This window comes from Glycine max, chromosome 16 (genome assembly GCF_000004515.6).
Source record: "Glycine max cultivar Williams 82 chromosome 16, Glycine_max_v4.0, whole genome shotgun sequence".
Lineage (NCBI taxonomy): Eukaryota > Viridiplantae > Streptophyta > Magnoliopsida > Fabales > Fabaceae > Glycine > Glycine max.
Genome location: NC_038252.2, coordinates 12,130,563 through 12,202,651, shown reverse-complemented (window position 1 = coordinate 12,202,651; position 72,089 = coordinate 12,130,563). Strand labels below are relative to the sequence as shown.

The window sequence follows — 72,089 nt, the reverse complement described above, 5'->3', positions numbered from 1 at the left end:
AAAAACAATGATGACAATAATAGTAGACGCATTACCAGTATTCTACTATGAAAAGATGGTGGGCTACACACCTTCAAGCTTTGATGATATGGTTTTCACCGACGAAAGGATCAAAGTGGGTCTAAAAAGAGGCAAATCTGATCATCTTGCTTTGATAAATAAAAAAAAGAGCTGGGGGCAAATGAAGAGGATGAGAATGAGGGAGAAACCCATGTTGTGGTTGCCATTCCTATATGGCCAAGTTTCCCACCAACCCAACAATGTCATTACTCAACCAATAACAACCCATCTCCTTACCCACCACCCAGTTATCCATAAAGGCCATCCCTAAATCAAACCACAAAACCCACCTACCAATGCTAAACACCACCTTTAGCACAATCCAAAAACACCAACCAAGAAATGAATTTTGCAGCGAGAAAGCCTGTAGAATTCACCTCAATTCCAGTGTCCTATGCTGACTTGCTCCCATATCTACTTGATAATTCAATGGTAGCCATAACCCCAACCAAGGTTCATCAACCTCCATTTCTCCGAGAATACGACTCGAACGCAACGTGTGCTTGTCATGGAGAAGCCCCGGGGCATTCCATTGAGCATTGTAGGGGCCTGAAGCGTAAGGTGCAAGGTCTGATTGATGCGGGCTGGCTGAAATTTGAGGAGAATCGCATGTAAATCCTGACATTAATAGGAGATGCCACACATGGGGCAGTTTTGAAATCTGTTGTTAGATGTCTCTAATGACTCATCAGGATTTTCAACTTTCACTGGAAGTGGGTGCAAGCCATTGGTCTGTTTGCTCAAGCGACCTGTGCTCCTGAGTTTGGATTTCCAAGATCGTTCAATCAGAGATTACTCGTCTTGCACGTTGGTGGGGGTGCCGTAAAACAACGAGTAAAGTTCAAAACAAATAAATTTCAAAATAATAAAAAAAAAGTGGTCAAAAAGAAAAAAAGCATTTGATTGACTGTGTTTTCAAGACGTTCATGTGACCTCATTTTATCATTCTGGAAAGTTTGTCTTTTAGAGAGAAGTGAGTTATCAAGAATTGGATGTTGGAAAAATGGCCTCAGTTACCTTAAGAAAAAGGGGGTTAAATTAAGATACAAAGACTATTCCCCAATTAAACTTTCACTCCCTTTTCGGATTAACGATGCACACAGGGACAACCCTTCCCTTGTGTTCAAGAATCCCCTACAACAAGAGACCCACGGTCTCTTAATCCCTTTTCAGAAATAAGAAGAAGAGAAGAAGAAATCTCTCTTAAAAGAGGTAGATTGTAAAATGAATATCAATCAAAATTGCTTATTGAATATGCAAGTGGTTGACCAAGGAATCTTTTTGAGAGGATAAAACATTTCAGTTCAAAAAAAATAAAAACTCTTAATCTTTTGAGAGGATAAAACTTTTTGGCAACTCTCTTTAAATTCGTGTTTCCAAGTCACATATAAGTAGACCTATGATGACCATTCATAAACCATTTGAATAGATGTGACTCTTGGGAATTATATTCTGAAAATCCCATCTGGTAATCAATTACAAGACTGGTGTAATCGATTACAGGTTTTAAAATTTTGAATTAAAACATTTTCAACTGCTGGTAATCGATTACCAGAGAGCAAATCTCAATTTGAAATGATAGAATTCTTTGGTCAAACCTTTTGTTTGTTTTCAATTTGGAAACTTCTTCCTAAAGATTCTAGAGATCAACTTGATCATATATCTTGATTTTCTTGGATTCTTGTCTTGAATAAAACTTAGAAGCACTTGATCCTTTAGCATCATCAAGACATCAAAATATCTTGCTTCTACATAGGAGTCATTTGACTTAATCCATCAACTGAAAAATCCTTCAACTATTTCTCGTCCTTGGAAAATTCTTTTTGCAAGAATCAATTGCTTCTTTAATTCTTCCTCACTACGAGGTTGTGAAGACAAGACAACAATTGGTACCTCAAAGCCTTACCCTGGGGCAATGAAAGGTACCATGCAAAAACCTCAAGCGAGCCTAGGGGCAGATTAGAAGTTCTCACCCAATAGGTTCCCAGCTACAAGGTCATGACAAAAGATAACAATTGGTACCTCAAAGCCTTACACTGGGGCAATGAGGGGCATCGTGCATGAGCCTCAAGTGAATATAGGGGCAGATCCAAAGTCCTCACCCGTCGATGTTTTTAAATAAAAAAAAAAAAAGAAAAGGGGGGGGGGGGGACAAACCCTGGAATTTCAAATAGATTGATTAAACGTCAAACGGCTCCATTGCCGTCACTCCAAAATGGTCAAGTGACTAAATCAAACAGAACATACACTCAGAGGGAGTTCTCAGAGAGATTTGCAAAAGATAGGATAAGGTTACATGAATTATCACCTTTTTCAAAAGGACAGTCAATCTGTGTTTTCCAAAAAGATTAAATCAAAATCAAAATCACAAAATAGGGAAAGAAGATCATCAACATTGTACAACTTTCCATTGCATTGCATTTTTTCATATGAGGTCAGCGTTACCAAGTTTCACAACAAAGGTTGCATGTGTTTGCATCCCTAAAAATCATGTTAACTGCATAGATTTCCTACATCTCGTGTCCAATCTTTTTGGATGACCTGCCCTCTCGATGAGTCGATCTCTTGCTTTCTCATAAAGGTGGACCCTTGGGTACTAGTACCTACCACCTTTAGAGGACTATATGTCCTCGCCTGCAGAGGGTTGCACGCCCTCGCCTTTAGAGGGCTACGCGTCCTCATTTTCAGTGTGCTCCATATCCACACCTTAAGAGAATATAAGGTCCTTTGCCTTTAGATGCTTCACCGAGACTTGTGCTCCCGGTTAAGGGGCCAGTAGTTTCCTTTTATCAGTTCCTGGGCCACCCCCTGATATTGAAGGGCGACCAACTGTGCGAGCACATTCAGAGAGGGAGGATATCACGCATCTACTATGCATACCGGGGCATGATTTCACCCGTGCCGCTGCAAAAAAACGAGGGTGGATCATGCACACCAACATGACCACTTTTACATGGATATGGATAACGTTGCTATTTAGTAACATTCTGCCCGGCGACCACAATGCTAATCTCCCCCTGCAGATGTATCGGTTGGTCTGTGTCGTCATGACATAGGTAAGTATGCACATGGTTCAATTGATTTCTGATGTGATCTATTGTTTGCAGGGATCGCACCCACAAGACGCCCAGTGGGCCCGAAGAAGTCCAACAGGGCCCTGGGGTTTCCAGCTCTGGTTACGGGCCTCTGTCAGTCCTACAGGGTGCCCGTTCCCCCAGCGAGGTCATGCCATCGTGACATAGGTAAGTATACAGATGGTTCAACTGATTTCTGATACCATCTATTGTTTGCAGGAATCGCACCCACAAAGACACCCAGTGGACCCGGAGAAGTCCAACAGGGCCCTGGGGTTTCCAGCTCTGGTTACGGGTCTCTGTAGTCCTACAGGGTGCTCGTTCCCCCCGGCAAGGTCACGTCATCATAGGTAAGTATGCACATCGTTCAACTAATTTCTGATACCATCTATTGTTTGCAGGAATCGCACCCACAAAGACACCCAGTGGACCCGAAGAAGTCCAACAGGGCCCTGGGGTTTCCAGCTCTAGTTACGGGCCTCTGTAGTCCTACAGGGTGCCCGTTCCCCCCGGAAAGGTCACGTCATCATAGGTAAGTATGCACATCGCTCAACTGATTTCTGATTTCATCTATTGTTTGCAGGGATCGCGCCTGCAAGACACCCAGTGGACCCGAAGAAGTCCAACAGGGTCTTGGAGTTGTCAAGCTCTAATTACGGGTCTCTGTTAGTTCTACGGAGTACCTATCACCTTCAGCAAAGGCATCAGGCCCCCTACTAATCGAGCTTTCATCAAGAAGTATTGCGTCTCCAGGCAGGCGCAGGGCGAAACACCACAACAGCCTGGGGATGGCCGGCAGCGGGCAACAGACTCACCGCCATCACCTCTAGAGTTCACCTCAGCTCATCCACAAAAAGGTTAGAGCGTTGCTTACGACCCATGGCCGACCAATAGGCGACCAAGTCCAAAGCCAAAGGTAAGCAAAGTACTAGGTCCATGACCGACAAGCCATCACGCGTCCAACTCAAGACGTTAAAGAAGCGCTACTAGGAGGCAACCTAGTACCTTTTAAATCTCTGCTTGTTATTTGATCACTTTTGTTTCTCAAGTCATAGCAGGACACACCTAGTTGCTCATGATCCTAGGAATTTAAATAAAACAAGCACAAGGTCGGAAGGTAGTCATACCTCACAAAAAGAAATATGTATATATGTATGTTTAGGTAGAAAGATACCTTGAATACTTCACAAAACATATATATGTATGTTTAGGTAGCAAGACACCTTGGATATGCATGTATATAGCAAAAATATCTCACAAAACATATATATGTATGTTTAGGTAGCAAGATACCTGGGACACGCACGTATATAGCAAAATACTTCACAAAAATATATGTATGTTTAGGTAGCAAAATACCTCATGGGAAAAAAGAGAGCAAAAAGAGAGCGAGCAAGAAAAGAATAAGACGGAAGAAAAAAAATAGAAAATAAAAAATAATAAAGGTTGTCTAGCTAAAAAAACAACATGCTTGTGAAAAGAGATAATTTCCAACTTTTCTTTGAAAGATTTTACTGATCTTAACCAGTTTTTGAAAAAAAATGTGTGTACACATTTGAAGGGTAAATGCTGTGAAAAGTTTTTCGAACACCCAAGATAGACTCGAATGAATGCACAAATTGATAGAAGAACATATTTTGGAAATACTGGGTTGACTAAAAATAGGGAAAATGAATCCTGAGCCCTAGTGTCACATGACCATAAAAACTTGATGCTTGAGTGTCCACATGGGTGCATGCATGACCAGTTTTGCATAAAATTTCCTAATCATCATTGTTGCATGTGTATCATGGAAATAATGTAGGACATCCCCTTTATCCCCAAACCGCTGGCCAAACCCTGACATATATCATGACCAGCCGTTCTACAAGCCTTGAGCCAGAATTCCAACTTACCATAAACCTTGACCCAGGGTGAGAATGTCAATCCTTGCCCTCGGAAGAAAACACAAAGAGAAGGAAAATTCTCAATCCAAGAGAGGGAGAAGACACAAAAAGAAAAGAAAATTCCCAAACCAAGAAAGGGAGAAGACACAAAATAGAAAGAAAATTCCCAATGAAAGAGTGGGAGAAAGCAAAAAAAAAAAAAAAAAGGAAAATTCTCGATCAAGGATTGGAATAAAATAGAAGAAACATGCAGAAAGGTCTTTAGACCAGACAATATCTGAACAATACAGAATTATCACCAAATAAACTAAAAAAAAGACAAGAAAAAGGAAAGCACGACCTAAAGTGGTCCTCTCCCTTTGATTGCCAACCAAAATCCTGTGCGCTAGCAACTTTCTCGCCCCGCACTAAACAAAAACAGAAAAGGAGAAGGCAAAAACACTCAAAGCCAAAATTCCCCACCTAAAAACCATTCCCAAAATAAGTCCTATTGATCCATGATCACGCATGTAATCTTTGATTTGATAGGAAATGATTTGCAAAATCAAGTCATGACATATCTATGGTTCGGAATTAGGATAAAACACTTACCTGTGTGAGATTGATACACTTTGAGTGATTTTCTCCTATCTTTGTTAGACCCAGTGTTTCCTCTAAATGGTCATTTAGAAATGAAATGCTAAACATCCAAAATCTCATTTACGGTTATGAGAAAATTTCATCAGCATACTCTCCTTCCCCGATAGACACATTGTTTTTCATCCAAACAACATATGTTGCTCTGATCAGTTGGAAGTTTTGTCTCTTTACTAAAGCATGTTCGCATTTTGGTGAAGAAAACGCCGAGACTATTTTAGTCTCACAGTTGTCAAGAACTACGTAGGTCTGAGTTCCTCATCACAAATTGAGGATACGTAGGAGCAAAAGCCCTACTTTTGTCGACCACCCCACTTTTTGTTACCGTGACCCAAGGGTCTGGTGGCATGCGGAGCCACATGACCGTGGGATCCCTAAATTCGTATGTTCCATCATTTATCATTTGAATGCTATCTTTTGTTTAACTGAGGGACTAACGTTTGTTTCGTTTTGATTGACTTTTGTTTTGTACATACATATCATTTGAGTTGTTACGTCGATACTTGTTTCGTTGTTGTCAATAATGTTTGTTGAAATTCCGGAACCGTGTAGAGTTTTTCATTTAGGAACGTCATCCTAAAAATAAAATGAACCAAAAATCCTAATAAAAAGAAAGAAGCGTTGTGAATAAAAGTCATGTTCATAAAGAAAAGAAAAAGGTTTTTATTTATATATATGTGTAAAAGGAAAGTGCGTATAAAAGGATTTTTTGTGTGTAAATGATGCGTGGAAAGGAATTCTTGTGTGTGTGAGCAACGAGTGTATATGAAGAAACTTTTGTATGAACCATAAGTGTCTGTTGGGAAAAATGAAAAAAATCTTTGAACATAAATAGAGTTTGTATATAGACCGTGTGACGTAAAGAGAAAGAGTTCCAATGCGTGTACAGAAAAAGTTTGTCATGTATAAGAATGTAGATGTACAAAGAAAAGTTTTCCTCATAAAGGACCACAGGTGTATAATTTTGTGAATATATAAAGATGAAACAAAAAGGAAAAAGAAAGAAAAATCGCGAAGGTCGACATGTTATAGTTAAGAAGTATAAATCATTCGTAAAAAGCAAACGTATCTTCTGGAAACAAGGGACTGATGCTAAGAGTTTATTTTCCGGAATGAACCGAGATAAGGATGGATGAATTCATTGAACTGATGAAAGATCATAACTTGGAAACGTTGGGTTTGTCTGTGTAAATTCCCAACCGTAGTATCACAATGCCATAAACAGGATGCTTGAGTGCCCACCTGGCTGTAGCCATGACTAATTTTGCACGTTGTTTTCAAATCATCATTGTCACGCGTGCCTTATGGAACAATATCGAAGCTCGGCCCGAGACCGACACCTTGACACCCAAATTTGTTTCGCCCCAGATATCAAGATTGGGTTCCCACGATAAAAGACCCCATTGAAACACAACCTTAGACCTTTTTGAACCTTGGCCTGTAAAAAAGGAATCCTCATTCTTTCCCCCGAAGCAAAGGACAGCGGAATCTCCTCAAGGGAGAGCAAATAGAATGCTAAACCCGATTTCCCAAAGAAAGGGATGGGGGAAGGAAAAGTGAAAAGAAAGAAAAGGAAGAAATGGAAAGAAAGAAAAAAGAAAAATGAAAATAAAGAAAAGAACAGAAGAAAGGAAGGAAGGATTCCCGATCAAAGATCGAAAGAAAGTGAAAAGGGAAAAGAAGCAATTCTCGATCAATGAAGGAAAGAGGGCAAAAATTCTTCAAGCCAGATTGCCACTCGAAATCATTTTTCGACTGGCAATATCCCACCCCATGTGAACAAAGAGGAAAAGACCGAAACGCCCAGCTTCCTCTCCAAAAACACCACCCTCGAGAAAATCCTATTGGTCCGTGATCGTACGTTTGATCTTTGATTCGATAGGAAATCGTGTGCAAAATAGAGTCATGGTGCAGTTATGGTTTGGGAATAGGATAAAACACTTGCCTTGGGAGTTTTATACACTATGAATGATTTATTTTCAGCTTAGCCCGATGATTCCCGTGCATGTTCATTTAAAAGCTAAAAGTTGACATCCTACCCTTCATTCTCGATTACAAGGAAAATTACCCATGGCAAAAGTATATTGTTTCTCTAAGATATGGTGCTCTCGCGAATGATTTATTTTTCTTTGCAAAAAGCATGTTTGCCTTTCAGGTGGAAAAACCCGGTGGACCGTTCGGTCCCGCCAACACCCTTTTTTCGGAGCCCCATGAATGTTATTGCCTAGCGCTGTTCATGTGTCCTCCACTTTCGAGTTTGGAGCTGTGTTTCATGATTGCCTAAGTGAGGACCCTCAAGGCAATCCTCCATTCTCACCCTTTTTCGGAGCCATATGAATGTTATTGCCTAGGGTTGTTCATGTGTCCTCCACTTTCGAGTTTGGAGCTGTGTTTCATGATTGCCTAAGTGAGGACCCTCAAGGAAATCCTCCATTCTCACCCTTTTTTCGGAGCCCCATGAATGTTATTGCCTAGGGCTGTTCATGTGTCCTCCACTTTCGAGTTTGGAGCTGTGTTTCATGATTGCCTAAGTGAGGACCCTCAAGGCAATCCTCCATTCTCACCCTTTTTTCGGAGCCCCATGAACGTTATTGCCTAGGGCTGTTCATGTGTCCTCCACTTTCAAGTTCGGAGCTGTGTTTCATGATTGCCTAAGTGCGGACCCTCAAGGCAATCCTCCATTCTCACCCTTTTTTCGGAGCCCCATGAACGTTATTGCCTAGGGCTGTTCATGTGTCCTCCACTTTCGAGTTTGGAGCTGTGTTTCATGATTGCCTAAGTAAGGACCCTCAAGGCAATCCTCCATTCTCACCCTTTTTCGGAGCCCCATGAATGTTATTGCCTAGCGCTGCTCATGTGTCCTCCACTTTCGAGTTTGGAGCTGTGTTTCATGATTGCCTAAGTGAGGACCCTCAAGGCAATCCTCCATTCTCACTTTTTTCGGAGCCCCATGAATGTTATTGCCTAGGGCTATTCATGTATCCTCCACTTTCGAGTTTGGAGCTGTGTTTCATGATTGCCTAAGTGACGACCCTCGAGGCAATCCTCCATTCTCACCCTTTTTCAGAGCCCCATGAATGTTATTGCCTAGCGCTGTTCATGTGTCCTCCACTTTCGAGTTTGGAGCTGTGTTTCATGATTGCCTAACTGAGGACCCTCAAGGCAATCCTCCATTCTCACCCTTTTTCGGAGCCCCATGAATGTTATTGCCTAGCACTATTCATGTGTCCTCCACTTTCGAGTTTGGAGCTGTGTTTCATGATTGCCTAAGTAAGGACCCTCAAGGCAATCCTCCATTCTCACCCTTTTTCGGAGCCCCATGAATGTTATTGCCTCGGGCTGTTCATGTGTCCTCCACTTTCGAGTTTGGAGTTGTGTTTCATGATTGCCTAAGTGCGGACCCTCAAGGCAATCCTCCATTCTCCACCTTTTTTCGGAGCCCCATGAATGTCATTGCCTAGCACTGTTCATGTGTCCTCCATTATCAAGCGTGAAGCCGCTGGAGACTGGGAAACATGTTATTCTGTTGTTTTCCGGATTGGTTCCTTCGCCAAATATGTGTATATGTGTATACGTATATTATATTCGTTGTTCTGGTTGTTGCTTGTATTTTGTTTTGTGCAGAAGAAAAAAGAAGGAGTAGAGGCGAGAGTCGTCATCACGGAAAGGGCAGGACGGACGAAATCAGTGTCCTATCTTTGCTTTCCTCTTATCTCCGATGAGAGGTAAGTAAAGAGGGGCAACTGTCATACCCTAATTTCGTCCGGGGATTATTATTTGATGATATACAACCTTTGATTGGCTGCTTCGAGACACTTGGCGTCCTTGATTGCACAATGAATGAAGTCCCGAGACGTGTCAAAAATCAAAAGGAAGCAGGCTTGCGCAATCCGTGAAATTCCGTAATGTGGCGAAAATCGAAAAAAGGTGTTTTTGCGCAATCCGTAAGTTTCCGTAACTTCTTCGAAAGCTAAAAAAGAGTAAATACATAATCCGTAAGGATTCGTAACCTTGCTGAAGAAAACTAAGTATCTTTACGAAATTCGTGAAGTTTCGTAACGTAACGGAAAAAGAATTACCAAAAAAAAAGAAGGGGAGTGCATTTAGTAAAAATGGGGGTACAAATAGCAATCTGGCCCACTTGGGCCTTCCAGATCCTTCCTCCAGAAGGCTGTTGCTTTTGGAGGAAGCAAGCTTGCTCGCCTGGGCGAACTGGGTGGCAAGCTCCTCCCCTATTTTGCTATAAATATGGGGAGGAGTGAAGAAGAAGATGTTCAACTTCTTAGGCACTTCTCTCTCTCTCGAAATTGCTGGGGAAAATTATTTCCGTGAAAAAAATCCAAGCCGAGGCGCTTCCGTAACGTTTCCGTAACATTTACGTGAGTAATTACACGAAGATTCTCGACCGTTCTTCAAGATTCATCGTTCGTTCTTCGTTTTCTTCAGTCTTCAACGGGTAAGTACCTCAAACCAAGCTTTTCAATTCATTCTATGTACCCGTGGTGGTCCACATTTTGTTTCATGTATTTTTATTCTCGTTTTCATTTACTTTTTACACCCCCTTTTGACGTGCTTAAGCCATGTATTTAAGTCATTTCTCGCTTAATCTAAAAATAAAATAAATTTCCAGCGATTGTTTGAATTGTATCATCCGTTAATTTCGGTTAAAACGAATTCCGAACGTTCGGTCATGCCGTATCCACGTTGGAAATCAAAAAAGAGGTAAAATAATAATATAATAATCAAAAAATACCTTTTAGTTAAATAAAAGCGAAAGATCAATCGGACGTTTTCTCTTTGGGATTTCTCATTCTTAATTGAATTGACTAATAACTAAAGCGAAACTAAGGCTAAAATCAACTCGCCTAGTCAAGCTCGTCCACAAAAAATAGGGTTTTGAAAGTTTATCATTTCAGTTTCTTACCAAGTAAAATGGATCATTTTTAAGGTCCAACGCCTTAAAATGATCACCTTTCAAGTAAAAAAAATCACTTAATTCACGCATAAGAAAGAACTACGTAGGTCTGATTTCCTCTCCAAAGGAGGGTACGTAGGAGCAAAAGCCACGCTTTTGTCGACCTCAAAAAATAAAAAGAAATAAAAGTTAAGATAACACAATTCCACAATTCTAAAAAATAGGTTGTTGTCCTTTGAGATAAACGTGAGAGGTGCTAATACCTTCCTCAAACGTAAATACAACTCCCGAACTTAGAATTTTCATTTTGACCGGTTTCCTTCGGTTTTTCCGACGTTTTCCACAAATAAACATTGGTGGCGACTCCGCGCATCTTTCCTCCTTTGGAAAGCGCACCCGTGGGCCTCGCCCTCGCTCGCCCGCGAAGGGCACGTTGCGACAATTACCAATATATTGTAATCGATTACACCACTTAAAAATCATTTGGAATGTTGCAAATTCAGTTAAAAGCTTTCGAAATCAAACTTTATCAATGGTAATCGATTACAGGAAACTTGTAATCGATTACCAGAGAGTAAATAATCTGGTAACTTAGAAAAATTTGAGAAAACTTTTCTTGTAAAACAAAATTGTGCTATGCTTGGTTTTCGAAAAATCTTTTTCAATACTTCCCTTGTGAAGTCTTGACTTGTTGCTTCTTGGTTTCTTCTCTTGAATCTTTAATTCATCTTCTCCTGAATCTTGATTCTTCTTGATGTCTTTTCTTTAATCTTGATCTTGAACTTGTTGAGTCAATCTTGACATCATTCTTTTGGGGATTTTGTCATCATCAAAACTACTTGAATCATATTTGAAATTAAGTTATTTAATTATGTGAGTTCTTGATTTAATCCCTATTTTCTCTCCTCCTTTGGCATCAACAAAAAGCCAAAGTACGTAAGACATACATAATTTAAAAACATACACAAAGCATTCTTTGTAAAACAATCATAAAAAAAATTCTAAACCAATCATGAAACAAAAACATGAATAAACCAAATTAAAATGCAAACCACATAGTCATATATCACAACCCATAAATATCATGTTCAGTCATACTAAGCAAATATTAAAAGAAATACTAAGTGTTCAAATGTCATAATAATATAGCCATATACACGGCTAGAAATCAAAGTACTAATAATATTAAAAATCATAAAATCTAAGATGATGGTGGCGGTGGTGGTGGTAGATCAAAGCATGTGCGGATATAAGTGACATCTCCTTCAACCTTGGTGATCCTTGAGTCCATCTCGTCGAATCGCATGTCCACTTGTAGTTCCAAGGCATCAAACCTTTCACCAACATAGGTTTGAAGACCATCAAACCTGTCCAAAATTCTCTGAAGGAGAGAGGAATCCTCTCCAACTGGTAAGTGTCCTTCATCATCAATGGGTTGAGCACCCTTTTTTACCCAAGAGCCATCACGCTCTTTGCAGTAACCAAAAGATGCAACCACAGCAGCACCGATCAAGAAGGATCTCTTGATTGGAACATAAGGTTCAGAATCAAGAGGAATGTTAAAGTGTTGAAGGAAAAGAGTGACTAGATGTGGATATGGCAAAGAATCATTTAATTGCAATGCCTTATGCATGTGATATCGGACTAAGTGTGCCCAATCAATTTGTCGACCGATATGAAAAGCCCACATGACAATAAGATCTTCTTCAGAAACCTGTGCAAGGTTTAAAGATCTTGGAAGTAAAATACACACAATGAGATACTGAAGGATGCGGCTTTCAAAGGCCAATGAACCGGCAAGCAGCCTTTCGGTCATATCCGCTTGGTTGGTGCAAACCAACCGGCGGGCATCATGCACAGAGAAATCAAATTTCCAATCATCATTCAATGCACCTTCAAATGGTACACCTTCACTAGATAATTGGGTCAAGTCATAGAATAGGGATTGGTCAATGACCATTTTTATCCCAAAAACCTCAGAAATCAAAGTGCTTTCTTGAATTTCAAGGTTAGAATAAAAGGCTTTAACTAATTCAGAGTAAACAGGCAATTTTAAAGACATAAAAGGAATAAGATTTGAATTTTGAAATGCCTGAATGCATTCAAAATTCACATTGGAGAAGAAATCCATGTCTATGAACTTAGGATCGATAATGGAACAAGAGTAGAAAAGATTTGTGTGCCGTATCCATTGTTCTTCTGATGAGAACATCGAGAAAAAGGAAATGGAGGAGGGAATCTGCGTTTCTTGAGCCTCAGAGTGCCATTGGCTTCGACTCGAAGAACCCTTGCGCTTTTTTTATGGTTCCGCCATTTAAGGGAGTTATTTGAAATTTCAATCGGTTGAAGTGAAAGATAATGAAAAAAGAAGAATTTTGGGCTTTGTGGAACTTGATTTGGACAAGAAATGAACAAGATTTGGCAGAAACAAGATTTGGGAACGAGGGTTCGCAAGAGAAAATAAGGAGTTGCAGATTTCTGATTTTGAATTTTGAATATATAGATCCAGGGACGTGTTGTAATCGATTACAACATTTGGTAATTGATTACACCCTTCTTAACTGTCTGTAATCGATTACACTATTGTAGAAATCGATTACCAGAGAGCATTTCAGCCAAACTAAATGTTGAATGACTCTTAAGGGAAAAAAGGATTTGAATGAAAAAACAAAATACTTTTTTAAAAAAATAAATATATATAACATTAAATTTTTTAAAACACTTTATGAAAGAACCTTAAGCAAGTATTTCACATATCACATTCAAAATCTTGCATAATAAAAAATTAGTCATGTATATATTTGATTATATAAAAATAATCAACACAAGTATTGAAGAACAAAGATCATATACATTATCAAAAATTTAAAAAGAAACATCATACTTTGAGAAAGAAAATTAACTCAATTTAAAAAAGCATATAAACACATAATCACAATTTCAATCAATCAAGACAAACAAATAAAATTTTGTTAGTCATCATATAACAAATTATTTGAAATGAAAGTTTCAATCAAATTAACGTAGAAAAAAAATGGTTTTGATGTTGCCATTTTCATGATTTAAGAGCCTAGATCTTCAAAGTTGGTAGTCATACTTTAGCTTTTTGCTTAATCTTCTTGAGAGATGTTCTCATCACTCTTATATTCCTTGGTTAGAAGGTTGATCTCCTTCTCTGAACCATCGGATGAGTCATTGTCATCCCATGCAATGTAGGCCTTCTTGGTTCTTCATTCTTCATACCTTTTCTTATCACTCTTCTCAGGCCATTCCTCATTTGAGGGACAATTTGCTTTGATGTGACCAAGTTGATTGCATTTGTAGCATCTAAGAATTTTGAGAATCTTCTTGAGATCTTTTTCCATTGTTGAAGTTTTGACGCCTCTCAATTCTTCTCTTCTTGACAAATTTTTGAAACTTCTTCACAAAGAGTGAGAAGTCTTCTTCATCTTCTGATTCTTCTTCTTCATTTTCCTCTTGCATTGATGAGGAGGCTTGAAGTGCTATGCTTCTTTTCTTTTTGTCGGTTTCTTCATTTTGATTAAGTCATTGAAGTTCCATTTCATGTTCCTGCAATTTGCCAAACAAAGTGGCAAGAGACATAGAGGAAAGATCTTTACTTTCAGAAATGGAAGTTACCTTGGGCTGCCATTTCCTACTTAAGCATCTCAAAACTTTGTTAATTAAATCTTCATTAGGGAAGATTTTTCCTAAGGAGGCAAGATGGTTGACTATATGTGTGAATCTTTTCTGCATACTTTGGATGTTTTCATTTGGGTTCATCCTAAACAATTCATATTCATGTGTAAGGGTGTTGACTCTAGATCTTTTCACATCAGTAGTGCCTTCATGTGTAAGTTGGAGAGTATCCCACATCTCCTTTGCATTTGTGCAGTTTGACACTCTAAAATACTCATCTATTCCTTGGGCTGAAGTGATAATGTTTTTGGCTATAAGATTATAATGGATTCTTCTTTTATCCTCTTCAGTCCACTTATCTCTAGGTTTTTGTGTTGGGGTGCTAGTGCTTACATATACTACGGTGGGTATGTAAGGTCCTATTTCTATTGCTTCCCAAATGTTTAAATCTATGGCCTCAATGAAAATCTGCATACGGGTTTTCCAATAGTGGTAACCCTCACCATTAAAGATAGGTGGCCTATGGATGGAATTTCCTTCAGGAAACAGAGAATTTGAAGAGGCCATGAATCTTGAAGTGGTTAAACTTTCTACAAGATACCTGCTCTAATACCACTTGTTGAATCAAGTGGCCTCGGAACAATTAAGAAGGGGGGGTTAATTAATTATTAATGTACCTTGACTAATTAAAACTTATCCTTCTTAATGTTACTAGATTTAATTACGCTTTTACTACCAAGTTAAGAGAGTAAAGAACAGTAATTGAAACTTAACCAAAAGTAAAAGAGATAATTAAAAGTGCACAGCGGAAATTAAAGAGTCTAGGGAAGAAGAAGACAAACACAAGAATTTTATACTGGTTCGGCAACAACCTGTGCCTACATCCAGTCCCAAAGCAACCTGCAGTCCTTGAGATTTATTTCAACCTTGTAAAAACCTTTACAAGCAAAGATCCATAAGGGATGTACCCTCCCTTGTTCTCCTTGAACAACCAAGTGGATGTACCCTCCACTTGAACTGATCCACAAGAGATGAACCCTCTCTTTTCTCAGTTAGAACAACCCAAGTAGATGTACCCTCTACTTGTACCACAAAGGATGTACCCTCCAATGTGTTAAGACAAAGGATTCTCAGGCGGTTAGTCCTTTGAATCTTGTTAAGGGAAACAAAAGATATCTCAGGCGGTTAGTCCTTTGAAATCTTTTGTTTTAGGGAAACGGAAGAATCAAAAGAATTCTCAGACTGTGTCCTTTTGAATTCTCTTGAAAAGGGAGAAGGGAGACATAAAAGAATTCAGGCGGTTAGTCCTTTGTTCTTTTGGAAAAGGGAGAAGAGAGACACAAAAAGAATTCAGGCAATTAGTCCTTGTTGAATTCTTTTTGGCAAAGAGAGAAGAGAATGAAAAGATATAGCACACTTTTGTTTTCTGTAGAAGAACAAGGTTTGGAAAACAGAAAACTTAGAAAGCTTTTTTTCAAAGGAAGAAGAAGAAAGATGAGAAGCAAAGGTTTCAAGATTTCTCAAAAGTTGTGCAAGAAGTTCTAAAAGTTCTCAAAAGTTATTGAAATGCATGTCAAGGTCTTGCTTTTATAGACTCTTCATGTCTGGTCAAGAAAACCATTAGAAGAGTTATAACCTTGAGAAAATCTTGAGAAAACCATTGGAAGAGTTACATCTCTTGACTTTTTATTCAAAACTTGTCATTGGTAATCGATTATTACTTGAATTTCAACGTTCAGATACACTGGTGTCATACCCTAATTTCGTTCGGGGATTATTACTTGATGACATGCAACCTTTGGTTAGCCACTTTGAGATACTTGGCGTCCTTTGTTGCACAATAAATGAAGTCCCGAGACGTCTCAGAAATCAAAAGGAAGCAGGCTTGCGCGATCCGTGAAATTCCGTAAGGTGGCGGAAGTCGAAAAGAGGTGTTTTTGAGCAATCCCTGAGTTTCCATAACTTCTTCGAAAGCTAAAAAAGAGTAAATACGTGATCCGTAAGGATTCGTAACCTTGCGGAAGAAAAATAAGTATCGTTACGAAATTCGTGAAGTTTCGTAATGTTACGGAAAAAGAATTACCAAAAAAATAGAAGGGGGTGCATTTAGTAAAAAAGGGGGTGCAAATAGCAACCAGGCCCACTTGGGCCCTCCAGAAGATTCCTCCAGAAGGCTGTTGCTTCTGGAGGAAGCAACCTTGCTCGCCTGGGCGAGCTGGGTGGCAAGCTTCTCCCCCATTTTGCTATAAATAGGGGGAGAAGTGAAGAAGAAAAGGGTTCAGCCCCTTAGGCACTTCTCTCTCTCTCGAAATTGCTGAGGAAAATTAGTTCCGTGAAGAAAATCCAAGCCGAGGCGCTTCCGTAACGTTTCCGTGAGTAATTACGCGAAGATTCTCGACCGTTCTTCAAGATTCATCGTTCGTTCTTCGTTTTCTTCAGTCTTCAACGGGTAAGTACCTCAAACCGAGCTTTTCAATTCATTCTATGTACCCGTGGTGGTCCACATTTTGTTTCATGTATTTTTATTCTCGTTTTCATTTACTTTTTATACCCCCTTTTGATGTGCTTAAGCCATTTATTTAAGTCATTTCTCACTTAATCTAAAAATAAAATAAATTTCCACCGATCGTTTGAATTGTATCGTCCGTTAATTTTGGTTAAAATGAATTCCGACCGTTCGGTCGCGCCGTAACCACGTTGGAAATCAAAAAGAGGTAAAATAATAATATAATAATCAAAAAATACCTTTTAGTAAATAAAAGCGAAAGATCAATCGGACGTTTTCTCTTTGGGATTTCTCATTCTTAATTGAATTGACTAATAACTAAAGTGAAACTAAGGCTGAAATCAACTCGCCTAGTCAAGCTCGTCCACAAAAATAGGATTTTGAAAGTTTATCATTTCTGTTTCTTACCAAGTAAAATGGATCACTTTTAAGGTCCAACGCCTTAAAATGATCACCTTTCAAGTAAAAAAGGTCACTTGATTCACGCGTAAGAAAGAACTACGTAGGTCTGATTTCCTCTCCAAAGGAGGGTACGTAGGAGCAAAAGCCCCGCTTTTGTTGACCTCAAAAAATAAAAAGAAATAAAAGTTAAGATAACACAATTCCACAATTCTAAAAAATAGACTGTTGTCCTTCGAGACAAACGTGAGAGGTGCTAATACCTTCCTCAAGCGTAAATATAACTCCCGAACTTAGAATTTTCATTTTGACCGGTTTCCTTCGGTTTTTCTGACGTTTCCTACAAATAAACGTTGGTGGCGAGTCCACGCATCTTTCCTCCTTTGGAAAGCGCACCCGTGAGCCTCACCCTCGCTCGCCCGCGAAGGGCACGTTGTGACAGTTGGCGACTCCACTGGGGATTGATTTTGTGAGTTAGGCCTATTTTAGGAATTGTGGAATTATGAAACTTTGTGTGTGCTTTTATTGAACTGTGTAAAATGTAAATAACTGTTGTCTATTTCACATTCTTTACACTGCATTCTAAGCACCCACGGGTTTGATTAAAAAAGGGGCCCTACACCCGGGTTCATGGGAATTTAAGGAGTGGAGGTGAATCTATCATCATGCTAGGTCTCCGACTTGCTTGATAATAGTGAAACCTCGTCTAGAGCTTTCTCTCTTTATAATGTGTTGTCGCTAGTATTCCATACCGCCACAATATTATTATCTTGAGTGATGATACCTCTAGAAAACAGCCGTGTGAGTTATGAATTGTTGGGGAGTAGTTATTAGAGACCCCTAGATATTATCCTATAGGTTCCCAAATAGGGGCAAAGAGCAAACACGCTCCGCGCCATTTGTTCTCATGCATCTTTTGATAAATAGCACTAGTTTATAGTTTTTTGCTAGTAGTGTTTGGTTTCTTTAGAGTAATACGTAACCCTTTTAATGCTACATCGAGGCGCCATCATGCCCAAACGTAGCATTAAAATTGGATCTCTGCAGTCTCGTATGTGTGAATTACCCCTTTGTGTTGTTTTCTTTCCGTTTCATGCATACGCATTGCATCATTCATGTCGAAGTCTTGATCCACCCCGTTTTTTAGGTAAATGATGGGGACAAATCAAAATGGCAAAAGGTTTTATCAAGTCAAGGTTAAAGGTCTAGATGTCACTAGCCTCAAGGAATTGGGACGATTGATGGGACCTCTCCAAAGGCAAGCCTTCCGCAAAGTGTACGGGAAGATTCTAGATTTGGCCGCAGCGGAGGTATTTACGGAAGCTGTCGTATCCCTCACCCAATACTATGACCAGCCGTTGAGGTGTTTCACGTTTGGGGACTTCCAAATGGTCCCAACTATTGAAGAGTTTGAGGAAATATTAGGATGCCCTCTTGGAGGGAGGAAACCGTATCTTTTCTCCGGTTTTCTTCCTTCCTTGAGCAAGATTGTGGCTGTGGTTGGTGATTCAGCAAAGGAGTTGGATCGCATGAAGCAAACTCGGAACGGCGTAGTGGGCTTGCCTCGGAAATACTTGGAAGGTAAGGCAAGGGATATGGCGAGCCAAGAGAAGTGGGGTCCGTTTGCAGATATTTTAGCTTTGCTGATTTTTGGGGTTTTCCTCTTCCCGAACGTCGATGGTTTGGTAGACTTAGCCGCCATTGATGCTTTCCTCGTATATCACCATAGCAAGGAAAGTCCAGTGGTGGCTATCTTGGCAGATTTGTTTGACACCTTCGACCGGAGGTGTGAGAAAAACAGTGCACGGATTGTCTGTTGTTTACCCGCTCTGTGTGTGTGGTTGATTTCACACCTATTCCATCAAGACACGAGACACCCGTGTCCGCTTCAAAGCTATCGCTCATGCGCCGAAAAAGGAAGAGTCGATTGGGACCAACATTTGGCTAGGATAGGGGGCAGTGCGATCAATTGGTTTCCTCGTTGGAAGGAAGGCAAGGAAGGAGTTCTTTTCTCGTGTGGGGACTACCCAAATGTTCCACTGATAGGGACTAGGGGTTGTATTAATTATAATCCCGCACTCGCCATAAGACAGCTAGGGTACCCCATGAGGGGAGCGCCAACGGAAGGGAGTCTCTCACCTTTCCTTGTGAAAGATTTAGGCGCGCAAGGTCTCAAGGTTATACAAAGAATCCACAAGACGTGGAGGAGTCCGTTGAGGAAAGACAAGGAGCTTAGGGGCTTCCATAATGGCGTCATCGGAGGTTATCATGGATGGCTAAGAATTCACGCGCGGGGGTTAGATTGGCTCTCCAAATTGAAAGTTGTCGATGAGGAGAACTTCGAAGCTCCGGAGGAAGATGAAGAAGTCCGAGCTCTAAAATTAGAGTTAGGAAAAGCGAGACTCGCCAAGGAGAAGTTCAAGTCAGTTGCTACACACATCCGGAAAGAGTGCACCGAGTTACAAGAGGAAAACGCGGCCACTGCAAAAGCCCTTGAACAAGAAACCAAAAGGGCCCGCAAGGAGGAATATGGCCGAGAGAAATTCCGAGGAGCATTGTGGGGTAGCAACAATGAGCTCAAGCTCCGAAGAGAGGAGAGAGATCAGTCACGGATGCATGGCATGATCTTAAAAGAGGAGTTAGTTGCTTGCGCGAGGTCCAAAAGGAGTTTGGCTCAACGCTTGGAAGCCACGGAGCAAAGCATGCTAGCTATCATAGGGCAATACAAGGAAGAATTGAACCAGTCCATGGCCCATGAACAAAAGCTAGTGGAGGATTTTGCACAAGTGTATGCCGAAAAAGAAGCAAGAGGGAGGGTGATTGATGCGTTGCATCAAGAAGCGACTATGTGGATGGATAGGTTTGCCTTGACCTTGAATGGAAGTCAAGACCTCCCGCGTCCGTTAGCCAAAGCAAAAGCCATGGCCGAAGTGTGTACTGCCCCCGAGGAGATTCATGGGCTAATCAATTACTGTCAGCACATGATAGATTTGATGGCCCATATAATTAGGAATCGTTAGGTTCTTTTGTAACACCTTTGTATAATCTTGGCTAGATGAAAGCTTTGTTCTTTTTATAAAATGAGAAGTTCTGGACTCATTACGTTATCTAAAAACCTTGGGGTGGATCCAAGTGCTCCGATCATCCATTTGCATACTCATGTTTTGGTGGCATACTCACCGTTGTTTATTTCTTTAGGAATTTCATCATAACTAAGAAAACACCAAGGCACCCCTATAACACTCAATCCAGAAAAATGGATAATGAAGAGGGCGTGCAGGAACAGATGAAGGCCGATCTATCGGCCTTAAAAGATCAAATGGCTTCCATCTCGGAGGTCATGTTAAAACTCCAGAAAACCATAGAGGATAAAGCCACCGCAACCGCCTCCAATACAGTTAGGGAAGCGGAGCCGGTGCTGCAGCCCACCTTGAATCCGGGCCTAGACAAAAACACGGCCGTGTTCGGTCGAAGGTATACTCCGCAAGCTTATCCTTATGGCCTGCCTCCGGACTTCACCCCCCGTGCCACCCCGGAAGATTTAAGCCAAGCCCCTACTTTTGAGGGGCAACTCCCACCTTATGAAGACTATCCCGAGCAAGACGATGGGGAAGGAGATACCCATCTTGGCCCCCTGCTCCACCTCAAAGATCCATCCTCGCATGAACTACCCCAGCTGAACATAGTCCGCTATATCTCGGCCTCACCCACACCCGTAAAAGAATCTGTTCCCTTCGCGGAAGATAAGGGAAAGATTAAGGCGCTTGAAGAGAGGTTGAGAGCAGTCGACGGCCTCGGCAATTACCCATTCTCGGATTTAGCGGATTTATGTCTCGTGCCCAACATCGTCATTCCCCCCAAGTTCAAAGTACCGGACTTTGATAAGTACAAAGGGACGATATGTCCGAAGGGGCATCTTCGGATGTATTGCCGAAAGATGGGGGCATATTCTGCGGACGAAAAATTGTTGGTCCATTTCTTTCAAGCCAGCTTGGCCGGGGCAGCTGTAGCATGGTATACCAATCTGGAAGCTTCCCAGATCCGATCAGGGAAGGACTTGGCAACTGCCTTCATTAGGCAGTACCAGTACAATACGGACATGGCTCCCGATCGGAACCAGCTTCAGGGTATGACTAAACGAGAGCATGAGTCCATTAAGGAATATGCCCAGAGATGGAGAGATCTCGCAGCCTAAGTCGTACCACCCATGACGGAGAGGGAGATGATCACAATTATGGTAGATACGTTACCCATGTTCTACTATGAAAAGCTGATAGGCTACATGCCAGCTAACTTTGCGGATCTCGTCTTCGCCGGAGAAAGGATTGAATCAGGACTACGAAAAGGCAAGTTTGAATATGCCGCCAATATGATCCCCAACAACAACAGAAGAGCCCTAGTTGTGGGCGCGAGGAAAAAGGAAGGAGACGCCCACGCGGTCACCACCGCCCCGACATGGATGAAAGCACCCCAAAATATCCAAAGCTCATACCAGCCCAATTCCCCAAATGTTTTAATCCGAGCCGGGAACTCCCTCCCGACTCAAGTAAAAGGACCACCCGCAGCAGAAAGAGCGCCGGCCCAACGCACAGCTCCAGCCGCACCCCGGCCAGTTAATAATACAGCCCCCGGCGCGACCTATAAATATGCACAGCACTCGAAAGACAACTTCCCTCATATTCCCATGGCATACTCCGAGCTATGGCCTTTATTATTGGAGAATCATTTGGTGGTGGCCATACCCGGGAAGGTTCTCCAGCCACCCTACCCCAAGTGGTATGACCCGGGTGCCAAGTGTGTGTACCATAGTGGAGTTCCCGGACACAATATTGACTCCTGCATCCCGTTCAAGTATAAGGTGCAGCACCTGATTAGTGCCGGCTGGCTATCGTTTCAGGAGGAAGTCCCAAATGTTAAAACCAACCCGCTAGCTAGTCATGGAGGGGCTAGTGTGAACGCCGTCGAAGAGGATGGCCCATCGCGGGCAAAGAGATTAGGAGAGGTGGCTACTTCTAGATGCTTCATCTATCAATCACTGCAAGCGGCGTGCATGGTCTCCCGTGGTGGAGACGAAAGGGATGAATGTTTGTTTCACCTCTTGGAGTCGCATGACATAGAAACCTGTCTTGTGGTGGAAGAATTGCTTCAGCGGCTCATGGATTGCGGGCAGCTTGAAGTGTCCATAAGAGGGAGGGAAGAACCACAAATTTGCATGCAGTCAGAAGAGAAGAAGGTTCCTCTAACCCCCAAGGCCCTAGTAATATGTTTTACTAGGAAAGAGACCGGCTCCACACCCATATACCCCCAGGCGGCGCCCAAGCCGACGCCATTTGCATATCAAAGTAATAAGGTCGTTCCGTGGAAGTATACCCCTCCCGCGTCCAGCGAAAGAGTTGCAACTGAAGTTGACTCCCTATCGGCTAAGGTAACCAACATCACCGGCCTCAGTGGCGTAACCCGCAGTGGTCGGGTATTCGCTTCCCCTCACCCGGCGGAATTGCCCTCTAAAGGGAAAGCGCCCATGGTCCAAGAGCCCATAGATATAGCCACCCCCTCGAAAGAAGTAGATCCTCCAGTAGTAAGAGGGGCCGAAAGGAAAGAAGGACTTCAAGGAAAAACAGTGACTTTGGAAGAGGCCCATGAGTTCCTCCGCCTCATCCAACAAAGCGAGTTTAAGGTAGTCGAACAACTGAATAAAACTCCAGCAAGGATCTCTTTGCTTGAACTACTCATAAACTCTGAGACTCATCGTGCGCTGTTGATGAAGGTTCTTAACGATGCCCATGTAGCACATGATATCTCGGTGGAGGGTTTCAAAGGCATCGTTAATCATATAACCACCAACAACTACATCGCGTTTGCGGAAGAAGAGATTCCCGTTGAGGGGAGAGGACACAACGAGGCTCTACATGTGTCGGTGAGATGTATGGACCACGTTGTGGCAAAAGTATTTATCGACAATGGATCGAGTTTAAATGTAATGCCGAAGACCACTTTGGAAAAGCTTCCTTTTAGTGCGTCACGTTTAAAACCGAGCTCGATGGTGGTGCGAGCCTTTGATGGTACTCGGCGGGAAGTAATGGGGGAAATCGACATTCCCATTCAGATAGGCCCCCACACTTGTAATGTGGTGTTTCAAGTAATGCATATAAATCCCGCCTATAGCTGCCTCTTGGGAAGACCATGGATTCATGCCTTGGGAGTGGTCCCTTCAACGCTTCACCAGAAATTGAAGTTCGCGGTGGGTGGACTTTTAGTGATAGTGTCAGGTGAAGAGGACATGTTAGTGAGCTGCCCCTCCTCCGCACCATACGTAGAAGCGGCGGAAGAATCATTGGAAACGGCTTTCCAATCCTTTGAGGTGGTGAGCTGCGCCTCTGTGGAACCAAGTCCGTCGCTACCTTCTCTCTCCAAAGCGGCCATAATGGTGGCGCGTGTTATGCTCAGGAACGGATTTGAGCCCAGAATGGGTCTAGGCAAGGACTGCCTCGGGAATGCTGATGTGGTCGATATCAAGGGAAATCCATACAAGTATGGATTAGGGTATGAACCCGGGATGCCGGAGAGGAGGAACGTGCCGCCAAGATTTCGGGCGGATAGGGTGTGGCCCGGCCGTATTAGCCAGTGTTTCACTAGCTCTGGAATAGTGTTCGAAGAGGAGGTGGCCGCAATAGAAGAGGAGTTCCCTCAAGACCCACTAAGCTTTGTGCAACCATGCCACTCCGATTCCCAAGTGGGGAACTGGCACGTGATAAGCCAGTCAGAAGTCTATACCGCTAATTCAATGTAATTAGAGCCTATAGATTTCCGTTCTCTTTTGTTTTATGAAACCTACCTTATTAAATAAACAAAGTGATCTTGTTTCATCTGTTCTTGCAGTACCACTCTTTCTCATATCATTTTGCATGTTTTTTGTTTCTTATGTCTTGTTTGGTATAGATATGAGGGTCGATTCTTTGAGGATCCTAACAACGAGGGTTTGACAATCGATTTCGATCGAGATATAAGCCAAACGGTAAACGAGGAAGAGGAAGAGGACGTCGTGTCACCAGAGTTGGAGAGGTTGGTCGCTCAGGAAGAACGTGAAATAAAGCCTCACCAAGAAGAAACCGAATTGGTAAACTTGGGGACCCCGGATGAAAAGAAAGAGGTAAAGGTAGGAACCGGTATTACCGCGCCTATCCGCCAAGGCTTGATAACCCTTCTTGAAGAGTATCAAGATGTCTTTGCGTGGTCGTATAAAGACATGCCCGGTCTGGATTCCGACATTGTGCAGCATAAGTTGCCTTTGAATCCTGGGTCTTCTCCGGTTAAGCAAAAGTTACGAAGAATGAAACCCGAGATGTCTTTAAAGATTAAAGAAGAAGTAAGGAAGCAGTTTGATGCAGGATTCTTAGCTGTAGCACGTTACCCGGAGTGGGTGGCTAACATTGTCCCAGTCTCGAAAAAGGACGGCAAGGTTCGAATGTGTGTAGACTACCGGGACTTGAACCGAGCCAGTCCAAAAGACAATTTTCCCCTGCCACACATTAACATATTGGTAGATAATACAGCCAAATTCGCCCTTTTCTCATTTATGGATGGTTTCTCGGGATATAATCAAATAAAGATGGCACCCGAAGATGTAGAGAAGACCACTTTCGTCACCCTATGGGGGACATTCTGCTATAAAGTGATGGCCTTCGGGCTGAAAAATGCTGGGGCAACCTATCAGCATGCCATGGTGGCGTTGTTCCATGACATGATGCATAAGGAAATAGAGGTCTATGTAGATGACATGATTGCCAAGTCTCGAACTGAGGACGAACACCTTGTCAATCTGCGTAAGCTGTTTGGAAGGTTGCGGAAATACCAATTAAAACTGAACACAACTAAGTGCACCTTTGGGGTGAAGTCGGGGAAGCTGCTAAGATTTATTGTAATTCAGAAAGGGATAGAGATAGATCCCGAGAAAGTGAAGGCTATCCTTGAAATGCCGGAACCACGCACGGAGAAGCAGGTTCGGGGATTTTTGGGCAAGTTGAATTATATCGCGAGATTTATCTCGCAACTCACCCCTACCTGTGAGCCCATTTTTAAGCTGTTACGTAAGAACCAGGCGGTCCTGTGGAACAGTGACTGCCAAGAGGCCTTCGAGAAGATCAAACAGAGTCTCGCGAATCCCCCGGTGCTCATGCCACCTGTAATAGGAAGACCTCTTTTCCTGTACATGACCGTGTTGGACGAGTCTATGGGGTACGTGCTGGGTCAGCATGATGATTCTGGGAAAAAGGAGCAAGCCATCTACTATTTGAGCAAGAAGTTTACCGCATGTGAGATGAATTACTCAATGCTGGAAAGGACATGTTGTGCTCTGGTATGGGCATCACATCGGCTTAGGCAGTACATGCTCAGCCATACCACGTGGCTTATTTCCAAAATGGATCCCGTGAAATACATCTTTGAAAAACCAGCCCTCACGGGACGAATCGCTAGGTGGCAGGTACTATTATCGGAATTTGACATCGTTTACGTCACCCAAAAGGCGGTAAATGGAAGTGCCTTAGCGGATTATCTGGCCCAACAACCCCTCCAGGATTATCGGCCGATGCACCCCGAGTTTCCAGATGAAGATATCATGGCCCTGTTTGAAGAGAAGCGGACACACGAGGACATAGACAAATGGATTGTTTGCTTCGATGGGGCATCCAATGCTTTGGGCCACGGAATAGGGGCAGTCCTTGTATCCCCGGATGATCAGGGTGTGGCGTCCCTAAATTAATGACTGATTTGATAGTAATGATTTAAATAACAAAAACCATGGTAAAAAAATTTTTTTTCTTCTTTTTCTTTTTCATTTCTTTCTCTTTTCACCATAACTAGGTTTAGAAAGGGGTAGACTCTTTCACGAGAATCTAACTACGCCGCAACACAATGCATCTCATTACCACAACATGCAAGTAAAAGGGGTATCTTAAGGCTTTTCATCTCTGGTAATCGATTACACAGCCTTGGTAATCGATTACCAGAGGCTAAACTCGAATCACACAGCTTCAGGACATGAAAACCTGAAAAAGGCACTGTGTAATCGATTACACATACCTGGTAATCGATTACCAGTGACCCATTCCTCTGTGTAATCGATTACACAGGCTGGTAATCGATTACCAGAGGCCTCCACAGTCTTCCAGTTCCCTTTTTGAAGTCTGGTAATCGATTACACCCCTTGGTAATCGATTACTAGAGGCTTCCCTAGCTTCCTGACCTCGTTTTCAAGCCTGGTAATCGATTACACCCCTTGGTAATCGATTACTAGAGACTATCTTAGCCTCCTGTCTTCATTTTTAAGCCTTGTAATCAATTACCCACCCTTGGTAATCGATTACCAGAGGCCATATCTCACATATCAATCAAGTTCATAGCTGGCCAGCCACCACACAAGCCTCCTTGCTTTGTGGTCTTGGTTCCTTTTATCTGTTGACTGCCAGGAGCTCGCCTGTTTAGGTACATCACAGGTTCTCACAGACTGACTATGCCCGGGGTGGGTCGGGATTGGTCAAGCTTGGTTTTGGGCAATAGCACCCCACCTGACGTCCCCAAGGTCTCCTGACCCCCGCGACATATCTCCAGGTACCACTCTGTGGTCAACGAATAAAAGCAGGAAGTTTCACCCTTCTACACTTCCTCATCTCAAGCTTGTAGGATTATGGGGTACCCATCACATGTGGTACTAGGTGGCGGTCGAGCGATGGTGCACAACAAGTTTTCCACATTCACAAATCGCGCATAAACCCACCATCCCCTGTTGCCCACCTCCAACTGAGCTCACGTACTCCCACGTAGCCCATATCCTCGTTTCTCTCAACACTGGGTCCCCATCAACCCTCCCAAGCTTCCCCAACATCCAAGTAATTCAACATTCAAACAACACAAACTATCACAGCCAATAAAACAGGGCAAAGGCAGAAAACTCTGCCCAAAACACCAACCAAAATCACAGCTTTTCTCACTTAAAGACCCCAGTAACAATTCCTTCGTTCCAGTTCGTTAACCGTTGGATCGACTCTAAAATTTTAATGGAAGTCTCTAGTACATAAGCCTACATTTTGACCGTTGGGATCTACTAGCAAACATCCAGAACTCATTCTGCACTACTCTTTCCACAACCAGCAAAACATGGCATTTTTCTGCACTTATGCAAAATTCTGATGCACAATTTCACAGCAAAATTCTGCATAAAGTGCAGATTTCGAAAATCACACTTTCCCTCATCCAATCTTGCCCAAATCAAATCCTACAAGTCCCAAATCATGTATCAATCATGTCTAAACCAAAGTCAAGCTTCAAACCACAGCAACACAAAATCTAGGTATCCAAAACCCCTCGATTTAATGGATTTTCTAGGTTTGAGAAGTGAAATTGAGAATGAGGTAAACTTGAAGCAAACTCTCACCTCACACAAGTCCATGACATCAATTTAAACTTGTTCAAACTGGATTTACACCTAAAATTCCACCGAATCAAAATTTGACTTCTCAACACCCAAATTTACCCTAGAAATGGCTCTTTGTTCACTTTGGTCATTTGTTTTTCTCTCTAGCACAGCCTAACCTTTCTCACATGTTCTAAATGGCATTTCAAGCTAGGATTAACTCATTTTAACCTCCATTTACCACAGAATCCAGATTTAACCTTCCCAACTCTCAAAGCCTCACTCTTTTTCCACTCATAACACCACATTCTCACTTTCTAACCCTAGGTTAATTCTACCCTTCATCTCTAATAGTTTTCCATAAGAAATTTCAACACATAAACATCACAAGCATCATCATGAAAACCCTAAAACAGAATGGGTATGTTTAACTCATCCAAACATGGCAAGTTCAACATGCTTTCCACAAATTTCTTCACAAATAATCATCATAAAGCAGAAACCTAGCAAGACTACCCATCATATCTCCCAAAACCCCATACCCACGAAAATAAAAGGAGAAAGAAGTCCATCCAAACCTGAAATTTCGAAGTCCCACACATAGAGACGCGCTTCACGACTCCGAAAATGCCCTCCTTTCGCGATTTGGAGCAGAAATGGGCACCAAAGGTTGAAGCTTTGTTGGGCAACAATGGTGGATGAAGAAGAAGGAGAAAAGCAACGTGAGGGAGAGGGAGAGAGAGCTGTCTGAAATTTGGGCTGAGTGAGGAGAGAGAGAGTTGTTTTTTAGTTTTAAAAGGCTTTTTCCTCTTTTATTATTATTTTATTTAAGCTATGCCACATGTCTCCATTTGAGTGGAGCAAAAGGGCCCACTTTCTCTTTTGATTGTGACCCATACTCAGCCGCAAAAAGTGAGAAAAATCTGACCTTTGAAACACTAAAATCCTACCTCGGTTTGCGTGTCATTTCTCTGGTTCCAGTTCCTTGCGTTTCTCTGCGTCCGTCAGGGCCAGTTTTCGAAAGTAACCAATATATATATCAAAACGCTCAGAATAAAACCCCGAGCATGGTTCAAAGGTTGGTTTTGTTAAATTTTAAGTCGCACGCAAAACGATGATTTTTAAACTAATTAATTAAGAATTAACCCATAACCTCCCAGTTATGGATTTCTCTTCCTTAATTAGCCTAACCCGCATATCTTGCCCCCACTATTCCTACTTCTACCAAGAACATATAGGCATATACACTGAATAATACTTATATATATATATATATATATATAATCATTCAAAATACATCGTTTTCAAAAATTCCGGGTAGAAATTTCCAAGATGTCACACAGTGTATTCCTTTCACAGCTAGGCTAGGTTTTGATTGTACCAACAATATGGCCGAGTATGAAGCATGCGCCCTCGGGGTTCAGGCGGCCATTGATTTTGATGTAAAACTACTCAAGGTGTATGGAGACTCAGCTTTGGTGATACGCCAGTTGAAAGGAGAATGGGAAACTAGGGATTCGAAGTTGATACCCTATCAAACCCACATCTTGAGGTTAGCCAAATACTTTGACGACATTTCCTTCCACCACATACCTCGGGAAGAGAATCAAATGGCTGATGCGTTAGCCACCCTGGCATCCATGTTTCAACTTGCCCCACACGGGGATCTGCCATACATCGAATTCAAATCTCAAGGCAGGCCGGCATATTGTTATGCAATAGAGGAATAGCGGGATGGGAAACCGTGGTATTTCGACATCAAGCAGTATGTCGAGAACAAGGAATACCCACCAGGGATTTCTGACAATGACAAAAGGACGTTGAGGAGATTGGCTACTGGTTTCTTTGTAAGTGGTACCATCTTGTACAAATGAAACCACGACATGACCCTCCTACGATGCGTAGATGCCAAAGAGGCGAACTTCATGATTGAGGAGATCCACGAGGGTTCCTTTGGGACACATGCCAATGGGCATGCTATGGCCAGAAAAATGCTTAGGGCCGGCTATTATTGGCTCACCATGGAAAGCGATTGCTGCGCTCATGTAAGGAAATGCCATAAATGTCAGGCATACGCGAACAATGTCAATGTTCCGCCACAACCTCTGAATGTTATGTCCGCCCCTTGGCCTTTTTCCATGTGGGGAATAGACGTCATTGGGGCCATTGAACCCAAAGCGTCGAATGGTCACCGCTTCATTCTTGTGGCGATAGATTACTTCACCAAATGGGTCGAAGCAGCTTCTTATACTAATGTCACAAGGAATGTGGTAGTCAGATTTATAAAGAAGGAGTTGATTTGTCGATACGGACTCCCCAGGAAGATCATTACTGACAATGGCACCAATCTGAACAATAAGATGATGCAGGAGATGTGTGAAGACTTTAAGATCCATCATCATAACTCTACCCCTTATCGGCCAAAGATGAATGGGGCTGTAGAGGCTGCGAATAAGAATATCAAGAAGATTGTTCAAAAGATGATAGTGTCATACAAAGATTGGCATGAGATGTTGCCTTTCGCCCTACACGGGTACAGAACCTCGGTGCGAACTTCTACTGGGGCAACGCCGTATTCCTTGGTTTATGGGATGGAGGCAGTACTCCCATTTGAGGTAGAGGTTCCTTCTCAGAGGATAATGGAGGAGTCAGGCCTAGAAGAGTCAAATGGGCTCAAGCACGCTACGACCAACTTAACCTTATTGAAGGTAAGCGTTTGGTTGCCATGAGCCATGGGCGTTTGTATCAACGAAGGATAAAGAACGCATTCGACAAGAAGATACGCCCGCGCAAGTTCAACGAGGGGGACCTCGTGCTGAAGAAGATGTCCCACGCTGTTAAAGATAATCGAGGCAAGTGGGCCCCGAATTATGAAGGACCTTTCGTGGTGAAAAGAGCTTTTTCTAGGGGTGCTTTGATACTCACCCACATGGACGGCGAGGAGTTGCCCTCGCCCGTGAACTCCGATGTAGTTAAACGATATTACGCTTGAAATCTGGGGCAATCGAGAGGACCGTTGCATGTTCTTTTAATTCTGGGTTTTTTGTTCTTCCTGGTTTCCTCCAGGGATCCCCTTCCTCTGTATTTGTCTTGTTCTTTTAAAAAGAGGAAAAGATAGGCGAGGTTTTAGTCCTCCCTTTGGTTTCAAACTTTGTGTTTTAGATTTGTTATAAGCATGAGCCCTCTTCGCTCGGTGTATGGGGTGCCCCAAACGCTTATTTAAAATTGAACCTAACCATCATTCACTAAAATAAAATCATTGCATTAGAAACATTCATACATGCACATGCACATGCATATCTTGTGATAGCAAGGAGCAGAATCATCCCAGGTCACAGTTAGAAGTCAAGACAAGTTGACTGCGGAAATCAACCAAGGTAAGATGGTGACCGGACACGATTGGCCGCGGATTTTGTTTCCTACTTGCAGGTACATGGGGACGGATGCAAGTGGGGATAGGGTCATGACCGACCGATCATTGCCCTTTCCCGACGCTAAACAAGCAGAGAACATCACTGCAAGGCAGCCCAGTATCCTTTGCGTTCGCAGTTTCGTTTACTATTGTTTGTTTTAAATAAGTAATCGACACCTAGTTCTAGTTTAAGTAGGTTCAAGTAGGCAAACGCTAGCCCGTAAGGGAGGAGGGGACATGGTTAATGTTCCCCTAAAAAAAAAATGAGGCAGGTTAGCTCGCCTGGGCGAGCAACCCCTGCACCCAAATTATAAAAAACGAGGGAGGGGAACATTTTGGCATCCAAAAACGCCCCCCCCCCCCTCATTCAAAAGATAAAGAACACGAAGGCTTGCGGTTTCTTGCTCCCCTAAGCCACTTTTGATCGCGTTTTGCTTTCACTTTTGGTGTTTCTATTCACTCCAACAAGTAAGTATTCCATCTTTGATGTTTTTGCTTCCCATTGATGTGTTTTCTTCATCTTTTGGTGCCTTAAATTGTGAGAACATGCGTATAGTTGTGAGGCAGTTTTGGTTTGCTTTGGTGCTTGTTTTCTTGAATTGAGGATTTGAATGAAAAGGCCTTAGGCCTAGGTTGTATTCTGAAGCAATGGGGCATGCCACATTGCTCCCATTCTCTTGCAATTTAAGTCTAAACGTGCGCCCACCAAGTGCTCGGTGAAATGCCCCAATAATATATAAATATGATTTTGCATAATTGGGATGGTGGGGCTGTTTTATGTATGTAGAGACAGCATAGGAAAGTCAAAATAGATGCCCAAATGCAATCCCAAGCTTAGGAGCCTAAACTTGTAGCTTCAATGCAAGGAAACATGCTTATGGCTAGGAATCCAAAATTTGGTTTTAGGATTAGAAAAGCATGAAAATAGGGACTTGTTTGTAAGAATTTGGGCTGCCCCATGATTGGTACTTTGCACCTAAGTAACGTGGGAAATGCTTTTCAATGGTGTGTAGATATATGTGTAAATATAAAGGGCATGAAATTCTTTGCAAAGGGTGAAGGAATATTGAGGTCACTTCCTAAATGAATGTATGATAGCACGAGATTCCCATTTGAATGCAAGTATGTGCATAATGTTAAATATCTTGCCAATATGCATAAGTGTGAGTGAAACAATGAAAGTTTGTATGGTATATATATTTTTTGAGTGTGTGTAGGTAGTTTGTGATAGCAAATGTTTAGGACATAGTTAAGTGTAAATTTTGACGTAATGCCTTAAGCGTGAGAATGTGTGTTCTTTTCAAAATGCATATATATGTATGACAATTAGAATGTGTTGGATGGCCTCTATGTTGATATAAATAGTAGGATATTCTACACATACGCATGTGCATAAATGTGTTACTTTAAACGTGCGCATGATTTCGTTCTAAACCGGAGGGGTTAGCATGACATTTTTTGCGTTAAGACAAGCGTTATCTGGTAAAACTAACTTCTAAATGTTTGTTCTTGTAGGAAATGGCCCCGAGGAAACTTGCCTCAAAGAGATCCAGGAAGGATAAAGAGGCCGAAGGAACCAGTTCCGCTCCCGAGTATGACAGTCACTGCTTTAGGAGCGCTGAACACCAGCAGCACTTCGAGGCCATCAAGGGATGGTCATTTCTCCGGGAGCGACGCATCCAGCTCAGGGACGACGAGTATACCGATTTCCAGGAAGAGATAGTTCGCCGGCGATGGGCATCACTAGTCACCCCTATGGCCAAGTTCGATCCAGACATAGTCCTCGAATTTTATGCCAATGCTTGGCCTACAGAGGAGGGCGTGCGTGATATGAGGTCCTGGGTGAGGGGTCAGTGGATCCCATTTGATGCAGATGCTATCGGCCAGCTCCTGGGATATCCTTTAGTGCTGGAAGAGGGCCAGGAGTGCGAGTATGGCCAGAGGAGGAACCGGTCCGATGGGTTCGATGAGGAGGCCATTGCCCAGTTGCTATGTATACCGGGGCAGGATTTTTCCCGGACTGCTGCCGGGAAACGGGTGCGGATCATGCGCACCAACATGACCACCCTGACTCAGATATGGATGACTTTGCTGCTCAACAACATCCTGCCCAGCGATCATAATTTCGACCTCCCCCTGCCGAAGTGTCAGCTGGTGTACGCCATCCTGACACGGATGAGCATTCATGTGGCTCAGTTAATCGCTGATGCCATCTATATATTTGCAGGTATGGCGCCTACCAGGCACCCTCTGGACCCGGATAAGTCCAACAGGGCCCTGGGATTTCCCGCCTTGATCACAGGACTCTGCCAGTCGTTCGGCGTCCCCGTCGCACCTAGCAAGGTGATTCGGCATCCCATCACCCGAGCTTTTATTGAGAAGTACTGCATGCAGAGACAGGTCCAGGGTGATGCACCACAGGCCGCGGACGCGCCGCCACCTCATCAGGCTGGTCCAGCCGGATCGTTTGATACGGAGCAGTATTTGCGGCATTTGGTTCGCCAGCAGGCGGCCAACCACCGGGAACATGTACAGACTCATGATTGTCTTTATCATATGAGTCTCAGCCTGTACAACCAGGGCTTTACTTCTTTTCTGTGCCCTACTCCGGACCAGTTCAGGGCAGAGGTCGCATGGCCTGGAGATTGGCCTGAGGCCCAGGCAGGAGAGGAACCAGCAGAGGCACCAGCAGAGGCTCCCGACGAGGCAGATGAGGCCCGCGAGGACGAGGAGATGACCGATTTACTTGATTTCTTAGGAGGAAGCGGGGCCACATGATTGGGAGATTCCTTGATCCATATTTCTTTTTGTTTCCATTTGTTTTCTCTGTTACATATCATCATATTGTTGTTTGACTAAGGGACTAACGTTTGTTTCATGTTTTGGTTTTGTACATACATATCATTTGAGTTGTTATGTCGGTACTTGTTTCGCTGTTGTCAATAGTGTTTGTTGAAATTCCGGAACCGTGTAGAGTTTTTCATTTAGGAACGTCGTTCTAAAAAATAAAATGAACCAAAATCCTAATAAAAAGAAAGAAGCGTTGTAAATAAAGTCATGATCATAAAGAAAAGGAAAGGTTTTTATCTATACATATATGTGTCAAAGGAAAGTGTGTATAAAAGGATTTTTGTGTGCAAATGATGCGTGGAAAGGAATTCTTGTGTGTGTAAGCAACGAGTGTATATGAAGAAACTTTTGTATGAACCATAAGTGTGTGTGGGGAAAAATGAAAAAATATTTGAACGTAAATAGGGTTTGTATATAGACCGTGTGACGTAAAGAGAAAGAGTTCTAATGCGTGTACAGAAAAAGTTTGTCATGTATAAAAATATAGATGTACAAAGAAAGATTTTCCTCATAAAGGACCACAGGTGTATAGTTGTAGTGAACGTATATAAAAATAAAACAAAAAAGTAAAAAGAAAGAAAGACCGCGAAGGTCGACATGTTATAGTTAAGAAGTATAAATCATTCGTAAAGAGCAAACACATCTTCTGGAAACAAGGGACTGATGCTAAGAGTGTATTTTCCGGAATGAACCGAGATAAAGATGGAAACGTTGGGTCTGTCTGTGTAAATTCCCAACCGTAGTATCACAATGCCATAAACAGGATGCTTGAGTGCCCACCTGACTATAGCCATGACTAATTTTGCACGCTGTTTTCAAAATCATCATTGTCACGCGTGCCTTATGGAATAATATGGAAGTTCGGCCCGAAATTGACAGACACCCAAATTTGTTTCGCCCCAGATATCGAGATTGGGGTTCCCGCGATAAAGGACCCCATTGAAACACAACCTTAGACCTTTTTGAACCTTGGCCTGTAAAAAAGGAATCCTCATTCTTTCCCCCAAAGCAAAGGATAGCGGAATCTCCTCGAGGGAGAGCAAATAGAATGCTAAACCCGATTTCCCAAAGAAAGGGATGGGGAAGGAAAAGTGAAAAGAAAGAAAAGGAAGAAATGGAAAGAAAGAAAAAAAGAAAAATGAAAATAAAGAAAAGAACAGAAGAAAGGAAAGAAGGATTCCCGATCGAAGGTCTAAGGGAAGTGAAAAGGGAAAAGAAGCAATTATCGATCAATGAAAAAAGAGGACAGAAATTCTTCAAGCCAGATTGCCACTCGAAATCATTTTTCGACTGGCAATATCCCACCCTACGTGAACAAAGAGGAAAAGACCGAAAAACCAGCTTCCTCTCCAAAAACACCACCCTCGAGAAAATCCTATTGGTCCGTGATCGTACGTTTGATCTATGATTCGATAGGAAGTCGTTGCAAAATAGAGTCATGGTGCAGTTATGGTTTGGGAATAGGATAAAACACTTGCCTTGTGAGTTTTATACACTATGAGTGATTTATTTTCAGCTTAGCCCGATGTTTCCCCTGCGTGTTCATTTGAAAGCTAGAAGTTTACATCTTACCCTTCATTCTCGATTGCAAGGAAGATTACCCTTGGAACAAGTATATTGTTTCTCTAAGATGTGGTGCTCTCGCGAATAATTTATTTTTCTTTGCAAAAAGCATGTTATCCTTTTAGGTGGAAAAACCCGGTGGACCGTTCGGTCCCGCCAACCCTCTTTTTCGGAGCCACATGAATGTTATTGCTTAGGGCTGTTCATGTGTCCTTCACTTTCGAGTTTGGAGCTGTGTTTCATGATTGCCTAAGTGAGGACCCTCAAGGCAATCCTCTATTCTCACCCTTTTTCGGAGCCACATGAATGTTATTGCTTAGGGCTGTTCATGTGTCCTCCACTTTCGAGTTTGGAGCTGTGTTTCATGATTGCCTAAGTGAGGACCCTCAAGGCAATCCTCCATTCTCACCCTTTTTCGGAGCCACATGAATGTTATTGCTTAGGGCTGTTCATGTGTCCTCCACTTTCGAGTTTGGAGCTGTGTTTCATGATTGCCTAAGTGAGGACCCTCAAGGCAATCCTCCATTCTCAACTTTTTTTGGAGCCACATGAATGTTATTGCTTAGGGCTGTTCATGTGTCCTCCACTTTCGAGTTTGGAGCTGTGTTTCATGATTGCCTAAGTGAGGACCCTTATGGCAATCCTCCATTCTCACCCTTTTTCGGAGCCACATGAATGTTATTGCTTAGGGATGTTCATGTGTCCTCCACTTTCGAGTTTGGAGCTGTGTTTCATGATTGCCTAAGTGAGGACCCTCAAGGCAATCCTCCATTCTCACCCTTTTTCGGAGCCACATGAATGTTATTGCTTAGGGCTGTTCATGTGTCCTCCACTTTCGAGTTTGAGCTGTGTTTCATGATTGCCTAAGTGAGGACCCTCAAGGCAATCCTCCATTCTCATCCCTTTTTCGGAGCCACATGAATGTTATTGCTTAGGGCTTTTCATGTGTCCTCCACTTTCGAGTTTGGAGCTGTGTTTCATGATTGCCTAAGTGAGGACCCTCAAGGCAATCCTCCATTCTCACCCTTTTCCGGAGCCACATGAATGTTATTGCTTAGGGTTGTTCATGTGTCCTCCACTTTCGAGTTTGGAGCTGGTTTCATGATTGCCTAAGTGAGGACCCTCAAGGCAATCCTCCATTCTCACCCTTTTTCGGAGCCACATGAATGTTATTGCTTAGGGCTGTTCATGTGTCCTCCACTTTTGAGTTTGGAGCTGTGTTTCATGATTGCCTAAGTGAGGACCCTTAAGGCAATCCTCCATTCTCTCCTTTTTCGGAGCCCCATGAATGTTATTGCCTAGCGCTGTTCATGTGTCCTCCATTATCAAGCGTGAAGCCTCTGGTGACTGGGAAACACGTTATTCTGTTGTTTTTCCGGATCGGTTCCTTCGTCAAATATGTGTATATGTGTATATGTATATTATATTCGTTGTTTTGGGTGTTGTTTGTATTTTGTTTTGTGCAGAAGAAAAAGAGAAGGAGTAGAGACGAGATTCGTCATCACGGAAAGGGCAGGACGGACGAAATCAGTGTCCTATCTTTGCATTCCTCTTATCTCCGATGAGAGGTAAGTAAAGAGGGGCAACTGTCATACCCTAATTTCGTCCGGGGATTATTACTTGATGACATGCAACCTTTGGTTAGCCACTTTGAGATACTTGGCGTCCTTTGTTGCACAATAAATGAAGTCTCGAGACGTCTTAGAAATCAAAAGGAAGCAGGCTTGCGCGATCCGTGAAATTCCGTAAGGTGGCGAAAGTCGAAAAGAGGTGTTTTTGCGCAATCCGTGAGTTTTCGTAACTTCTTCGAAAGCTAAAAAAGAGTAAATACGTAATCCGTAAGGATTCGTAACCTTGCGGAAGAAAAATAAGTATCATTACGAAATTCATGAAGTTTTGTAACGTTACGGAAAAAGAATTACCAAAAAAATAGAAGGGGGGTGCATTTAGTAAAAAGGGGGGTGCAAATAGAAACCAGGCCCACTTGGGCCCTCCAGAAGATTCCTCCTGAAGGCTGTTGCTTCTGGAGGAAGCAACCTTGCTCGCCTGGGCGAGCTGGGTGGCAAGCTTCTCCCCCATTTTGCTATAAATAGGGGGAGAAGTGAAGAAGAAAAGGGTTCAGCGCACTTCTCTCTCTCTCGAAATTGCTGAGGAAAATTAGTTCCGTGAAGAAAATCCAAGCCGAGGCGCTTCCATAACGTTTCCGTGAGTAATTACGCGAAGATTCTCGACCGTTCTTCAAGATTCACCGTTCGTTCTTCGTTTTCTTCAGTCTTCAACGGGTAAGTACCTCAAACCGAGCTTTTCAATTCATTCTATGTACCCGTGGTGGTCCACATTTTGTTTCATGTATTTTTATTCTCGTTTTCATTTACTTTTTATACCCCCTTTTGACGTGCTTAAGCCATTCATTTAAGTCATTTCTCACTTAATCTAAAAATAAAATAAATTTCCACCGATCGTTTGAATTGTATCATCCGTTAATTTTGGTCAAAATGAATTCCAACCGTTCGGTCGTGCCGTAACCACGTTGGAAATCAAAAAGAGGTAAAATAATAATATAATAATCAAAAAATACCTTTTAGTAAATAAAAGCGAAAGATCAATCGAACGTTTTCTCTTTGGGATTTCTCATTCTTAATTGAATTGACTAATAACTAAAGTGAAACTAAGGCTAAAATCAACTCGCCTAGTCAAGCTCGTCCACAAAAATAGGATTTTGAAAGTTTATCATTTCTGTTTCTTACCAAGTAAAATGGATCACTTTTAAGGTCCAACGCCTTAAAATGATCACCTTTCAAGTAAAAAAGGTCACTTGATTCACACGTAAGAAAGAACTACGTAGGTCTGATTTCCTCTCCAAAGGAGGGTACGTAGGAGCAAAAGCCCCGCTTTTGTCGACCTCAAAAAATAAAAAGAAATAAAAGTTAAGATAACACAATTCCACAATTCTAAAAAATAGACTGTTGTCCTTCGAGACAAACGTGAGAGGTGCTAATACCTTCCTCAAGCGTAAATATAACTCCTGAACTTAGAATTTTCATTTTGATCGGTTTCCTTCGGTTTTTCCGACGTTTCCCACAAATAAACGTTGGTGGCGACTCCACGCATCTTTCCTCCTTTGGAAAGCGCACCCGTGAGCCTCGCCCTTCTCGCCCGCGAAGGGCACGTTGCGACAACTGGTAATTGATTAGCAATATATTGTAATCGATTACACCACTTAAAAATCATTTGGAATGTTGAAAATTCAGTTAAAAGCTTTTGAAATCAAACTTTATCACTGGTAATCAATTACCAGAGAGTAAATAATCTGGTAACTTAGAAAAATTTGAGAAAACTTTTCTTGTAAAACAAAATTGTGCTATGTTTGGTTTTCGAAAAATCTTTTTCAATACTTCCCTTGTGAAGTCTTGACTTTTTGCTTCTTGGTTTCTTCTCTTGAATCTTGAATTCATCTTCTCTTGAATCTTGATTCTTCTTGATGTCTTTTCTTTAATCTTGATCTTGAACTTGTTGACTCAATCTTGACATCATTCTTTTGGGCTTTTTGTCATCATCAAAACTACTTGAATCATACTTGATTCATCATCATGAAGCTTGCTTATACAGAAGAAAAAGACAAAGAGTGAGCTGGCTAGAGAAAAGAGAAAGGAGGCAAGTCCGAGCAAAAGGGAGGAGGTGCCATATCCATTGGTACCAACAAAGAAAGACAAGGAATGACATCTGGCTCGTTTCCTTCATATCTTCAAGAAATTGGAGATTACTATGCCCTTTGGAGAAGCTCTTCAACAAATGTCGTTGTACTCTAAGTTTTTAAAAGATATGCTCACACGGAAGAATAAGTACATTCACAATGAAAACATCATTGTGGAAGGAAACTGCAATGTTGTAATTCAAAGGATTCTTCCACCTATGCACAAAGATCCTGGGAGTGTGACTATTCCATGTTCAATTTGTGAAGTTTCTGTGGGCAAGGCTCTTACTGATTTGAGAGCCAGTATTAATTTGATGCCATTTTCCATGTGCCGGAGCCTTGGAGAGTTGGAGATAATGCTGACTAGGATGACTTTACAGTTAGAAGATCGCTCCATCACTAGACCTTATAGAGTGATAGAAGATGTTTTGGTTCAGGTCAAACACCTTATCTTTCCTGCTGATTTTGTGGTAATGGACATAGAGGAAGATACATATATTCCATTAATTTTGGGACGTCCATTTATGGCTACTGCAAGCTGTGTAGTAGACATGGGAAAAAAGAAGCTAGAAATGGGTATTGAAGGCCAAAAGATTAGCTTTGAGCTATTTGATGAAGAAAGGACATTGATGGACCATAATGTTTGTCTAGAGGTGAAGGAGAGCAAAGAAAAGGTTCTAAAGGAGAGAACCAAGATTGATCCGAGCTGACAAAGACTTTTGCGTCAAGCTAATGACGTTAAAAGAGCGCTTATTGGGAGGCAACCCAACACTTTTTAATTTTGTTTTCCTTGCATTTAGTTAAGTTTGATTGCTTGTGATTGTTTGAATTCAACATGTTTAGTATTGGAAATATGGTTAAAAAGCTTTAGTGAAGTTGTGGACATAAAAATAACTTGAAAAAAAATTTGTTGTCCACTCGCTAAGCATACTCCTCACGCTAAGCGCCATGTTCTTCACGCGCTAAGCAAGTTGTTGTTCGAGCTAAGCGCATTGACCACTGATCATTGGTTGTATGGTCTCACTAAGCGTGTGACCTGTGCACTAAGTCCAATAAACTCTCTATCCTTCTAATTTTTGGAATTGGGCTAAGCGAGTTATCTCACTAAGCGTGCAAGTCTGGTCTCGTTAAGTGTTATTCTTCTCTGTTGATTAATTTTGAGAATTGCGCTAAGTGAGTGCTCTCGCTAAGCCCAATCCCTTCTCTATTTGGAATAGCGCTAAGTGAGACAGGCACACTAAGCGCGGGCCACTATTGCATTCAAGGAGCATTTTATTCGCTAAGCACGACTTTGGCCCACTAAGCGAGAGTTGTAGGACCAATCAGAGCGGCAGAACTCGCCCAGCACGTACCTTCATGCTAAGTCCAAAAACTTCTCTGGAATTTCATAATTTTGTAATGGGATTAGCAAGTAGATCCGCTAAGTGCATGAGCTTTAAAACTCAAACGTCTGGTTGACTTGCTTAGCGAGTCCATGCGCTAAGTGAGTCATTCGAAATTGCCAGCAAATAAGGCAACTGCCTTAGGCAGTTACCATTTTACTTCCTCTAAGCATTTTCTCCCATTCATCCTCTGCACAGTACTTCAACCTCCCTGCATTGCCTGCATTTTTGCTCCCTCTTTGCACTCATATTCAATAGCACAAGTAAGCTTCTTAACTTTGTTCATTTTATTTCCAAATTTCACTCTTTAGGCTAGTTAACTTAGTAGTGTTAGGTTGAATTTTTGTTAATACTTAGTTCTGTTAGGTTAGTTGTTCATTAGACCATAATGAAGGTTTTATTATGGATATAATGTGCTTGTTTTGATTAGGGTTAGATGGCCTAATAGGGGCCTAAGTGGAGGGGTGAGAAGCCACTATTTTTTCTAGAAAATGTGATGAGCGTGCTAAGCGAGTTCATCGTTTCTGTTTAACATCTAGATATCTAGATAAACTCGTTAAGCACGGCCATGTCCCGCTAAGCGCGTTCATCCTCTCTAATTGAAATTTCAATTGCTTATGCACTCGCTAAGCACGTCTATGCGCTAAGTTAGTAATGTGTTCTCAGACACTTAGAAACTTTTGTGTTTTGTTGTGCGCTAAGTGTGCCTTGTCTTGCTAAGCGCAATTATCTCTCTATTTTTCTATTTGTTGGAATTGGGCTTAGTGAGCCTGCCCGCTAAGCCAGTGCTATTCAGTAGAGTAGTCGCGCTAAGCGCCAATCCTTATCTGTTTTGAAAATTTATGGAATTGGGCTTAGCGAGCCTGCTTGCTAAGCCAATTCTGCAGGAAAAAATTGGATTTGTGTTCACTCGCTAAGCGCGTGGCTATCGCACTTAATGCATGAGTAGATTTTCCTAAGGCGTGCTAAGCGCCTAGTCTGATTTTCAGTTTTATTTTCTACTTTTTAATTTGAATAAATTCCTGTCTAATCTTTTGTTTGATTCTTTTATATTGCAGATGACTTCCCATACGAGAAAAGCCACAACTTTAGTGTCTCAGGCCGGTTATGATAGATCAAGATTTGTATCACAGGAGGCCTAGGACCGTTACTCAAATAATGTGCTTGCCAGGAACATTCTGCCAAAAAGAAATGTCAAGTTGTATATCAATGAGTTTGATGATTTCAGAAGAGAATTGATTAGAAGAAAGTGGCATAAACAGGTGACCAACTTGACTGAGGGAAGCATTTATGTGGCAATTATGAAGGAATTCTATGCAAATCTATATGTCCCTGAGGACAAGTATCCCAAGAAAGTTAGGGTTCGAGGGCACCCGATAAAATTTGATGTTGATTCCCTCAACAACTTTTTGGAGACTCCAGTGGTCGTGGAGCAAGGGGAGAGCTTGCCCTCTTACTCCAGGTTTGCTATACTGAGGCCTGATCCTCAGGAGCTTGCAGCCCGGCTATGTATCCCTGGGAGGGGATTTGTACTTATTGCCGAAGGTTTGCCATGGAATCTCTTGAGGAAAGATCTTACCACTCTGGCCCAAACTTGGAGTGTTCTATCTTATTCTAACTTGGCCCCGACATCCCATACTTCTGATCTTAATCTGGATAGGGCCAGGTTAGTCTACGGGCTTGTAATGAAGATGAATATGAACTTAGGTTAACTTATTTCTGGTCAGATTTCACTCATTGCTTAGCCCAACTCCTTGCGGCTTGGATTTCCAGCCCTGATTACTGCCTTGTGCAAGCCCCGAGGAGTCACCTCAGATTCTCTTACCTTCGAGTCACTCAGCCCAGCCATTAATTTGGCTTATATGAAGAAGAATTGCTGGAACCTGGATGAACTTTCAGTCAGTTTTCTAGGGACCCAAAAATCTAGGGCTAGAAGATCTAAGGCCCCATCTTCTTCAGCTACCCCTGCTCCCACTACATCAGCTTCATCTACTTCTATTCTTCCTTTACCACCAGTAGCTCCAGTTCCTCCAGGTCCCTCAGCTCAGATCTCAGAGCCTTTCCTGTCTATGATGTAGAGTCGGCACCAAGGCTAGCTCCTGATCATGCAGAGTTTGCAGGATGTGGTCCAGTAGTGGCCAGTTATGAGCGTGGAGGAGTTTCTGCAGACGGTGACCTGGCCAGGAGTCTAGCCTTCTCCTTTGGGAGGGGATGAGGCCTCTGCAGCCCAGGAGCCTCAGCTGGACCAGGAGGATGGAATTCTTGAGGCCTCAGATGATGCAATCCTACCCCGCAAGGGCATTGGATAGAAAACTCCAAGTAGATTGGGCCAGAGATGCAAGAGAAGGCCCTAGGGTTCTTATGAGCCTTAGGGTAGATTTCGGGCCCATGGGCTAAGTACGAGCCCACTTATCTTTGTAAATATTAGATTAAGGTTTCATTATTTTTGGGCCTTGTATTTAGGGCTCCATAATGTAGGTAGGGTACCCTAGAAATATAGGATTTTTCAGCCCTTGTATTTTAGGGCACCTAGACTAGTTTTTGTATTAGGGGTAGTTTTGTAATTTCACATGCACTAAGTGGATATTTGATGTGTGTGGTTGGAAATAAATTTAATTGAATTGGTAGAAGCCCAATCAAATTAAATTTTAGAGGGGGAGGTGAGAATTTGCTTACTACACCCCATTGCCACATCATATAGTCACACTTTGTGCATGTCCTTCATGCTTTTCATGCCTCATGACACCTAAGCACACTTAGTGGAGAATCTTGAAATTGATCTTGGATTAGTGGGCTGAACCATAACTAAAATTCACTAATCATAATTAGTGAAATTTTGGCTCCAAAGTTTGGCTCCACAAATTCAATTTCAAATTCAAGTGAAATTTGAATTTCCCTCCAATTTTGTGTGACACTTAGGCTATAAATAGAGATCATGTGTGTGCATTTTTTTCAACTTTGATCATTTGAATATTAAACTTCAGATTTCAAAGCTCATTTAGAGCACAAAATTTCGTGCTCTTCTCTCCCTCTCCCTTCATTCATCTCCTTCTTCTTCCAAGCTCTTATCCATGGCCTCCTATGGTGGTGAGCTTCTTCTAGACTCATCTTCTCCTTGAAGTGGCGTCTCCTCTCTCTCTTCCTTTCTCCATTCCGCTGCCATTCATCTTCCAAGAAGCAAAGGAATCCATTGATGAAGAAGATCCTAGGCCTACAAGCTCCAATGAAGCTTGCATCATCAGAGCCCACAACACCTGAGCCTTTCATTTTTTAGACTGATCCAATAGGAGCTACCCCACAGGTGACACCAGTGCCAGACCAGCCTCTTTCTCAGGATTCATCAGCAGGCACTACTGCACTGGACCTGAATGAGCATGCCATGGACTCTGCACAAGATTATTGACAAGATCAAGATTTTTATTTCCCTACTTTTTGAATAGTTTTAATATTATCTCGTCTTTAGTACATTTTATAATTTAGATTTATGTTGATGTTTCAGCTTTTAAATTTCAGTTTATAGTTTTTATTTTGGTTGATAGCTTGATTGAATAGTGCATTTATATTATCCAGTGGTTGATACTTGATTTTGGAATTCAATGTTTGTGATTGGTTTGAATTGATCAATTGTATGATGTGAGTGAATCGAAATGCGTAGATCATATGCCTTGAAGGAGCATGCAATCATTAGAAGAGAAAAAACATGGAATTAGGATCATGACTGGAAATGTTAGTTGGTTTGCCATGTTGATTGTGAAGGAACGCATTAGTCACAACCCGGTGAGAGTGTGATCTTTAATTATGAGAGAACCACTAATGTTAAATAATGGTTTTTGCATGAATCTCTGAGTATGGAATGAATGCGTTGAATTGAAGATAATGAAGGCCATGTTTTGATTGAAGATAGCCACTTAGCTAAAAAGCTTACCTTGAACATGATTGATTTATCCCTTGCACCCATTTTGAGCTGAAAGTATGATTGTTTGATTGAACCTTGAGCCTGTATAGTTTATATCCTTCTACCTTGTCTTAGGTTGTAGGAGAGCATCATTCATAAAAGGAAATTTTGGTTCAAAGCAAATTTTCCCAAATTTGGGGGAATTATGGGGTGAAAGCTTGTAATGGTAAGAAAAGAGCAACACACACAGTCATCTAATAAGCAACAAGCATTTAAAAAAAAAAACTATAAGTATAAAATAAAGTGTGTGTGTTGCTATTTAAGAAAAAGAAAAGCTAAGTGCGGAAAGGCAAGTAATAGAGCTGGAATAAAAAGAAAAAGGTTGATCTATGGATGAATGCTCTCTTAGAACCTAAGCTTTTGCATCCTAGAAAAACCATGAATTGATTGCAGCCCAGCCTCGTTACAATCCTAGAAAAAGTCCTTCAGATTCAGTTTGTGTGTTCTTGATTGTATGATATGAGATGAAGTGCAAAGATTGAGACTTATGTTGGTTGTTGAACAAGCAATTTCTCTTAATTCCTCTTCTTCATGGTAAAAGGATCTTCCTTGCTACGGAAGGCTAAACCCTCAGTTGGGGATTCTTGCTGAGTAATTGATGTAAATTCTTTCCCTATCTAATTAAGGTTGTTTTATTTGTTAGACAAATGGCCTCAGTTATCGTAAGAAGTGGGGTTGAATTAAGATAACTATTCCCCAATTAAAATTTCACTCTCTCTTTTAGATTAACAATGCACCCTTAACATGAATTACTCAAAAGACAATTCAAAATAAACTTCTTTCAAGCCAAAGATAAATAACAATAAATAAAAGAAGTTTAAGGGAAGAGAGAAATGCAAACTTGATTTATACTGGTTCGACCACTTCCCGTGCCTACGTCCAGTCCTCAAGCAACCCACTTGAGATTTTCCACTCTCTTTGTAAAACTCCTTTTACAAAGTCTGAACCACACAGGGACAACCCTTCCCTTGTGTTCAGGAATTCTTTACAACAAGAGACCCTCGGTCTCTTAATCCCTTTTCAGAAGTAAGAAGAAGAGAAGAAAAAATCTCTCTTGAAAGAGATAGATTTGTACAATGAAGATCAATCACAATTCCTTATTGAATATGCAAGTGTTTGACCAATGAATCTTTGAGAGGATAAGACATTTCAATTCAGAAAAACTCTCTTAATCTTTTGAGAGGATAAAACTTTTTGGGCAATGAAAAATCTCTCCCAATTAGTGTTTCCAAGTCACATATAAATAGACCTTTGATGGCCATTCATAAACCATTTGAATAGATGTGACTCTTGGAAGTTATTTTCTGAATATCTCCTCTGGTAATCGATTACAGGTTTTAAAATTTGAATTAAAACGTTTATTAACTGCTGGTAATCGATTACCAATATTGTGTAATCGATTACACAGTCTAAAATTTGAATTCAAATTTTTAATAGTTGTTGTAAACCATTTTTTGCCACTGGTAATCGATTACCAGAGAGTAAATCTCTTGAAAAACACATTTTAACTTAAATTACTTGGCCAAACCTTTTGCTATTTCAATTAGGAATTCCCTTCCTAAAATACTAGTGATCATCTTGATGTTGTGTCTTGTATTCTTGAATCATTGTCTTGAATTAAACTTGAAAAGAGCATTTGCATCAAATCATCATGATCATCATCAAAACATCAAAGTCATTTGCTTCTACATTATTTGTTCATTGTTTCTATCAGTACTTTATTATTGCATGCTTATGGATTGATCACCCATATGTGTGTACTGTTAGGGGCTTTAGCATTGAAAGATGTATTGTCTCCTTAGAACTTGATAGAGCAAGATTAGGTTACCATATGTGTGGACACAAAGTGCGGTAATTTAGTTTTTATTATGTTGTAATCATAAAGCTGTTCAATTAAGCTAAGTTCAAAAAGAGACATCTGTGAACGAAGTTTAATTAGAATTAGGCTAAACTCACGAGGCATTAGTGTTTAGTACTTGAGCCTTCAGCATAGAACACAGAAACATCTTTAATTAGAGAAACATCCTTAATTGCATCAATTTGCTCAATAAGAGGACCCAATGACTTTAGATATTGGTTTTCACACTTACTCACTCACGTTTATTGCTTTGTAATTAGAATAGAAAATACTTTTACTTTCATTCACAATCATGATTTCTGTTTGCAAATGTTTGCTTATTGAACAAACCTTTACCAAATGAACAAGTTCCCTGAGTTCGATACTCGGTTCACACCATTTTAATTATTTACTTGATGACCCGGTGCACTTGCCGGTAGATTTCGCATCCACACAAACAAGTAGTATCCCAGAGAGCAAAACACCCATCACCAAAGCCATGGCTTGGAGATTCCAAGAAGATTGGGCCAGAGATGCAGGAGAAGGCCCTAGGGCTCTCATGAGCCTTAGGGTAAATTTTGGGCCCATGGGTTAAGTGTGAGCCTACTTATCTTTTTACATATTAGATTAGGGCTTAATTATTTTTGGGCCTTGTATTCAGGGCTCCATAGTGTAGGGAGAGTACCCTAGTAAAACAGGATTTTTCATCCATTGTATTTTAAGACAACCAGACTAGTTTTTATATTAGGGGTAGTTTTGTAATTTCACATGCATTAAGTGCACTATTTGATGTGTGTGTGTTGGGAGAGAAATTTAATTGAATATGGAGAAGCCCAATCAAATTAAATTTTGGACCATCCTAAGGGGGAGGTGAGCATTTGCTTGCTTCACCCCATTGTCATATCATATAGTCACACTTTGTGCATGTCCTTCATGCTTTGCATGCCTTATGACACCTAAGCACACTTAGTGGAAAATCTTGGACTTGATCTTGGATTAGTGGGCTGAACCATAGCTAATATTCACTAACCATTATTAGTGAAATTTTGGCTCCAAATTTGTCTCCACAAATTCAAATTCAAATTCAAGTGAAATTTGAATTGAAATTGAAATTTCTCTCAAATTTTGTGTGACACATTGGCTATAAATAGAGGTCTTCTATGTGCATTTTTTCAACTTTGATCATTTGAGAAATTATATTTCAAAGTTCGGACCTTATTTGAGGCATAAAATTCATGGCCCTCTCTCTCCCTCTCCCTCTCCCTCCACTCATCTTCCCCTACCTTCAAGCTCTTATTCAGGACCTCCTATGGTGGTGAGCTTGTTCTTGACTCATCTTCTCCTTGAAGTGGCGTCTCCAATTACCTTTCCTCCTTCTCCATTCCGTTGCCATTGGTCTTCAAGAAGCAAAGGACTCTATTGATGAAGAATATCCAAGGCCTACAAGCTCTACATGGAGCTACATCACTACCCCTAATACAAAAACTAGTCTAGGTGCCCTAAAATACAAGGGCTGAAAAATTCTACATTACTAGGATATCCTAAACTTGTGGGGTACCCTCCCTACACTATAGAGCCCTAAATACAAGGTCCAAAAAATAATGAAATCCTAATCTAATATGTACAAAGATAAGTGGACTCACACTTAGCCCATGGGGCCAAAATCTACCTTAAGGCTCATGAGAACTTTAGGACCTTCTCCTCCATCTCTGGCCCAATCTTCCTGAAGTCTCCTGGTCATGGCTCTGGTGATGGATCTCCTTGGAAGGATTGCATCAAAGTATGTAATCAAATATCCAATAATTCAATATTTTCAAATCCTTTTTTATTAAAGGACATCCTGGTAAGGCTCCTTATATTAAAGAAGTGATTTGGATGTTTCTTGCTAGAGGTTGGTTGCACTTGGAGCTCCAAGCTTGGGGGCTTGTGGAGGTCCTTTCACAGATTGCCTAGGTGACTTTAAGGGTGGTTTTTCTCAGTAGGTAGGGGTCTCGTATGCTTTTCATGCAGAATTAATAGTGTTATGACTTTCCATTTGGCTTGAAACAGATTCGGCCCTTAATGTTTATGCATTTGGGAACTCAAGGTTAGTTCCCTGGACTCTTCAAAATAAATGATTTTTATTCACAAGGATTAAATCTATGTGTTTCTTTGTCTCTCCTATTTTTAGGAATGGAAATGGGTGTGCAGATAGATTGACTAATTAGGGGTCTACCCAAGTTGGCTTCAAATGATGGGATAAATGGCCTAGATTTATTGTTGATGATTTTCATAGTTGCAAGCTAGGCTTACCTTTTACCAGTTCTTCTGATGTTTTCTTGACATGCGGTTGGTTTCCCCTCTATTTGTTATTTGTTGCATACGTTTTTCTTTTTTTCAATAAATTTGTCATTAAATCCCTAGTTTGTAATAATGCAGAGTGACATGCTTAAATAATACTTTCTCGTGTTATCTATCTTAGATACTTAGTTAGCACTTAAAAGTACATATATGGCATAGTGACAATTTTTACTCTATCCTATCATTATGATAATGTATCATTGAGGTATGTATGTATTTAAAAGTAGAAAAAAATAAGATATAAAATAACATTATGCACCATACAAATACATTATCAATTTTTTAATATTCCAATACGTACTACTAATTGTTACAATTGAACTACATAAACGACTGGTAAAATAAGACATCACAACCCAAAGTACAGTCAAATTATTGAGGGATGCAATATATGAGAATAAAAATATTACATTTAACTTTCACAAACTTTATTCAAAGTCGTTCATAAAGCCCCAATGGAAGACGTGGTTGGAGCATAACTTGAAGTCCGTGTTCCTTAGGCAAAGCTACTCCTAACCCTTCAGTCATATCAACCTCAGCTCCATCCTTTGTGCAAATATCAAACCCTTGAAGCAATCGAGCCAGAGTCAAGTGCAAGACTTGCAACCCAAATGTCATTCCAGGACATGACCTTCTTCCAATGCTAAATGGGATCAACTCGAAGTTTTGACTCATAAAGTTAATGTCATGATGAGTGGTGAGGAACCTCTCGGGTTCAAACTTATTAGGGTTGGGCCAAACTTTTGGATCCCTTTGCAAGTTCCATAGGTTAATAAGCAAACGTGTTCCCTTTGGGACATGGTACCCGGCCACACAACAATCCTCCATAACTTCCCTTATCCCAGTTAAAGGTGCTGGAGGGTACAAACGAAGGGTCTCTTTGATAATGGCTTGTAGATAAGTGAGGTTTTCTATGTCAGATTCTTGGACCCATCTTTCTTTTCCTAAATGGGTGTCCAGTTCTTTTTGGGCTGCTTTTAGGACCTTTGGATGGTTTAGGAGCAAGGAGAGTGCCCATGTTAGTGTTATGGCTGTGCTTCCTGAGGCAGTAAGGATAAGAAGCTGCATAAAAAAATGATGAGTTAAAGATCACCTTTTATTGTGCTGAAAACATCATAGAATTTCAGGTTGAGGATGGACCCAAAACATTAGAGTACTTGTTTAATTTAATTAGAAAGAAGTAGATGTTAAATTAGTTGAATCAAAATATGTAAATGAAGGGGTTTAAGATATATGCAACTTATTGAGTTCCTTTTTGTGGGAAATATATGGAATAAGATTAACTATAATTAAAAGATAGAAATTGTACACATTAAAAATATGGATCTTATTAATTAATGTCTTAAGTATATTGGTTAAAAATTAAAAAAAATTATTATAAGAATCATAATAGAATGTAAAAAATCATGAATAATATAATTTTATTTATTTTAATAAAATATATTTTTTGTAATTTTTTAACTTGTGTCATAACATTTGTCTAAAAATATAAAGTAATTTATGTATGGTCCTATTTTTGGCATTGGCCGTGCTATATTAATAGAAAGGATCAAAAGAATATGTTAAAAGTTAAATTTTAGGAAAAATTAAATCTATAGAGCATAATAAATAACCAAAGTTGACGTGTCAGCCTCATGTAAAATTTTTGGAATTTAAACTAACGGAAGCACTTCCAACCCATCCAGCATATATACAAGGAAAGGCGGAACCAACATAATGTAATATGATTATAGATAATATTTTTTTAAGTATGTTTGTATAGATTCAATTCTTATTATATGTATGGAAAAATATTTATTGAAAGAAATTAATTTCTTAAATATATCTTAATACCTCAAAGAATGAGTGATTGAATGTCAAAAAAAAAAAACCTTGATTCACACCAAACATACAAGGGAGGATTTAGGGGACTAATTGCATGTGGGGTTCAATCCCACGTGGGTTAGATCAATCTATGAATCTCATTGAATTAGTAAGTAAGATAAATAAAAATAATCGTGGTCAACGTAAACCTGCACACTTTACATTCAGGGAGGCGTGGGTCCTAGCTCCCCTCCCTCAACTCAAGACTTCAAACACATATTTGGTATGTTCTATAAATGATTCTTTAGAGGATAAAATACATTTTTAGTAATATTTTTACAAACTTTCTAAACATGAGCTAAAATTCAATTAGCATATCTTGATAGAATAAAATAAATTTACACATTTATTCAATTATATATAGATTGTTATATGTAATTAATAATTGACTTTTTTAAAAGACATGTCTTAAATAATTTCTACATATTGTAATATTTTTACACTAAAATCAAAATAAATAAATTTCTTAATGTGTCTTGGCAAATAAAATTTCGAATCTACTTTAATGATTATCATTAGATAATGAGTAGTGATTATGTATGACTTATTTTGTAGTGTATTTTGGTTGACGATCGAGAGAAATATGAAGAAAAAAAGAATGAGAAAGGAATTGATAAATTGGATAAGTAATTAGATAGTAAAACAAGAAAATGAAATAAAATAGAAGGTATGAGAATAATTATTGCTAGATAATTACTACTAATGAGCATGCCAAGAAAACGTACCACTGATGTTGCTTTGATAACCATCTCCCGCTTATAACCACAAATCTCTTCTTCCTCTTGGAAAGCAGATATCATCACATCCATGAAGTCGCTTTCACATTTACCGTCCTTCTCCTCACCTCTCTTTCTTAGATGTTCTTCCAGCCACTTCTCAAGAATAAGGTCTATTTCCTTATTAGTCCTCTTCATGAAACTCACATACCCTTGGAAATCAATCCAACTAAGGGATGGAATAGCATCAGCTGCCACAAAAACACCACATAGATATGTGGCATCTTTGATAGCGTTTCTTAGCCTCCATGCCTCATTGTCTTCTTGATTAACTGTGTCCCCTCCAAATCTCTTCCCAGCTATCATCCTCACAATTATATTGAAGGACATGTGCTCCAATAAATTGCTTATAGGCACGTGAGTTGTTGAGCCATTCACGTTCTTTGGACATGATATTGATGAGTACAGGTCTTTGACAAGAGACAATGTTTCAGTGTCTCTCACATGCTTTAGCTTTTCAAGCTTATAGCTTGAGAGGATCTCAAGGATGGCCATTTTTCTAATTTCGCGCCAATACTTCCCATAAGGGGAAAAACCAAAAACTGCATTGTTGTAACCTAAGATTTTCCCTGCTGATGTGATAGGCCTTGAGGCAAAAACTTTGTCATTAGTTGTGAGGCACTCCTTGGCAATTTCCCTGCTATTCACGACTAAGGTGGGGTGGCAACCCAATTTGAGAATGAAAATTGGACCATATTTCTCAGCAATGGCCGAAAAGGTCCTGAAATACGGTTTTCTAGCATTGAGAAGATGGAGATGACCTATGAAAGGTAAAGCACCACGAGGTTCGGGTACTTGGTTACCCTTTCTTTGTTTAGATCCATTAGGAGATTTAACGGACCTAAACAAAATGTATGCAATTAACAATGCTAAGATTCCTGCAATAGTTTGGACATATGAAGCGGGATCCATGAGGAGGGTTGAGAAGCCACAATATCTGCACATCTATTTCTAGGATCCGAATTCTCTTGCATTTATTGAACAGCATGATCAGAGGGTCCCATGAACGAGACAACAAAATAATTAGTTTGACAAATATCAAACGTGTTGCGTGTGACGTAGGCCCTTCATAGCAGAATATATGTGTCACTTATTGACAAGGTGATCCAATAACAATTGAGGAAAAATGAGTTCAAAAAATTATAAGAGAATTTAATGACGTCATTTTATATCAATTATAAGAGAATCAATATAAAAAATTGTACAGTAACATTTCTGAAAATAATTGAATGAAATTTTGTAATGTTGTGTTTTTTAATTGTTTAACAAGTGATTTAATTATAAGAAGAACTAAATTTAATTCAAGTGTTTATAATTAATTAATTAACTAATTGATTAATTAATTATTATGGGGTGATGGTGAGTGGTGTTGGCATGTATGATTATGTTTACATATATGAAAATTATGACATCATAAAATCTATTATGAATAAATATGAGGTTCGGGTAAAGCACCACGAGGTTCGGGTACTTTGTTACCTTTCTTTGTTTAGATCCATTAGGAGATTTAATGGACCTAAATACAATGTATGCAATTAACAATGCTAAGATTCCTGCAATAGTTTGGACATATGAAGCGTGATCCATGAGGAGGGTTGAGTAGCCACAATATCTGCACATCTATTGTAATGTTTCCGAATTCTCTTGCATTTATTGAACGGCATGATCAGAGGGTCCCATGAACGAGACAACAAAATAATTAGTTTGACAAATATCAAACGTGTTGCGTGTGACGTAGGCCCTTCATAGCAGAATATATGTGTCACTTATTGACAAGGTGATCCAATAACAATTGAGGAAAAGTGAGTTCAAAAAATTATAAGAGAATTTAATGACGTCATTTTATATCAATTATAAGAGAATCAATATAAAAAATTGTACAGTAACATTTCTGAAAATAATTGAATGGAATTTTGTAATGTTGTGTTTTTTAATTGTTTAACAAGTGATTTAATTATAAGAAGAACTAAATTTAATTCAAGTGTTTATAATTAATTAATTAACTAATTGATTAATTAATTATTATGGGGGTGATGGTGAGTGGTGTTGGCATGTATGATTATGTTTACATATATGAAAATTATGACATCATAAAATCTATTATCAATAAATATGTATTTTTTTTCTTTTTTAAAATGATTTTTTATTTTTTAATTTTATAAATGTGCTCATTAATCCAATTGTGAAAACATCTTACTTTAACAAAACGTGAGTAAATTTTTCTTTTCTTTTTATTCCTTTATAGATACAAGTCATTGTTAGACAAGTGGCCTCAGATATCTTAAGAAGGGGGGGGTTGAATTAAGATATTCCAAACTGTTTCCCCTAATTAAAAATCTATTTCACTTTTTACTCAAGTTATGAATTCCCTTAATGACAATCTTCTTAAATATTAATTCAAATGAAACAATTTGAATATGAATATAAAGCAATAATAAATAAAGGAGATTAAGGGAAGAGAAAATGCAAACTCAGTTTTATACTGGTTCGGCCACACCCTTGTGCCTACGTCCAGTCCCCAAGCAACCCGCTTGAGAGTTCCACTATCTTGTAAATTCCTTTTACAAGTTCTAAACACACAAGGACAATCCTTCCTTTGTGTTTAGAGATCCTTTACAACAAGAGACTCACAGTCTCTTAATCCCTTAGAGAATGAGAAGAAGAAGAAGAACAAATCTCTCTAGAAAGAGATGGATTTTACAGATTGAGCACTCAAATAATTCCTTAATGAATTGCAATTGAATTGGCCAAGGAATTCTTAAGAGGATAAAATGAATTTGCTCTTTGAGAGGATAAACACTTTGTTGTTCTGAAAATCTCTCTGAGCAATTTCGTGTTTAAGTCACATATATATAGACCATTGGTGGTCATGAATAAAGCCTTTGAAAAGTTGTGACTCTTGAAATTATTTTTCTGAAAATCTTGTCTGGTAATCGATTACAGTAATTGTGTAATCGATTACAGCTTTAAAATTTGAATTAAAAACGTTTACTAACTGCTGGTAATCGATTACCAAAATTGTGTAATCGATTACACAGTCTAAAATTTCGAATTCAAATTTTTGTAGCTGTTATAAAACGTATTTGGCCACTGGTAATCGATTACATCCTCTGGTAATCGATTACCAGAGAGTAAAACCTTTGAGAAACACTTTTTAATTTAAATCACTTGGCCAAACCTTTGCTAATTCAATTAGGAATTCCCTTCCTAATATTCTAGTGATCATCTTGATGTTGTGACTTGTAATCTTGAAGTATTGTCTTGAATTTTTAATCTTGAAAAGCCCATTTGCATCAATTGCAACACATCATCATGATCATCATCAAAACATCAAAGCCAATTGCATCTACAGTCATGATGAAAATATAAATCACTTTATAAAAACATATGCATTCCAATTATAAACCATATGCTTTTTTTGAATGAAGAGAAAGAGAAATGTTATAAACTTAAACTGTTGTTATGTGTATGTGTGTGTGTGTAAATGATGATTCATTATAATAAATAACGAGTGTGAAACTAAATATATATCAAAGTGTGGATGTGTCCCAAATTACACACTAAGTGCCAACAAAATATCTGAAACCTAGGTCTGACACGAATGATTATCATAAGAGATTCCCAACACATCATAAGATTCCTTTTCTTGAAAATCCACACTTTTCCAAACCCAAAAAATAGAAGGAATTCTGGGATTTTTTCTTGCAACAAATATTTTTATGCAGACCTCTTCAGGTTGATCTATACCATATTCTAATCTTGTAAGGTAATATACACTAGCAAATAGTAGTCCTCCTGGTGCTACATCATAGGCACATTGAGAACCTAGATAATTGTAACCATATACATATAAAATGACAACAATACATATGCAAAAGAAAAGGAAACACTCAGTCCCAAAGCAGTCATCACTAACCCAAACCAAGGGAAAAAATTATATGCAAGAAATGTGAAACAACAAAAGGTCGGTAGTTTAGAAGGTCCCTGATTGAGTATTTGTAGTTTAATATTTTTTTATTCTTCTTAGCTAAATTGACATCTCTTTAACCCTTATTTTCTCATCTTAACTTAGTTTTGGTATTAGGCAAATGATTGAGCTTAATTGAGAATTGTAGCTAATTTTCCAATTTTGTGCTTACTTGATCTACCTACTTTGTGTAGGGCCTATAGGACACTACAGAACTCCAAATGGAGCATGTAAGTATTATTTGGAAACATAAGAAAAAGTTCTTCAATCTTGCCAGAAATAAGCTTTGGCCAATTCTACCATTTCGAGGGTCAAATTGAGTTTGGAAGTTAGAACCTCTTCACTTGAATAATTGGGTTGAGTTTAGGCTTTGTGTTGCGTAATTAGTTTAATTAGATAGATTAGATGAGCCTAATCAAGACCCATCCATTCCTTTTGGGTAGTCACTCTATATATTAGTGTTAGTTGTTTTAGTTAGTTAGTTACTTCATTTTGTAAACAACACAATTAGTTACTTATTGTGCAAGCTTCCTCTTTTCTCTTTTTTCTCTCCTTTTCTCTCAATTGTCCTTCATTCTTCTTCCTTTTTTCACTTTTGTTCTTCCATTTTTTTGCACAAGCACTATTAGAAAATAGGCTTTTAATATTGGTTATTAAGGACTTTCAACATTAGTTATTAACTGATGTTAAAACTACCAATATTAAAAGTATCAACGTTATACACTACTAGAAAATAGGTTTTTAACATCGGTTATTAAGGACTTTCAACAACGATTATTAATCGATGTTGAAACTACCGACGTTAATTTATCAATATTAACATCAGTTGTTTAAAAATTGATGTTATTGTAGCAAAAAACAACATTAGTTTTTGAATACCCAATGTTGTTGTATTCTTACCAACATCGGTTTTTCAAAAAAATAGATGTTGTCAATAAACAACAACATTGGTTTTCCTAAAAATTGATGTTGTTTTATGATTTATTTTTAAATATCGTATTTATTTTTTTAATTAGCAACCTGTAGTAATTAATTAATTCAGATAACAACTTATTGTTTAAAGTTGTATAAAAACACGTAAAATCAGTCATGCACCAAAAGTTATAAACAAAGTATATCAATATATTATGCACCAAGGATAGTTATAAACATTTCTAAACAAAATAACATATTATAAACAAAAATTTACAAATTGATAATATATTAGAGTAGTAATGTACTTTAATTACAAACAAAGCCAGAATAAAACAAAGTTAGAAGTTGCATCTGGAAACTCAAATATAATTTGAGTTCCAAGAAGCAAATTTTGTGTTTGTGCAAAAGTCCTCCATCCATTTCCAATTTTTGCAGTCTTCCTATAATGATTATAAACTATTCTACACTTCGTCCCTTCCAAGTTCAGATGAGTGAATCTTGCAACTTTCATAAATAAGTCCATGGTACTCGGCACATCCTGAAATGCAAAAGAAATTCATATTAGATAACTATATGATATCAAAATTTGACATACAACGAGGAGTGCTTAATTACTCACCGAACAGTGTTGGATCAAGTGGCCTTGGAATAATTAAGAAGGGGGGTTGAATTAATTATTAATGTACCTTGACTAATTAAAATTTATCCTTCTTAATGTTACTAGATTTAATTAGGCTTTTACTACCAAGTTAAGAAAGTAAAGAACAGTAATTGAAACTTAACCAAAAGTAAAAGCGATAATTAAAAGTGCACAGCGGAAATTAAAAAGTGTAGGGAAGAAGAAGACAAACATAAGAATTTTATACTGGTTCGGCAACAACCCGTGCCTACATCCAGTCCCCAAGCAACCTGCGGTCCTTAAGATTTCTTTTCAACCTTGTAAAAACCTTTACAAGCAAAGATCCACAAGGGATGTACCCTCCCTTGTTCTCTTTGAACAACCAAGTGGATGTACCCTTCACTTGAACTGATCCACAAGAGATGTACCCTCTATTGTTCTCATCAAAGAGATGTCATTTTACAATTTCGATCACGCTAATTTTAAAAGGGGCTAAAATGGTATTTTTGGGGTCCACATCAAAGAGATGTCATTTTAAAATTTCGATCACGCTAATGTGATTGGGGTTCAACAAACGTCACAAAAACAAAAAGTTATGATAACTAATTGATTAAAATTAATTTTTAACTATGCATTCAGTCACTAATAACAAAATAAAGAAAAAAAATACCAAATGAAATATTGTTTATCTTGATTTTAAATTTAAAGCAATAAAAAAAATGTATTATCACGAGCAAATTTACATGATATTTTTTGTGCACTACCATGATAACAACTAGTTCCAAAATTAAATCTCACTCAATTTACAATGCTTTGCAAATGTATTGATTCATAATTCGCATAAAGACAAGACAAATTTATATGAGCATCAACAAAAGCTTAAGTTTCCTATCAATTATCATTAAATTAATAATTAGTAACATATATAAGATATTTTAATTAAACTAATATATATAATAGGTGCAGGGCACGATGGGTACTATAGTACTCATACCCATCCCCATTAAATTTTTGCGGATAAATAACTGCCCCAAACCCATCCTCAATAAGTGGGTATTTATCTTACTCATTTACGGATATTTTTGCTAGTACCCATAGGATTCGGGTACACTTTGTCATCCCTAATCACACTCAAGCCTAGGGGGGTGTGTATCCTCCCGTCTCTATTAGGATGAGTCCAATGGGTCAAGTCCATTATCTAAACGGTGTGTCAGGGGTTGACTGACTCAACATAGAGCACACTTAGTTGCCCCATTAGCACCTTATCTTATATCCCAAAACCTTTACTAGAAGAGTAACATTTCTGACCTACTCAACGTAGAGCACCCCTAGTTGCATTGTTAGCACCTTATCTTATATCCCAAAACCTATACTAGAAAAGTAACATTTCTGAATTTTAAAAGGGTCTCTTACCTTGTCTATATAAAGCCTATTTTGCTCCAATGATTCACACCCCTCAAGAAAGGCTAAGGCTAGATTATTTCTATTCTCTTTCTCTATTGTAGGAGTGAGTTGTGAGTTTTAAGTGCTTGTTTCCTTTACTTAGTTGAAAAAAAAAAGAAGATATAAGTGTTTAACTGATCATTTCATCTTACTTATAACATCAATTAATTGATCACAATAAGGATTTTTTTTGGTATAGGAAAACAAAATTAAATTCATACTTGGTTATTTAATAAAATATTTGATAAACTTATTTGTGTCCGCACTTACAATTCCTACTTGATTTTTTTTATTTTTATCCTTTATATTTTAATAAAATTATTCATTCATCTCCTATTTATTAAGAAAAAATTATCACACTTAACCTCTTAATTCTTGACATTAACATAATTGAATATGATTAATAAGATCTCAAATATTTATTTTAATTATTATTGAATTTTTATTAATTTTTCATTATATATTTTTAATTTTGATTATTATACTATTTAGTATTACTTAATAAATACTCAGAGAGAAAATTTTGTCATAAAGATTGATCATATTTGGACCGGATTATCTATGGAAGATATAAGTGGTCTATTCTAAAAAAGTATCATATATTTAAGTATAAATAATAAAATATAAAATCAATTTTTAAGTTTAAAAACTATAATTACCTAAAATTATTTAACTGTAAAATAAAAATAAAGTTATATGAAAATAACAGTATCATCGTGTTTGTCACGCATCTCCAATACAAGTTTAGGTTACTTGCATATCTTTCTTTAATGCTTATTATCTCACCCTTTAATGTCGTTGTCAGAATTTGTTCCAACAACCAAGAATTTGGCTTCACTCAGTTTACGGCCAACGAAATATGTTTTGCAGTGACCCGACCTAGATCGACAATCAATTAATTAGTTTTGAGTCACATCAAAGTCTGTTATTTTAGGTTTTCAAATGGAACACGGTTTTAGATATTCATACATGACTTTTAAACTTGGAATTTTTTGTTAGAAAAACAATTTTATAAACTTCTAGAATAAACCTTTTATTAAAAAATTATTTTTATTTTTTATTTGAATAAACTTTATGCGAATTTATTAAATACTTAACACGTTCTTTCAATAATCATTTACCTGAAACCCACTCAATATTTAACAATTTATATTTAGAATATATACTACTAGTATTAATTTCTCTTTAAATTTTTGTTGCAGAATTCATGGTTTTATGTTCTATTTTGATTGGACGAAAATATATTTGTTTGATACATGAGTTTATTTTCGTATTTCTTAGCTTATTTTTAGACGTTACTTCATGGGGTAATTCTTAGATGGACATACCTAACACATCCACATTTAATTAAAAATTTACAAGTCATTAAAATTAAAAAACAAAAATATCATATAAACAATTTCAATCCGTCGTTGGTGTTGGAATTGGATGTGGGGGTGCAAACTGAACAGGCCGAGAGGAACGGGATAAATTGGAGGGAGAGAGAGATTTTTTTTTATTATTATTGACTGAATTTTATTATTATTTTAAATGATGTGTAAATTTTTAATTGGATGTGCCTAAATGTGACTGTTAGGTATTTCAATAATTACTTTACTTTTTGTTCTTCTATTTCATATCTTGACTAATTTATTTGAAATCTATTTTTATCCCTTTTTACATTAAATATTTCATTTTTATCAGAATATATTTTATGTGAAATTATTAAAATATTTTAAAGTAGTTTTAAAATAATGTATGTTAAACTCACCCAATAATGTTATACTAAAAATTATATATGCAATATATATTATTACTTCTCTTTAAGTTTTTAATAGTATAACCCATGGATTTACATCATAATTATATGCAGTGGTAAATTATTTTATTCTGAAATTTATTTTATTATAAAAAAAATTAATTTCAAGAGAAAAAAGTTAAATTGTATAATCAAACTTATAAATAAAAGTGGACATTCATAATGAGTAAATATATCTAATAACAAAGTTTTATTTTAAAGATTGATAAAGTGAAAATTCAAAGTTTTCAAAGTTAAATCAAATACAATGTAAAAGTTTAATAAAGTTCAAATTCATAACTAACGTGACATAATCAAACTAAAATAAACAATAACCAAGAGTCAATGATCATTTTTCATGTTATGAGGACGATCAACCTGAGTATCATTAACATGACGCTTAGTTCCATCTGCTATGGTAGGCAATAGATTAGGAGCTGGCATGATAGACTCAATATGCAAGTGTTGTAGTATACACTGCATTTGCTCATTGTGTTGGTGAATTTGCTCATTTTGTTCTTGCATTTGTTGTTGCATCTCCTGACTTTGGTGGTCATGATTCTCCATCGGCTGCAACATCTTATCCTCAAGTATCTTCTCCTTATTTGTCTTTGCCAAAAGCTTAGCATTCAATTTATTAATTGTCTCACGCATTTCCTCTATTTGGTCTTCCACAAGAGCAATAGAAGTAGATGGAACTGATTTTGAGCAACTAAACCTTTTGCTCAAAGTACCTAACCCGTACACTTTCCCCTTGTAATTTGGACCTCCAACAACATTCAAATATATTTCATTATCATTAACAGAAGTAGTAGTATTAAGCGAATCCTGTGTAGATATGCCTTCCTCTGTCGAATGTTATAAGATTTCATCTCGACGATGTTGATATTTCTCCTTCAATATAAAGTGAGGTATGAAGATAAATTGTTAATTGTGTAGACATATAAGGATTAATATTCAAGAAAATCACCACTAATATAGGAAAAAATTGACTTTAATCTACTATAGTAGGCTTCAAAGTTTATACTAGCCAATCACAAACATTTAACACTAGCTAAAGAAAAGCAAATCAAGATGTGTAAATAGGTTCAAGAGATATTAACCAAAGGTAAGAGTTCATTTATAATATTAGCCACTAAATATCAAATAAAGTGATAGGATTAGAAAAAACAACTTACAGCAAATTCACGGGACTTGTCATTGACCCATTCTTCGAACTTCAATTTCTTAGTTTTCTCCATCACCTCCCAAGTTGGTGGTCTTTGAAACTCCTTTGACTACATAAATTTAAAAGGTTAAAATTGTAAAACATTTAATTAATTACATTGAATTGAAAATCAATGAGGTATACATATATACATACATACATACATACATACATACATATATATATATATATATATAATGAAATTACCAGCGTTTCAAAGTGAGTTGCAGAACGTGTCTTGACTAATTAAAAATTTATCCTTCTTAATGTTTCTAGATTCAATTAGGCTTTACTACTAAGTTATGAGAAAGTAAAGAACATAAACAATAACTTAGACAAAATTAAAGCGGAAATAAAAAGTACACAACGGAAAAGTAAAGAGTGTAGGGAAGAAGAAAGCAAACACAAAATTTATACTGATTCGGTCACAACTCGTGCCTACGTCCAGTCCCCAAGCAACCACCGGTTCTTGAGATTTCCTTTAACCTTGTAAAATCCTTTACAAGCAAAGATCCACAAGGGATGTACCCTCCCTTGTTCTCTTTGAACAACCAAGTGGATGTACGCTCCACTTGAATTGATCCACAAGAGATGTACCCTCTCTTTTTCTCAATATTACAACCCAAGTAGATGTAAGCTCTACTTGTACAACAAAGGATGTACGCTCCAATGTGTTAAGACAAAGAATTCTTAGGCGGTTAGTCCCTTGAATCTTTGTAAGGGGAAACAAAAGATATCTTTGGTGGTTAGTCCTTTGAAATCTTTTATTCAAAGGGAAGAGGAAGAATCAAAAGAATTCTCAGGCGGTTAGTCCTTTGAATCTTTTGGCAAAAGGGAGAAGGAAGAATCAAAAGAATTCTCAAGTGGTTAGTCCTTTGAAATCTTTTGGCAAGAGGGAGAAGGAAGAAAAGATAGCACACTTTTGTTTTTCTGCAGAATTTCCACTTGCAGAAAAAACAAAGTTTTGAAACCGAAGTTTAGAAAGCTTTTTGGCAAGAGTCTTTGCAGAGAAAAACAATGGGCAATGGTCAGAAAAGATTTGAAAGAGATATGTGTTTTTGGATTCTTCTTTTGGATTGTTGTAAAATGTGTGCCAAGGTCTTGCTTTTATAGACTCTTCATATCTGGTTAAAAAACCATTGGAAGAGTTATAAATTTTGAGAAAATCATGTTAAGAGTTATAACTATTAACTTTTTCTTCAAAACCACTCACTGGTAATCGATTACCACAATGGTGTAATGGATTACACAATGTATTTTATAAAAAGTTGTGACTCTTCACAATTGGATTTTGAATTCCAACGTTTAGATTCACTTGTAATCGATTACTAATATAGTGTAATCGATTACACTATTTGAAAATCATTTTGGAACGTTACAAATAATTTGAAAAACATTTTGAAAATCAATTTGGTCACTGGTAATCGATTACTGCTAACTGGTAATCGATTACTAGAGAGTAATCACTCTGGTAACTTAGAAAATTTGAGAAAATTCTTTTGTAAAACAAAACTGTGCTATTTGGTTTTTGAAAAATTCTTTTAATACTTATCCTATATGAAGTCTTAACTTGTTGCTTCTTGATTTCTTCTCTTGAATCTTGAATCTTGGATTGGATTCTTGATGCTTGATCTTGAAGTCTTGAATCAATCTTGAATCAATCACTTGGGCTTTTGGCATCATCAAAATTGCATGATTCATCATCATGATGCTTGCTTCTACAATATGGAACCTCCACAGTATGCTGAGGCTCCTCTATCAACAGATCGATTCGCCTTGGCAGTGGAGCTCTTGTTTAGGAAATTTGTAGAACCCTAATGTTCGTCCAAGGCTGCTCAAACATTGGTTGTTGTCATACCCTAAATTCGTTCAGGGACCATTGTTTGATGACCTGCAACCTTTGCTTGACCGCTTCGAGGTACTTAACACCCATTGTTAGGTAATCTGTGAAGTTCTGCGGCATGCCAGAAGTCGAAAGGGAGCATTATCGTGCAATCCGTAAAGTTCCGCAACATTCCAGAGGTCAAAAAAGGCATTGTTGCGTAATCCGTAAGGTTTCACGACATTCCGAAAAGAAAATAAATGTCGTTACGTAATCCGTAAAGTTTCGTAACGTTACGGAAAAAGAATCAACAAAAAAGTAAAAGGGGGTGTATTTCATAAAAAAGGGTGTGCAAATAGCAATCAGACCCACTTGGGCCTTCCAGGGTGTTCCAACAGAAGGTGGTGCCTTCTGGTGGAAGCAACCCAGCTCGCCCTCGCCTGGGCGAGCTGGGCGGCAACCACCTCCCTCTTTTCCCCTATAAATAGGGGAAAAAGGGCAGAGTAATTTTGTTCAACCCTTTTGGTATTTAGGATTCTCTTGAAATTAGTGAGAAAAATTGTTTCTGTGAAGAAAATCCACGCCGAGGCGCTTCCGTAACGCTTCCGAGACGTTTCCGTGAGTTTTTTCGTGAAGATTCTTCACCGTTCTTCATCGTTCTTCGTTCCTTCTTCGTCGTTCTTCGGTCTTCAACCGGTAAGTTTCTGAAATCGAACCTTTCAATTCATTCTATGTGCCCCTAGTGGTCCCCACTTGTTTCTCGTGCTTTTATTTTCATTTCGTTTGTTTTCCGTACCCCCTTTTGATGTGCTTTAACCATTTATTTAAGTCGTTTTCTCGCCTAATCAAATAATAAAATGAATTTCCACCGATCATTTGAGTTGTAATATCGTTTAATCTCTGTTAAAATAAAATCCAACCGATCTTTCACACCGTAACCACGTTTAAAACCAAAAGAGGCAAAATAATAATATAATAATCAAATATCTTTGAATAAAATAATAAAAAAAAATCAATCGGATACTTTTCTTTGGGATTTTTCTTAATTGAATTGACTAATAACCAAAGTGAAACTAAGGCTAAAATCAACTCACAAATCAAGCTTTTGTCCATAAAAATAACTTAAAAACCGTTTTAAGGTCCAACGCCTTAAACGGTCCTCTTTGCTTTTTTATTGGTTAACGTGAACTTTCGAAAGCCTAAAGTCAACATGTAACTTTGTCACTACTTTCAAAAACCAAGAGATCATTAATGGCCCAATGCCTTAATGTTTCTCTTCTTTCAAAAGATCGTTTAAATGGTCCAACGCCTTAAACGACTTTTTTGTTTGGTCACAATATATCTTGCAAAAAGAGATAAAAACAACTTAACCAACGTTCAGTTCTCAAAGAACTACGTAGGTCTGATTTTCTTATCACAATTGAGGAATACATAGGAGCAAGGGAAACACCCTTGTCGACCTCAAAAAGATAAAAAATACAAAAGGCATAAAAATACATAAAAATGTAAATGGGAAAATAAAACAAATTGAAGTCACATTTGCACACTTGATTAAAGGCTGCTGTCCCTTGTGACGGACGCGTGGGGTGCTAATACCTTCCCCGTGCGTAAATACAACTCCTGAACCTTTCACACTTAAAGTTTGTAGACCACACCTTTCCGGTTTTTTTGACGTTTTCCTCAAATAAGCGTTGGTGGCGACTCCGCGCATTTTCCTTTATTGGAAGACGCACTGGTGAGCCTCGCGACGCCCTCCTGCCGAAGGGTAGGTTGCGACGGTTGGCGACTCCACTGGGGACTGTTTTTAGAGAGTTAGACCAATCAATCAGTGTGCATTCCTTACCATGACTTCTTCTTTGTTCATTTTTTCTTTATGTTCTTGTATATATAACTCTTTGATGCTTTTAGTGTGTTTTTAAGGTATGCATGAGATAGATATTTATTCATTTGATGCACACAAACACCAACACTATTTGTACACACGTTGAGTTGAAAAGGGGCCCTATACCCGGGTCCATGGGAACATAAGGAGTGGAGGTGAATCTGTGGTCATGCTAGGTCTCCGACTTGCTTGATAACAGTGAACCCTCGTCTAGAGTTTTTCTATTGATAACTGTCGCAATGTACTCTTTTGCGGACGAGTGAAGGCGTGGCTCACGGGTGCGCTTTCCAAAGGAGGAAAGATGCGCGGAGTCGCCACCAACGTTTATTTGTGGGAAACGTCGGAAAAACCGAAGGAAACTGGTCGAAATGAAAATTCTAAGTTCGGGAGTTGTATTTACGTTTGAGGAAGGTATTAGCACCTCTTACGTTTGTCTCAAAGGACAACAGCCTGTTTTTCAGAATTGTGGAAATTGTGTTATCTTAACTTTTAGTTCTTTTTATTTTTTGAGGTCGACAAAAGCGGGGCTCTTGCTCCTACGTACCCTCCATCGAAGAGGAAATCAGACCTACGTAGTTCTTTCTTAAGAGTGAATCACACGATTTCTTTTTACTTGAAAGGTGATCATTTAAAGGTGTTGGACCTTAAAAATGATCCATTAACTTGGTAAGAAAGACTGAGATAATAAACTTTCAAATCCCTTTTTTTTAGTGATTTTTTGTGGACGAGCTTGACTTGGCGAATTGATTTTAGCCTTAGTTTCACTTTAGTTATTAGTCAATTCAATTAAGAATGAGAAATCCCAAAGAGAAAACGTCCGATTGATTTTTTTTGGTTTATTTTACTAAAAGATATTTTTTTATTATTATAATATTATTTTACCTCTTTTTGGTTTAACCGTGGTTACAACGTGAACGATCGGTTAGATTTTGTTTTAACAGTGATTAAACGAGATTACAACACAAATGATCGGTTGAAATTCATTTTATCATTTATTAGGTGAGAAAACGACTTAAATAAACGGTTAAAGCACGTTAAAAACGGAAGAAAAGAAAACTGAAAGTAAACAAAATTAAAGTGAAAGTACACAAAACAAGAAATGAATTGAAAGTCTCGGATTCGAAAACTTACCCGTTGAAGAATGAAGAACGAACGAAAAATGGATGAAGAACGGTGAAGAACGACGAAGAACGATGAAGAATTTCCACAGAATCGCTTACGGAAGCGTTACGGAAGCACTTCGACTCGATTTTTCTTCACGAAAACGTGTTTTTTGCCCACAATAGCCGAAATGCATAGCCAAAGGGGTCTTGAACATTTTGAAACAGCTCCCCCCTCCCCTATTTATAGGAAAAAAGGGACGTGCTTGCCGCCCATAGACTTAATAAGAAGATTTCTAAGCGCACCCAAATTACTAAGTTCACCCCCCTTTTCATATTTTACGGAAAAGTTACGGAAGCCTTATGGAAGTGTTTCGAATTTGATTTTCATCTTTTTTTTTCCTTCCCTTTCACCAATGTTAAGTCGAATATGCTTACCCAAGGTTTTCAGAAATTTTACGGAAGCATTACGGAAGCCACGAAAGCCTCGGAAACCATTTTTCAAAAATGTAGAGGAGCTTGCCGCCCAATTGCTTCCTCCTTAAGCAACCCAACTTCCAAAATGTTCCAGAAGGGCCTAGACTCGAATTGCTATTTACACCCCTATCTTGATAAGTTCACCCCACCTTCTTTCGTAATTTACGAAAAAGTTACGGAAGCCTTAGGGAAGCATATATGACTTAACTTTCATCTTTTTTCTCTTCCCTTTCACCAATGTTAAGTGGAATATGCTTACCCAAGGTTTTCGGAAATTTTACGGAAGTATTACGGAAGCCGTGAAAGCCCCGGAAACCATTTTTCAAAAACGTGGAGGAGCTTGCCGCCCAGTTGCTTCCTCCTTAAGCAACCCAACTTCCAAAATGTTCCGGAAGGGCCTAGATTTGAATTGCTATTTACACCCTATCTTGATAAGTTCACCCCCTTTAACTTTTTTGGTGATTCTTTTTCCGTAACGTTACGAAACTTTACGAATTTCGTAATGATACTTATTTTCTTTCCGTAAGGTTACGGATCTTTACGGATCATGTATTTACTCTTTTTTAGCTTTCGAAGAAGTTACGGAAACTCACGGATTGCGTAACAACACCTCCTTTTGGTTTCCGCCACATTACGGAATTTCACGGATCGCGTAAGCCTGCTTCCTTTTGATTTCCGGCATGTCTCGGGACTTCACATATTGTGAAACAAAGGATGCCAAGTATCTCAAAGCGGCCGATCAAAGGTTGCATATTATCAAGTAATAATCCCAGGACGAAATTAGGGTATGACAGTTGCCCCTCTTTACTTACCTTTTATCGGAGATAAGAGGAAAACAAAGATAAGACACTGATTTCGTCCGTCTTGCCCTTTCCGTGACTAGTCTATGACGACTCTCGTCTCTACTCCTTCTTTTTCTGCACAACACAAAACAAAATACAAACAACAACAAAAACAACAATATCATAATATACATATACACGTTTGGCAAAGGAATCAATCGGGAAAATAACAAAGATCACATTTCCCGGTCAAGAGGATCCGCACTTGACGATGAAAAACCCTGGAGAATGGAGGATTGCACTAGAGGGTCCTCACTAGTCAATCATGAAGTATGGCTCCAAACACTTTGGGCGGAGGACGCATGAACGAACATGCAATTCATGGGGCTCCGAAAAAAAAGGCGAGAATGGAGGATTGTACTAGAGGATCCTCACTAGTCAATCATGAAGCATAGCTCCAAATTCTTTGGGTGGAGGATGCATGAATGAAAATGCAATTCATGGGGCTCCGAAAAAAAGGCGAGAATGGAGGATTGCACTAGAGGGTCCTCACTAGTCAATCATGAAGCATAGCTCCAAACTCTTTGGGTGGAGGATGCATGAACGAAAACGCAATTCATGGGGCTCCGAAAAAAAGGCGAGAATGGAGGATTGCACTAGAGGGTCCTCACTAGTCAATCATGAAGCATAGCTCCAAACTCTTTGGGTGGAGGATGCATGAACGAAAACGCAATTCATGGGGCTCCGAAAAAAAGGCGAGAATGGAGGATTGCACTAGAGGGTCCTCACTAGTCAATCATGAAGCATGGCTCCAAACTCTTTGGTGGAGGATGCATGAACGAAAACGTAATTCATGGGGCTCCGAAAAAAAGGCGAGGATGGAGGATTGCACTAGAGGGTCCTCACTAGTCAATCATGAAGCATAGCTCCAAACTCATTGGGTGGAGGATGCATGAATGAAAACGCAATTCATGGGGCTCCGAAAAAAAGGCGAGAATGAAGGATTGCACTAGAGGGTCTTCACTAGTCAACCATGAAGCATAGCTCCAAACTCTTTGGGTGGAGGATGCATGAATGAAAACGCAATTCATGGGGCTCCGATAAAAAGGCGAGAATGGAGGATTGCACTAGAGGGTCCTCACTAGTCAATCAGGAAGCATAGCTCCAAACTCTTTGGGTGGAGGATGCATGAACGAAAACGCAATTCATGGGGCTACGAAAAAAAGGCAAGAATAGAGGATTGCACTAGAGGGTCCTCACTAGTCAATCATGAAGCATGGCTCCAAACTCTTTGGTGGATGATGCATGAACAAAAACACAATTCATGGGGCTTCGAAAAAAAGGCGAGGATGGAGGATTGCACTAGAGGGTTCTCACTAGTCAATCATGAAGTATGGGTTTCTGGCTGTCGCTCGGTACCCGGAATGGGTTGTCAACATTGTACCGGTCCCTAAGAAGGATGGGAAGGTACGAATGTGCGTGGATTATCGGGACCTAAATCGAGCCAGTCCCAAAGACAATTTCCCTCTGCCGCACATCGATATCCTCATGGATAATATGGCCAATTTCACTCTGTTTTCCTTCATGGACGGGTTCTCCGGCTACAATCAGATAAAGATGGCACCAGAGGATATGGAAAAGACCACCTTCATCACCCTGTGGGGGACGTTCTGCTATAAAGTGATGTCCTTTGGGCTCAAGAACGCTGGGGCAACCTATCAATGGGCTATGGTGGCTTTGTTCCACGACATGATGCACCGAGAAATCGAGGTCTATGTAGACGACATGATCGCCAAGTCTAAAACCGAGGAGGAACACCTTGTCAACTTGCGGAAGTTGTTTGAAAGGCTTAGGAAGTATTGATTGAGGTTAAACCCCGCTAAGTGCACCTTCGGGGTCAAGTAAGGGAAATTACTGGGTTTCATCGTAAGCCAGAAAGGGATAGAGGTGGACCCCGAAAAGGTGAAAGCCATCCTTGAAGTGCCAGAACCACGTACCGAGAAGCAGGTCTGCGGTTTCCTGGGGAGTTTAAACTGCATTTCCAGATTCATATCACAGCTCACCGCTATCTGTGAGCCGTTGTTCATGATCTTACACAAGAACCAATCCATCCGCTGGAACGAGGACTGTCAAGAGGCGTTTGGAAGGATCAAACAGTGCCTCATGAACCCTCCTGTGCTTATGCCTCCGGTGCCTAGAAGACCTCTCATCTTGTATATGAAGATTTTGGACGAGTCAATGGGGTGTATGCTGGGGCAACATGACGAGTTCGGGAAAAGAGAGCACGCCGTCTACTACTTAAGTAAGAAGTTCACGGCCTAAGAGCTGAATTACTCCCTGCTGGAAAGAACGTGTTGCACTTTAGTCTGGGCGTCCCACCATCTAAGACAGTACATGCTGAGCCATACCACCTAGCTGATATCCAAAATGGACCCGGCCAAGTACATCTTTGAGAAGCCTGCTCTGACAAGGCGGATCGCCCGGTGGCAGGTTTTGTTATTCGAGTTCAATATAGTCTATGTCACCCAAAAGGTGATAAAGGGAAGCGCCTTGGCGGATTATTTGGCTCAGTAGCCTCTCAACGACTATCAACCCATGCATCCTGAGTTCCCGAATGAGGACATCATGGCCTTGTTTGAGAAAAAAACTAGACGAGGACAGGGACAAGTGGACCATGTGGTTTGATGGAGCGTCAAATGTTCTAGGCCATGGCGTTGGGGCAACATTGGTCTCTCTGGACAATTAATGTATACCTTTCACAGCCAGGCTGGGGTTCGACTGCACCAATAACATGGCTGAATATGAAGCATGCGCTCTGGGCGTCTAGGTAGCAATTGACTTCAATGTCAAGCTACTCAAGGTGTACGGAGACTCAGCGCTGGTGATTCACCGACTGAGAGGGGAATGGGAAACTAGAGACCACAAGCTGATACCCTACCAGGCCTATATCAAGGAATTGGCTGGTTTCTTTGATGAGATCTCCTTCCATCACGTTCCCTGAGAGGAAAATCAAATGGCGAATGCGCTTGCCACTTTAGCGTCCATGTTCTAGCTGACACCGCACAGAGACCTACTGTACATTGAGTTCAGGTGTCATGGCAGACCTACACATTGTTGTCTAGTGGAAGAAGAGCGGGACAGTAAGCCTTGGTATTTCAATATCAAGCGATAGGTTGAAAGCAAAGAGTACCCACCAGAGGATTCCGACAACGACAAGAGGACGTTGAGGAGATTGGAGGCCGGCTTCTTCGTGAGCGGAAGCATACTGTCATACCCTAATTTCATCTGGGGACCATCCGTTGTTGGGATGCGACCCTCGTTTGACCATTTCGAGGTACTTGGCACCTATCGTTAGGCAATTCGTGAAGTTCCGTGACATGCCGAAAATTAAAAGGAAGTGTTAGTGCGCAATCCGTAAAGTTCTGTGACATCCCAAAAACCAAAAAGGGTTTGATTACGTAGTCCATAAGGTTTCGTAACATTACGGAAAGAAAACAAGCATCGTTACAAAATTCGTAAAGTTTCATAACGTTACGGAAAAAGAATCATCAAAAAAAGCAAGGGGTGTATTTAGTAAAAAATGGGGGTGCAAATAGCAACCAGGCCCACTTGGGCCTTCCTGAAAATACTTCCAAAAGCTGGGTGGCAAGCTTCTCCCCCATTTTCCTATAAATAGGGGGAGAAGTGAAAGGAAAAAATGTTCAGCCCTCCTGGTAATTCGAGAATCACTTGAAATTAGTGAAAAAAATTGTTTCCGTGAAGAAAATCCAAGTCGAGGCACTTCCGTAACGTTTCTGTGGGTGATTTTGCGAAGATTTTCGACCGTTCTTCGACGTTCTTCATTCGTTCTTCGTCGTTCTTCGGTCTTCAACCGGTAAGTTCCCGAAATTGAACTTTTCAATTCATTCTATGTACCTTTAGTGGTCCTCATTTGCTTTCACGTGCTTTTATTTTCGTTTCATTTACTTTCTATACCCCCTTTTGACGTGCTTTAGTCATTTATTTAAGTCATTTTCTCGCCTAATCAAAAAATAAAATAAATTTCCACCGATCATTTGAATTATAATATCTGTTAATTTCTGTTAAAATGAAATCCGACCGTTCGGTCATGCCGTAACCACGTTGGAAACCAAAAAAGGGTAAAATAATATAATAATAATAAAAAATATCTTTTAGTAAAATAAATCAAAGTAATCAATCGGACGTTTCCCTTTGGGATTTTTCTTTCTTAATCGAATCGACTAATAACCAAAGTGAAACTAAGGCTAAAATCAATTCATAAACCAAACTTTTGTCATCACCTAAAAAAGCCATTTTTCAAAGGTCCAACGCCTTGAAATGGTCTTTTCCGCTTTTATTGGTTAAGTGTAGATTTCTAAAGACCTTAAATCAACATGTAACTTTATTACCTCTTTCAAAAAATAAAGAGATCATTAATGGTCCAATGCCTTAATGTCTTCTCTCTTTTCAAAAGAAACGAAAGTTTGTTTAATGGTCGAACGCCTTAAATGACCTTTCATTCAATAAAAACATATCTTACAAAAAGGATAAAAGCAACTTAACCAAACGCTTTGTTCACAAAGAACTACGTAGGTCTGATTTCCTTATCGCAATTAAGGAATACGTAGGAGCAAGGGAAACACCCTCGTTGACCGCAAAAAGATAAAATATATATATATATATATATATATATATATATATATATATATATATATATATATATATATATATATATATATATAAAGTACAAAAAGAAATAAAGACGTAAAAGGGAACATAAATATTGAAGTCACATTTGCACATTTGATTAAAGGTTGCCGTCCCTTGTGACAGACATGTGGGGTGCTAATACCTTCCCCGTGCATAAATACAACTTCCGAATCTTTCATTTAAAGTTCGT

The 72,089-nt window shown here is 39.4% G+C and overlaps 2 protein-coding genes across 2 annotated transcripts; one reads left to right on the top strand and one right to left on the bottom strand.

Annotated features, from left to right (window-relative positions):
- The first annotated feature begins 39,143 nt into the window (after positions 1-39,143).
- Positions 39,144-39,755, top strand: LOC102664162 (uncharacterized). Its single transcript, XM_006599776.1, has one exon. It carries the CDS (start codon positions 39,144-39,146, stop codon positions 39,753-39,755), a length of 612 nt encoding a protein of 203 aa, XP_006599839.1.
- A 9,071-nt stretch (positions 39,756-48,826) lies between these two features.
- Positions 48,827-52,132, bottom strand: LOC100806378 (cytochrome P450 CYP82D47). Its single transcript, XM_003547738.4, has 2 exons — positions 51,148-52,132; positions 48,827-49,621 (listed from the first exon to the last, which is right to left on the bottom strand). Exons 1-2 carry the CDS (start codon positions 52,108-52,110, stop codon positions 48,992-48,994), a joined length of 1,593 nt encoding a protein of 530 aa, XP_003547786.3. The 5' UTR covers positions 52,111-52,132; the 3' UTR covers positions 48,827-48,991.
- Between the last annotated feature and the right edge of the window lie 19,957 nt (positions 52,133-72,089).

What these genes read in the sequence shown, in the direction of transcription:
- LOC100806378 (XM_003547738.4), bottom strand. Translation starts at nt 52,110, where the DNA reads ATGGATCCCGCTTCATATGTCCAAACTATTGCAGGAATCTTAGCATTG. An exon ending in TTATCAAAGCAACATCAGTG is followed by an intron (nt 49,622 to 51,147) that starts GTACGTTTTCTT and finishes TTTTTTATGCAG; the next exon opens with CTTCTTATCCTTACTGCCTC.
- LOC102664162 (XM_006599776.1), top strand. Translation starts at nt 39,144, where the DNA reads ATGTCGTTGTACTCTAAGTTTTTAAAAGATATGCTCACACGGAAGAAT.